Below are 72,089 nucleotides of genomic sequence, written 5' to 3' on the forward strand. Positions count from 1 at the left end.
TTTCTGTGGAAAGACCAAATGTTTTTCTTCTGATTATTTTTTTTTTTTTTTTTTTCTTCCGCCTAATTTTGTTCTTGCGATAAACATTTGTTTCGCAATATGTCGCTTAGATATTTGGTATATGATATCGAACAGTTTATGCACTTTTGAAATTTACCCTGCGTAAACGAATACTTTTCTTTGTAGGAGTTATCTCCCCAAACACTGTTTTTCTTGTTAGCGCATCTCCTTCGCAACCGTAAAAGATTATGACAAATTTATTTTACAAAATTGCTCGTTATATCCTTCGCATGATTTGTCCTATTTTGACCGAAGCGATATGACCGCTCCATATGAGAGTTATTTCCCCTTATGCAATCTGATATAAGTGATATGAATTTCTATCTTATAAATCATAAGTGATAGAGACCTAGGATCTTTTGATTTGAGGTCCTTGGTCCCAAAAAATGAAAATTATGTCAAGGTCAAAGGTCAAGGTCATATTCTAATTTTTGAATTTGTCTTATTTTCACTCATTTTCATTAACCTTATAAGATATCGACAAATTATTTTGTATAAATTGTTAGTTGCGACATGTTGCAACTAAATAATTTTAGTTGAAAGGGTGCGTAAACAATGAATGGGAGTTTTAGCCCCTATCATATCTTAAATTATGTTTAAAGTGATATAACTTATTAACCATACATATTAGAGACTAGGGTCTTTTGATTTGAAATCCTCAGTTTGTGACCTTGAAATTGAGGTCAAGGTCATAGGTTAATTTGACGTTCTAGATTTTGACCTTTGCTTTAAATTCATATCTATACATCATAAAGCCATATGAACTGACATTTTAGACTGATTTTTTATATTTTAATATCAAAATAGATATTAACTGGTGGAAAGACCTTCAATTGTTCTCTGAACAATTGGTTTTTTATTCTATTTTTTTTTTCTTCCGCCAAATTTTGTTCTTGCGATAAACATTTGTTTCGCAATATGTCGCTTAGATATTTGGTATATGATATTGAACAGTTTATGCGCTTTTGAAATTTACCCTGCTTAACCGATTACTTTTCTTTGTAGGAGTTATCTCCCCAAACACTGTTTTCCTTGTGTCCACAATTCCTTCGCAACCGTAAAAGATTACGACAAATTTATTTTATAAAATTGCTCGTTATATCCTTCGCATGATTTGTCCAATTTCGACCGAAGCAATATGAACGCTCCATGTGAGAGTTATTTCCCTTTTTGTAATTGAAATTTTAAAATGTATTTTAAACTGGAACACCATAAGTGATAGAGACCTAGGATCTTTGATTTGAGGTCCTTGGTCCAAAAAATGAAAATTAGGTCAAGGTCAAAGGTCAAGGTCATATTCTAATTTTTGAATTTGTCTTATTTTCACTCATTTTCATTAACCTTATAAGATATCGACAAATTATTTTGTATAAATTGTTAGTTGCGACATGTTGCAAACTAAATAATTTTAGTTGAAAGGGTGCGTAAACAATGAATGGGAGTTTTAGCCCCTATCATATCTTAAATATGTTTAAAGTGATATAACTTATTAACCATACATATTAGAGACTAGGGTCTTTTGATTTGAAATCCTCAGTTTGTGACCTTGAAATTGAGGTCAAGGTCATAGGTTAATTTGACGTTCTAGATTTTGACCTTTGCTTTAAATTCATATCTATACATCATAAAGCCATATGAACTGACATTTTAGACTGATTTTTTATATTTTAATATCAAAATAGATATTAACTGGTGGAAAGACCTTCAATTGTTCTCTGAACAATTGGTTTTTTATTCTATTTTTTTTTTCTTCCGCCAAATTTTGTTCTTGCGATAAACATTTGTTTTGCAATATGTCGCTTAGATATTTGGTATATGGTATCGAACAGTTTATGCGCTTTTGAAATTTACCCTGGGTAACCGAATACTTTTCTTTGTAGGAGTTATCTCCCCAAACACTGTTTTCCTTGTGATCACAACTCCTTCGCAACCGTAAAAGATTACAACAAATTTATTTTATAAAATTGCTCATTATATCCTTCGCATGATTTGTCCAATTTCGACCGAAGCAATATGAACGCTCTATATGGGAGTTATTTCCCCTTTTTGTATTTGAAATTTTGAAATGTATTTTAAACTGGAAAACCATAAGTGATAGAGACCTAAGGTCTTTTGATTTGAGGTCCTTGGTAAAAAAAAATGAAAATTAGGTCAAGGTCAAAGGTCAAGGTCGTATTTTAGATTTTTATTTGTCTTTGATTTCCCTATAACTTTGGAATGGTTATAGATACAGAAAATTTAAGTAGTGAAAAATGCTTGGTACTTCAAGGGGCAACTTTGTTACGTTATGACTGTATTGGTTTTACCATTATGTAAGGGGCATAACCCCCATTTTTGGTTTATAAAAAGCCATTATTAGGCAAAACTCTTAAACAAACGGTCCTTGACCCATAGGGTATTTTGCAATGACATCGTGGAGCAATGACCTTAACAAAGGTCGAAAGGTCAAAGTCATGTACTCAGAGGCAAATTATGTGATTTTGGCACTATTTAAAGAGTTTTATGTGTGTTTGAATTCCAACCAACCAACCAACCAACCAATCAATCAGTGCATGTTTCCGTCTCATGTGTTTAATATGGAGTCCAAGATCTCATTGGTTTCTTTCTCGCTTGTTACGTGTTTTACCAATCAACCAACGTGTTTGATCAACCAATCAACGTGTTTAACCAACCAACCAATCAATCAATCAATCAATCAATCAATCAATCAATCAATCAATCAGTGCATGTTTACGTCTCACGTGTTTAATATAGGGTTCAAGATCTCATTTGTTTCTTTCTCGCTTGTTTTATGAAACCTATCCAATGTGTTTAACGAACCAACCAACCAACGTGTTTAATCAACCAACCAATGTGTTTAACCAACCAATCAACATGTTTAGCCAACCAACCAATCAATCAATCAATCAATCAATCAATCAATGCATGTTTCCGTTTCATGTTTTTAATACGGGGTCAAAGTTGTCATTTGTTTTTTCTTCGCTTGTTTTTATTGATCAACCAACCAAACAAATTGTCAACCAACCAACCAATCAATCAATCAATCAATCAATCAATCAATCAATGCATGTTTCCGTTTCATGTGTTTAATACGGGGTCCAAGGTCTCATTTGTTTTATTTTCCGCCTGCTTCAGGGGACCCTATCCACGTGTTTAATTGATTAACCAACCAACCAACCAATTAATCAACTAATCAATCATTGCATGCATGCATGTTTCCGTCTCGTGTGTTTAATACGGGGTCCAAGGTCTCATTTGTTTTTTTTCGCTTGTTTCCAGAGACCCTTTCCCAAGTGTTTAAGTTATAAACCAACCAACCAACCAATCAATCAATCAAATTGTATGAAAGTTTGTTTATGACAGTGTATTTAAAACAATATGGAAGGAAAAAACTCTCAATTATTCAAGAAGAATTCAATTTTAATATTGTTCTTACATCTCTTCCGAAAAAAATTTCACATGAACTCTGAAACTACAAGTCCGATCGACCTGAAAATTTGCAGTCAGCAGGGCATACGTACATGTACTAAAAGTTCATTAAACAACGTGGTGCAGCTACCTCTCAAGAATTTTCCTAGAGAAAAGAAAAGGCAATGCCGTAAAAATCGCTTGCTAGGTCTGTAAATCTCAGTGAAATCCTACAATAAAATGTCCGCTCCTAGATTGAAATACTAATCCGTGTTACAAACTGGTGCTGAAAAATGTACATTTTATAAGAAATAATCATTAAATGTCTTTTAAAGTTACACCGGATCAATAGACCACTTTCGAGTTCATCCGTCACCGGCAAAAACTCGTCAATTATGCACGCCTTTATGACGTCATTTACTAGATAGAGGGGGTCGCCTGTATCCCTGCACTATTTACGTTCATCAAGCGTCTTAGTGATCGTCTTTGTGCAGGATAAACTAGAAATAATGGTTGCTCTGTAGGTACTTACTGACAATTCCCTAATGACAGCAGTGTTGATTGTCAATTTTGAGAATTCAATTTGCCAAACAATTCGTATAATATAGAATTATAGTTTTCCAACCACTCGCTCAACATTGGAAGGGAAGTGACGACGCCACAAAACGCACAAATGACGGTGATAAAAGCGCGTATAATTGACGAGTTTTTTCCGGTGACGGATGAACTCGAAAGTGGTCTATTAAATCCAAATCATGCACTGCTGGTGAACTGTGATCAAAAATGTCAATTTCCTACAATGACAAAAGAAATACAATGTGTACATTCCGTCTCTATACATGTTGTGTGGGATAATTTCATATGTATATATGTATATATTTATTTTTGCGTGTTCGTACTTAGTAATAAATGTGCATCATTTTCGCTATTGTATTTCTAATCATGTTATGTTTTGATTTCCTCTCATTCTAGGATGGAAGAGGGGTCTCGTTCAGACCAAGATGTGTTGTCACTGAGTCCACACAGCGAGTGGCATGAGAGTAAATCCGAGTGTACCGATCTTGACGTGGCAGATCTAATGGTTATAGATGAAGTAGGGCCAGATGAAGACGTATGTCCAGATGAAGAAGTAGGTCCAGCTGAAGAAGTAGGTCCAGATTACCAGACTGCTGGTGTAGCTTCTGGGGCCTTAGGCCTTAGGCCCTGTTGGGACACACAGCAGTGTGGGTGTAGATACTAGTATTGGTATATACCATAGTGAGATCGATGAGGAGAGAAGCGGTGTGGTAGCAGTCTCGAAAAACATATTACGGCAGTGTCCAATATGTGGGATGGTGTCCAGGGAAAAGACACGCCGTCACGTCCTCAAGAGACACCTTCCATGGTTTTTGTCGGGTGCTACTGCCTGTTGGGATTGCTGTGAGCAGGAAATCCAGGCATCTTCTCTAGCAAGGAGACACACAGAGGAACATAGGATTGGTTGTTTCTTTGATGAAGAACACCTTCATTTGTGGTGCCAGTTGGTGAGTGGCTCTCTTCACCTTGTTAAATCGTGGTTTGGCTTAACAGATTTCGAAGGCTTGTTACAGTATGTAGTTGAGCGGCAATTACATGAAACCGTCACCAGTGGTTTCAGTGACCAAGAGCAACAGCTACTGGTGTTCTACGCACAGAACTATAGTCCTGACCGCCTGTCGCACATCAGTGCTAACCCTCCCAACCATGTCATCAGTCTGACCAACTGGGAGATTATGACTAGCCTATTACGCAGAGTGGGACCTGCTCAACAACAGTCTCTTTTGTCCTGTGATAAATTCGTTACTTACGAGGGTGCATGGATTGTGGACACTGTACCAGTACTTCTAGAGCCATTTGTCTTTGTAGACAGTCATTTTCATTTAGAAGAACCAGTCCATATCTTACAGTATGCCAAGCAATATTTCTGGACGACTGACGTCACGAGGATGCAATTGAATGAAAAACGGTTTACTTTTTTTTTTTTTTATTTCCTAACCATACAGTATGGTTAGGAAATAAAAAAAAAAAAAAAAAAAAGAAAAAAAAAAGTAAACCGTTTATTTGATTGGATGTATCTATATATAGACATGACGTCATTCATTGTTTACAAACGTTATTTTTGCATTGGAACTGACATTTCAACAGTTCAACAGTTCAAACTCCTGGATTGAACGTAGATCAAGGTATACCTTACATATATTTTAAACAATTCTATTGGATGAAACGTTATCACGTGACGTGGAATAATTCAGTTAATTTTCATTCAATTGCAAGGAAGGACGAATAACCCTAAAAATTTACGCCAGCGGTGAATAACCCTATTATTCACCGGTGAATAACCTTTTGAGTTTGTTAATTTGTACTTCAGTTACCTCCCATAAAAATGACGTCACAGACGTAAATAAACAAAATGGCAGCGTTCACGTTACACTGGAAGCCCATCGAGAGACGAAGAAATAAGGCATTGGACATGAATAGAGTTGAGAGTGCCAGCAGCCGATGATATCTCTTAAAAACGGTCCTTTTCAGGGCCATCAATATTTTACAAAAAGATTCTACTTTTGTTGTAAATTCGAGAAATTCGAAGAAAAATGACATGTACTTTCAAACGTCAGTCTGGTTGTTATGTTAAAAATATAGACTAGTAAGTGTTCGAAATGCCCTTCCACTGTTAGTTCGGTATAATAAATTAATAAATAATTGTGGCCCCTTAGAATCGATGAATATCCAAAATTGTCAACCCTTAAAAGTTATTTCACTTCGAGCTGCGCCCTCAATGAAATAACCTTCTCGTGTTGACAATTTTGGATATTCACCTTTTCAACGGGCCATAATTGTATATAGTACGGTAGTACATTGAATATTTTAAAACTGAGAAAAATATAGCATCTATACTATTAAACGAGAAGACCTCATTTTGTGTGTCGCTTCTCTTCTTTCCACAATAAATAAATCAACACGCCTCTGTGTCCTATAGGTACAGTGCATAGTCGCATTTGTCATCCATTCATATGATTATTCAGATTGAGTTATTTTAGGAGAAAAACTAACCCGAATAATTCAGTCGTTATATTCCGCTGATCTACGAAGGCTACATTAACGCCTGAACGTCTTCCTCGATCAAGACCGTCAACCGGAAAATTCACACCGCTTTGCAATATGGGAATTTTTATTTAAATTGGCAGCTAAAGAAGTAGCCTGGGATCCGGCCCAATCTAGCTGCGCGTCGTACTGACAAGATTAGCCAGGACCCCAGGCTACTAAAGAAGGAGGAGTTCCGGATGTTAATTGATGTTAAATGATGTAAACTGATGTATGGCATTTATGCAAATCACTGAAGAACAAGAATGTGTCCTCAGTACACGAATGCCCCACTCGCACATCATTTTCTATGTTCAGTGGACCGTGAAATTAAGCGACAACCAATAACTAACTTACATGTACAAGTTATAGGCTCCTGACTTGGGACAGGTACATGTTGTATATATATATGAGATGTCAAACATAAGATTTCACATCAAATATTTCTGAATTTAGTGATGGTCAAGTTGGAGAAAACAATAAAATTCTGTTGGAAATATAATATATATTGGTGGGGATTTTAAAATTAAAGAAAAATGTCTAACCAGTGTCAAATTCTAGGGGAGTACACAAGCATACAGGGACAACGTCCGATAAATATAATTTTCTGCATTAAAAAGTCCTAAAAAATTTTCGCCTTCTCTGCTCGGTGACAGTTTCGCATCCACATATTTTAAACCCTGGCTATGCCACTGTCATGACTGTTGTACATGTATGTATCTTTCTGAAATTGTACCACAAGGTTCCATATCACAAAGGAAATGCTGGGATTGAGTTTGGGGGTAACTGTCCTAATGGTTTAGGAATAAGGGGCCAAAAACAAGCAATTTTCTAGTTTAAAAAATGTGGGGGGGGGGGGGGGGGGGTAATTTTTTTTTATATTTTTTTTTTATAATTTTTTTTTCTTTCACTATATACCACAATATTGCATCAAAGCAAGAAATCTTCAAATGCACCGTATTGTGCAATAGCAAGAAATCTTCAATAGAAATTTAATAGAAATATTTCAACCATTTCAAAATCATTTTGTGTCGGAAACCTATATCGTGTCAAAAATTTGATCATAATCCAAATTCAGACAGTATCAAGATTGAATTTGTGTCCAAACTTGCACCAATTGTTCAGGGTTCAACCACTGAGGTCGTATCAGGCTGTTGTGTTCATATTCTGACCAGGTTTCACCTCAGCAGTTGGATCAAACTGTGCCCAGCGTAGCATTTTATTATGATTTAGTCTGTTTCTCACTCTCTGATACAGTAAGCAATAGGTAAATTATATTGAGTGTACAGTTAGGCCAAGTAAAAAAGTATGTGTATCTAGGGATTCCCTACCTACCCTATATTTTTATTACGCCTGTCAAAATTTTTACGGGACATATTATGGTATACAAATGTCCGGTGTCTGTCCGTCTGTCTGTCCGGCGTACCCATGTTGCACCGTAACTTGAGAACGACTTATCCAAATTTCATAAAACTTAATATAGTTGTTTCTTATGATGGTCAAATGACCTGTATACTTTTTGGTTTTTATTCAAAATTTTATAAGTGATATTTAGTTTTTTTTTGTGTAAACCACGGGTGTTGGGACATTGTTTACATGTCCCGCCATATCTCAAAAACAATATATGGTTATTTGTTAAAACTTCCGCACAAGACGTTGGGCGTATCATGTGCTTATGGCGTAGCTGTTTATTTAGGAAAAAAAATGCTTAGACCCTAACTATTTTGTTTGCTATTTTTGGACAAGCACTCTTAAAAAACAAAATTTCTTCGCATTGAACCAAGGTATAAAAAAAAATCTATCTACTTTAATTTTTATGAAGATTTAACCTTAAACACACCTATTTTTTATATGGCTTTATGTGATATCTGTTGTGGAACCTTCATCATTAAGACTTTTAACATCAATCAGAAATGATAAGTAAAGATGGCAAAACATTTTAGCATGTGAACTCTTATGAATATATTATTCAGTTTCTGAATAAAAAACTTCATGACATACATAAATGGATAATTATGTATAAATGTGTATATCAAACAAATATTTATTGTGAAAAGGGTACCGGTTGTTTAATTGTTCAACTGCAGCATATTGGAATGATGATCATTGTTAATATTTGTGCTTTTGTCTTTTCAGGTCCCATCTGAATCAATTGTGTGTGTTCCACAAATACTTTCCTGTGGTCACCCTTGTGAAACTTGTATCAGGTATAAAGGAAATGAAAGCTTTAACATGTTAACAGTCAAGGATCATAGCTATTCCAAGTCAAAGGACAATACTTTAAATGCTTCGCATGAAGAAGACAATTCAATATTGCAACCGCATACTTCTACATTTAACTTTATATCATCAACACCCACCAAGCAGGATTTTGTTGAGGCTTATTCCAAAAGGGATACTTGTACAGCTGACAAAAATGAATCATTTTTAGATGAAACTTTCATTAGTCTGCCTCATGATGATTCAAATGACAAGGATTATGTAATCGATTCTGAAGAAAGCGAATGTGATTCAGTTGAACAAGACTTAGTCATCTTAACGCCAGAACAGTTACATATTAAGGAAAACAAATATCTTGTTTTTGAAAGTGCTATTGACACTCTAGTCAATATGATAACATGTAATTTATGTGGATGTCCAGTAGATCCAAATGACACCATAAAAGACTTAACTGGTGGTACAGTTCTCACGTTAAAGGTATTTTGCACCAGTGGCCATTTAATAAGTAAATGGAGTTCACAGCCATTTGTCGGTAAAATGCCTGTAGGAAACTTACTGGTGAGTGCGGCCACCTTGTTTTCTGGACAAACTTTTACTCATTTATCTCAATTTTCAGAATTTTTAAACATGAAATTCATATCACATACAACATTCAACAAAATTCAGAGAGAGTATTTAATGCCGGTCGTTAAACACACATGGTCATTGCTTCAAAAAGCTGAGCTAGACAAAATAAAACAACAGGGAACCAGTTTCCGCCTTGCTGGTGACGGAAGGTGTGACTCGCCGGGTTTCAGTGCCAAGTACTGTACGTACTCACTTCTTGACATTGAAACACAACATATTGTTATGTTTGTAGTGGTAAAAGTTACAGAAACAGGTTCCTCCTCTAAAATGGAAGTAGAAGGTTTTAGAAGATGCATGACTTACTTATTAGATCAAGGATTCACAATTGAAGTTTTGGCAACTGATCGCCATGTGCAAATTAGAAGCATTATGAAAAAGGAATTTTCAAATGTAGATCATCAATTTGATGTATGGCATTTATGCAAATCACTGAAGAACAAGAATGTGTCCTCAGTACACGAATGCCCCACTCGCACATCATTTTCTATGTTCAGTGGGCCGTGAAATTAGGGTAAAATCTATAATTTGGCATTAAAATTAGAAAGATCATATCATAGGGAACATGTGTACCAAGTTTGAAGTCGATTGGACTTCAACTTCATCAAAAACTACCTTGACCAAAAACTTTAACCTGAAGCGGGACAGACGGACGAACGAACGAACGGACGAACGAACGAACGGACGAACGAACGAACGGACGCACAGACCAGAAAACATAATGCCCCTCTACTATCGTAGGTGGGGCATAAAAAGTTGACCGGCAAAGCTAAGTCAAAAGGTTGTGAAGATTTGAACTTTTGGATTAAAGCCATTTGCAACCATTTATGGTGGTGCGCCAGTAACTGTGAGGGTGACAAGGTCCTGCTGGAAGAGAGTTGGTTATCAATTTGTGATCACATAGTCAACACACACACCTTTGAAGGAAAAATTTTCAAACAATGTGCTCACACTTTTATTCCAACAGATGTTGCTGCAAAAAAAAAAATGGCTTGTAAGAGAATCAAAGGCACACAAGGCACTTAAGGAAGTTGTTCTTGATAAGCGACTGAGAAAAGACATATGTCAATTAAGTGAGTTCTGTCATACTGGCAATTTAGAAGTATATCATAGCCTTATGTTAAAATATTGTCCAAAACGACAGGAATTTGATTATGATCAAATGGTGACAAGGACAACTTTAGCTGTTATTGATCACAACTTGAATCAGAATCGGGACCACAAGATTAACAAAAATGGGGAGAAGGCATACAAGTTAGTGTGCCCTAAAGCCACCGGACAATGGGTTGTGAAACCAGTATTCAAAAAACAAAACTTATCAATGGGTATATGCAATGATGGAAAATGTACTTGTGCAAAAAGACACACTTGTGCTTCCAGTACAAAAAAGGCAGAATGAGGGCAACATTGCACCGAGACCAGCTCCTCAAAAAAACAGAACTGATTCGTAATTTTTTTTCGAGATTTGATAAAACTTCTAGGTAATTTTATTTCACCTTTTATTTGTTATAGAATTTTTTGCTACAATTATGTCATCATGTACATGTATTATGGTATACTGTTGTCTGGTTGTCTGTCTGTCCGTCAACATGTCCGACATTAATTCAAAAACACTTTAACCAATTTGCATAAAACTTCATTTAATTGTTTTTATCTATTGACGTGAGCTCCCTTTAATTTTTTATTAATTTCATATTTTCGAGTAATAGGGTTTTATTCATTAAAAAAGCCCTGGGATTTTCCAGTTTTGGGACAATAACTCAAAAATGCTTTCACCAGATCTCATGAAACTTTGGTAAATAATTTATATATGTATTGGTGTTCGCTTCCTTTTGATCATGTTGATTTTTATAATTTAAAATTTTACGTTCATGAGTAATGGTGTTTTAGAAATTAAAAGGGGGGGGGGGGTGTATTTCCAGTTTTCAGACAATAACTCAAAAACGCTTTCAGCAAATCTCATGAAACTTTGGTGAATTGTTTATAAATGTATCTATTGACGTAAGCTTCATTTCAATTTCATGGCACAGCTGTTTATTTTACCTGGGCATGGTGAAAGAAGAATTACTATAAAGGGCAAAGACTTGACAAATCAATAATGTGTCCTGGAGCCTAGTACATGTAGTAGATCTTTTGGTTTTGACCCCATTTTCAAGATTCACTGAACATAGTAATACAATGTATGATAGTTGGAACCATTACACTCTCTAGTTAACTTTATATGCCCCGCCTACAATAGTACAGGGGCATTATGTGTTTTGGTCTGTGGGTCTGTTCTTATTATGTGGTCTGCAGAAATGTATTTTGCATACCAAATTATGGTTTTAAGCACTTTTGTATGGTTCACTGAACATAGAAAGTGATAGTGCTAGTTTGGCATGATTGTCTTTATTGGTGCAGGACATACTTAGTCCTTGTCGTATGGAGCTGTTTGTGTTTCATTTGTACAATTCTAATCTATTTTATATTTTTTATATATTTTTAGTATATAAAAAAGAAGATGTGGTATGATTGCCAATGAGACAACTAATCACAAAACACCAAAATGACACAAACATTAACAACTAAAGATCGCCGTACAGCCTTCAACAATGAGCAAAGCCCATACCGCATAGTCAGCTATAAAAGGCCTCGATAAGACAATGTAAAACAATTCAAACGAGAAAAAAACTAACGGCCTTATTTATTTAGACTTGTCAAGTTAATGTTAAGTGGAACCTGATTACCCTTCCGGAGCACCTGAGATCAACCCCAGTTTTTGGTAGGGGTCGTGTTGCTTAGTCTCTGTGTCTTTTTTTGTGTCTTTTGAATTGTTATTTGTCTGTTTGATTTTTTAACCATGGTGTTGTCAGATTATTTTTGATTTATGCGTTCAACTGTCCCTCTGGTATCTTTCGCCCCTCTTTTGCTGTGTTCTACTGTTAAAAAAGAATAAGGTGTAGCTGCTACTACCAATTAGCAAGGTTGTCAATCTACAAAACAGATTAGTAGCTTCGAATCTGAATACTGAACAATGAACAAATGCAATTTTGATCACTTTGATTACAAGTAATGCTATGAACTAACATATCGCAAGTTGTTTTTTGTGAAACTGATTCCATTTGATTATTGTGGTCTAGTACCATGCACTTTTCCTAAATAAAAATCCAACAGACAGTGTTGGTCTAGTACATAGTACAAAACACTATTCATATACAAATCCAGCAGACAGTGATGGTCTAGAACACATAGTACAAAACACTATTCATATACAAATCCAGCAGACAGTGATGGTCTAGTACATATAGTACAAAACACTATTCATATACAAATCCAGCAGACAGTGATGGTCTAGTACATATAGTACAAAACACTATTCATATACAAATCCAGCAGACAGTGATGCTCTAGTTTATATAGTACAAAACACTATTCATATGCAAATCCAGCAGACAGTGATGCTCTAGTTTATATAGTACAAAACACTATTCATATACAAATCCAGCAGACAGTGATGCTCTAGTTTATATAGTACAAAACACTATTCATATGCAAATCCAGCAGACAGTGATGCTCTAGTTTATATAGTACAAAACACTATTCATATACAAATCCAGCAGACAGTGATGCTCTAGTTTATATAGCACAAAACACTATTCATATGCAAATCCAGCTGACCATGGTAGTATAGTTCAAAGCACATTCTTACAAAAATATAACTTACAATGTAGTTCTAATACAAAGAACTATATTCATATAAAAATCCAGCTCTCAGTTGTGTTCTAGTACATTGCACGATTCATATTCATCACATAAAATTCACTGTTATTGATCAATCCAATTTGTACCCGTATATAGTTCAGTAATATGTTTTACTTGAAGTTAAAGTCCAGTGAAGCGAGACAATTTGGCATTAACCATTCATCTTTTTGGAAAAGGGGGCATGTTTTTTTTTATTTTTTGTTATTTCATATTTCTGAAATAAAAGTTTAATGAACAGGAGTGTTTCCATTGATGATTTAGGGGGGAAATGAATTTGTCCTTGAGTTTCCCAAAAAACATTTCTGATCAATAACATTCCCATCACCCACACATAAAATAAGAATGGTCAATGCCCTACCCCCTATCCACCAGAAACAAAGGGGGGAAAACTCTATTTATAAATGATGGTCATCGCAATACATTAAATAATGATCAAAACATGTATCCAATAGTAAGCTGTAAGTAAAAGGACTTGAACAAATGCGGAACAATTAAAATAACAGCTGGGAATATGCTAAAACTGAGTAAAATAATGGACAAAAAGACAAATACTGCAGACAGCTTCTAAAGTAATTTGATTTCAATACATCTCCCGAGTCCAAGCTAATGACAACCAATGGGTGATAGGTCCACTGAGTATTAATAATAAATATTCTAAAATACACAAAATCTGGAAAACATTTTTTTAATGATAACAAAGGTAAGAAAAAAAAAAGTGTAATGTTAAACAAATAAGTCCAGAACATCATCAATAGCCAACTTGAATCCAGTATAATCACCATCATCATCTAGGAAAGCATCTCTGATTTTTCTAACAACACAGGATGGAATAACTACTCTATTGCCCTTTCCCAGTCTCTCACCTTTCAGCATCAAACATACAAATTGTCTGTAGGCAACTAACCGTGACTGTCTGAAATAGGATAAATACATATACAATGACTAATTTCTGTGAGATTTTACAGTTTGATATATAATGTGCATGGTAGACACACAAGTGTTGGGTCAACCTTTAAACTTCACTTGTCTTATGGGATATTCTACTTGAGACCTGGTACATGTACCAGCATGTTGTTTTTTTTTGTTTATAGTTGCAGGTTTCTGGTTAGTGTCTCATTGATATAAATATCGGCCTCTCATTTTTTTTCAAATTAATTTTATACATGTAGATTATTTTTTTGAAAATATAAATTTGTAAAATATTAATCCCTTCAGTATGTTTCAATATATTATGCTCTGTGTAAAATATTCTGCAAGTATCAAAAAGGCTAAGAAGAAAAACTTTTTCTTTGTGAAAAATGTCCAATGTTCCAAGATTGTTATAACGATTATTTTCTCTCCTCCCCCCCCCCCCCCCCCCCCCCACCTCCCACACACACTCTTTTTTCCACACCGAAAGAACGACAATGATATCAGATAATATTATATAAAACGGCAAAACGGCATTTTCTGGTAGTTAAAAAAATCACCTACGGTAAAGTTCCAATGGTTCCTTCTCCCATTTTTTCGCATATTTAAAGAAATTACCTTGAGTTTAGCTGGTCAGGTGCACGACAACGTTACCTCTTAAACATCATCATCTGTATAAATGACAGTGCCAATACATCGGGGTTTAAAATAAGATTGTCAAAACTCTCAATCTGCGTAATGCACTGATGGTCCTCTAAATTTGGATAAACAAACTCTGCATGTCTGCAACATACACATTCCTCTGGGGACGGCATTTGCTGGCAATTTCCACAGTCACACCATTCTTCCAAAGTCGGGAATGCCTGCTGTGATGTTGGCTCGGCTACGGAATTAGTGTTCATTTCCTCGACAGAATATTCTGGTTCAAAATTATACGGAACCAAGCCCATTTTATCTTCTCTATCCATGATTAAATCGATGAATGTTTTTGTTTAGCTCTGATGGTATTACGTAATCGAACGTTGGAATCCAAATAGACGGGGTGACGTCACTAATAAAAACAAAATGGTATCTGCCATGTCGGCGGGAAATTTAAAATGGGTAAAATATTAATATCATTTTTACAGGTTTCTGACATTATTTCAAAGAGATAAGGCGCTTTATTACTATACAAATATAAAATAGATTCTTAACACAAGTACATTTCAAGTGGGTTTCCTTCCCCTTTAATTGATGTTAATTAATTATTATCGGATTTGTGTTAATTGAACACACGTGTTTGGTAAGACAACTACAAGAGGGTTGCGCAGACTCATTATCCTGATCGCTGCTGATTGGCTCTCTCTCACAGAGAGCAGGCAACGCGGCCAATGATCATAAGGAGTTCAAGCCCTCGTGTGGGAGAAAATCGGACACGGAAAGGGCTTGAATTATTCGAGTTAGAGAAAAACGAGAAAAAGCTAGGCGTCCGGATATTGTCCCGTCATTGGACGAAATTTTAAGTCAGATTAGACTTCCGGTTTGCGTTTTTCTGTATACTTTGAACATACATGTACATATACTACGAATAAAGTGTATTTTCAGTTTAATAAATAGAGAGGGTCTGTATACACATGCATGGATCGATTAGTAAACTTAGAATTGAAAGTAAATACGCTTTATTTATATAGTAATGAATTTTCAAAATATATATTCATGTGAACATTTGACACCTTTTCTGAAAATCTCCAGTAATGAAATCTTTTACATTGTCCTAGGTGCCTATATTATACAAAATTATTTCATCTCGCCAAATTGACTGCTGTGAAATAAAAATGAAATAAAAATATTTAAAAAAAACCCCGAAGTAATGGTTGTTGTTCAGTTGTCGCTGTATATATAATTAATTTGTGTTTATTTAAATCTTTTTTCTATATTTATTTATAAGTGATCTCATTTGAAATGTTTTTACACTAACATTTTTGTTACTTTGTTTTTTTTTAAATATTTTTGTTAGCATAATATGCGATCTGGGCAATGCGATATATGGGTTTTTCTCATTGTGCATTTGTTGTGGTAACAATCTTCCCACAGTCTTCTTATTTTTATATTGTAAAGAAGGATCATCATACAGTCTGTGAAATATTTAAGTTTCTCATTTTGTTTTGGTACTGGCTATGGTTACATTGAAAAGTAACAGTCATAAACAAGTTATTGTTACAATAAAGTTTAGGCTAATTGCCGGAATGCAGGCCTAAGGTTGACTAAGGAACTGCATGATTACTTACGAATGTAACAATGCTATTTATGTCTACGGTTACATTGTGTTAAACTGTTATTGTTACGTAAATGCACTCCAGTGAAAATATTTTTTACAATATTTTATACATTGTTTTAATTTTAAATTGATAGACAGTTTCCACACAACCAGTATGTTGTTTCAATCTGGCCCGGTGATGTATTTATATATAAGAAGATGTGGTATAAGTGCCAATGAGAAAAGTCGCCTGTTCATATAAGTCGCAATTTGTAAAAGTAAACCATTATCTATAGGTCAAAGTACAGTCTTCAATACCGTGCCTTGGCTCACACCGCACAGTAAACTATAAAGGGCCCCAAAAATGAATAGTGTAAAACCATTCAAACGGGAAAACCAATGGTCTATAGATATAGGAAAATGTGGTATGAGTCAGAGTGCGAATGAGACAACTCTCAATCCAAGTAACAATTTATAAAAGTAAACAATTATGGTTAAGGTACGGCCTTCAACACAGAGCCTTGGCTCACGCCGAACAGCAAGCTTTAAAGGGCTCAAAAAATTACTAGTTTAAACTATTCAAACGGGATAACCAAGTTTGAAACGGTCTAATCTATACATAAACGAGAAACACTTATAAACCACATAAACATACAACAACTACTGAATCCCTAAAACATTACTAGTGTGAAACTATTCAAACGGGAAACCAAAGGTCAAGTAAATCTTTATAACCAGGTGCTCCGCAGGGCGCAGCTTTATATGACCCCAGTGGCTGAACCCTGAACAGTTGGGGCAAATTTGGTCACAATATTCAAGCTTGATTCTGTCTGAATTTGGATTGTGATCAAATTTTTGACATAATATAGGTTTTTGTCACAAAATTAATGTGGTCAAAGATCTATCAAATCTATTTCACAATACTGTGCAATTTTCTTCTTGAAACTTTTCAAAATTCAAAATTTGAAAAATTTTGAAATAAAAAGGAAGCCCTTCAAAAAATGGTAAACAAAAAATCCCCCCACCCAACTTTTTGAAACCCCCTTGGATCAATAACGGTTACCCTTAAACTCAATCCCATGCTTTCCATTGCAGGATTGAACCTTGTAGTACAATTTCAGAGAGATCCATACACTTAAACACAAGTTATTGTCATGATTGTTTGGGAACTAGAAACATGCTTCTTTTTGGCCCTTTTTTGGCCCCTAATTCCAACATATAGAGGCAATTAAGGGGGTTCGCGGGTCTAAATCATTTATATAGGATTTCTCTATATTTTTCTATAAATGAACTTTATCTTATAGTTAATAGAAAAATAAAATAAAAAAGTGGGGTCACCGTTCATTTGCGCTCACAATCTGCCTTCGAAAGAAGCATACATTTTTGTAAAGGCGTTTTTTTTTCTGTTGAAGTAATAGGAGAAATAAAGGTAATATCGAAATAAAAAAACAGAAATTTATTACAGAAATCGCTAAAATTTTACAATAATTTAGTTTAAGTACAGCTTATATGGAAATTATATTAAAAAAGATAGGTCACCGATGAGTTGAAAAAGATATTTCAATTTTAGAGCCAAAAAATGGCATTTTTCCACCAAAGGGAGATAATTTGGATATTTTTCAATGATGTATACATTTTGAAAGTCATCTGGGGCCAACGCGAATTGATTGTTTTGAATGATTCTTGTACCATATGATAAAGTAACAACTACAAAAGGAAATAAATAAAATTTGTAATGAAAAAAAAATGTTTGATTTTTTTCTGAAATTTTTATACCCTCGAGCCTCCTTAATCCAAAACTTAATCCCAGCCTCCCCTTTGTTATATGGTACATTGTGGTACAATTTCAGAGAGATCCATACAGTTACACATTAGTTATTGTCTTGAAACTAGAAAAATGCTTGTTTTGACCCCTTTTTGGCCCTTAATTCTTAAACTTTGGCCCCATAACCCCTAAAATGAATCCAAACCTTCTACTTGTGGTTTCAAACATTGCAGTATGATTTCATACCAATTGAAATACTTCTACACAAGTTATTATCCTGAAACTAGAAAAATGCTTGTTTTGGGCCCCTTTTGGGCCCTTAATTCCTAATCGGTGGGGACCATCATCCCCAAAATCAATCCCAACCTTCCTTTTGTGGTATTGAACCCTCTGATAAAATTTCATGAAGATCTTTTCACTTAAACTAAAGTAATTATCCGGAAACCAATGTGTCTTCGGACGACGACGACGCAGAATACGCAGACGACCACATCATACCATTATACGATCCCAAATTTTTTTTGGGGTCGTATAAAAACGAGAAACACTTATGAACCACATCAATAACGACAACTACTGAATACCAGGAGTCGATTTCACAAAAAACTTAAGACAAGTAAGATTGATCGTAAGTCATGAAGTTTTTTTGTGAAATCGTAAAAAGTAATGAGTATATATTTAAATGTCTTTTTGTCGTTGTTTCACGAATCTTATTATAAAGAGCACATAAATAGATTGATGGTTAAAGCTACACGTGCATGAAATACTTGCCACTGGCAAACACCAATACTTTGATGATGATGAATTCAATTATCATATGTTTCTTTTTTTTTATTTAGCAACAAATTTCAACTTTGATTGATTATATATACATGTAGTATCAGAAGTCCAATCCATTACTGGACTTCTGGTAGTATATAAAGTAATAAGTACATTTTTATGACCATTCCCTTCCATAATTGTGCATTCTTTTTATTTTTTCATAACACAGAAATGAGGAAACATAAGAAAGTTTATAATAGCCTTTATAAAGTCATTTCATTTTCCCCCTCAGATTGATTAACAGCAATGGAGACAGGAGCAGAAATGGGAATGTTCGATGTGAAAATTGAAGACCTATTAACAAAATGATGTATAAATATGGCACTCATCAGAAAATAACCCAACATTTTAATCATGAACCATTGAATCCTGAGTTTCGTACAAGTACCAAAACATTAAAGATGGATGCTTATAATGAGCTCATATTAGAACTAAAAGTGTCCTCTTGAATTAACACTGTACATGTAGCAAGACACATCATATGCGGGACTGAATTGAGGAAAAGTGCCAGTAAACTGACATTCTATGACAGCATTCCAAAGAAAAGATGGCAAAGGGGGAGAGCAATGAAACATGATACATGCAAAACTAATTGTTTCTTTGATTGTTTTACATTAGAATGAAATTCAAAACAGTGTGGCTGTGGCCATTGATTGACACATTAAATTCATCCATTGACTGGGACAATTTAGATGAACATTTGTATGTAACGACCATTGCTCACTGTGTACTTTTTAAAGACACTTAAACTATGGGGTCACCAAAGGTCCTCAACACCTTAATAAAGTATTTCGAAAAATTAATCAGGAATAACACGATGTTTTGATTTATATCAATTGTATAAATCAAAACATAAAGGTTATTCCTGATTAATTTTTCGAATTATTTTATAATTAAAGGCGTTAAGAAACCTTTGGTGACCCCACAGCTGAAATGTCTATCGTAGGTACGTCGTGAACAGTGGTCGTTACAGACACACGTTCACGTAAATTGTCACAGTCAATGGATGAATTTGATGTGCCAATCAATGGCCACAGCCACACTGTTTTGAATTTCATTCTAAATGTTTCATTATATATTCTTAAAATTGGTTATGATAAATAAAAGAAATTCCAGTTATGATTAAAAATAAGGTAAACGAGACATTGTTTTGTGTTAATTATAATGCATTGCCTAACATAGTAATATATGACTGCATTAATTACAACAAGTTTTAAGCAATAGCAAAATACCAAAAAATGAACAGTATTCTAATCTTGTTTGATATATGTATAAATTGTGCGCTATTATACACATTGATATTGTAAAATATCAGCGTCGAACCACAGTGTTAATCTCTCTGATGTCGAGTGCGTATTCTTTTTCTATACACAGAAAGACAGTCACAATCAAAATCAAGAAGTAAACAAAGAATCACAACAACACTTTGAAAAATACACACACAAAAAAAAAACCACACGAACTCCATTAAAAACCGGGAATGAATTCACGTGCTCCTAAAGGGTAAAATCTGATAAACTGCTTATCTTGTTCCTTTCTGTTGTTTTCCCCTTCACTTCAATAGTTTTTTTCGATAGACGAAAGTAAGCTTGATAATTTTCCTTGGTCATGTTCACGTCGCTAAAAAAATATGCTCAGCAGGGTGATATAGTCAAAAAGAAAAACGTAACCAGATAAAAAAGGTTAATAGTAATAGTGTCACAGAATTATCAAACCTATCGCAGTTACTGCGAGCAAACCAAACCTACATTTTGTCTTGCCTCTTATTTCGCTATGTACATTGTAGATAGATTAGAAGTGTTTTAAATTCGGACGAATTTATGAGGGAGAATTTAAAAAAAAAAACCTATATTTGTATACCAATTGTACTGAGATGCACATTGTAAAAATTTCTCTAATGATAGACCAACACTGAATCAGAGATGTCTTCACAAGAAAAAAATATGTCACAATTATTATGTACCATACTACAAATGCATACTTACCTAGATATATAAGTTTTCAGTACAAAATATTTTTTGAAACAATACACATTCAAATTAAAAAGATAAACCACCCCAAATCGACTGCTGCAAATATACCTAAAGAAACAACTATTTTTCATATGGATAAGGTGCGCACTAAAAAGTAAGTTTATTACTAAAACAGTGAATGAAAATATCAACTCAATAATAGAATTAAAAAAAAAATGGTATACTTACAGTACAAAATCAGTACTGAAACACTACTGACAAAATCAGTACTGAAACATTACTGACGAAATCAGTACTGCAACAGTACTGACGAAATCAGAACTGAGTCAGTGAAACGTTTGTCAAAATCAGTAAAACAGTACTGACAAAATCAGAACTGAAACAGCACTGTCAAAATCAGTACTGAAACAGTACTAAAACAGTACTGTCAAAATCAGTACTGGAACAGTACTGAATAAACAGAAAATATAACGTTACAAGTTTTCTGCCTTGCCGAACAGTACTGATTATATACGAGGGTAGAAGTGTACCAAAAAAAACGTGAGTAAATTCTTGGTAGTGTACCCAGTCCAGGGTTTAAATGGACAAAAAAAACAGAAAATAACCGGATTCGTGCGAAACTTCAAATGGAGTTTGTCATATCTATCATCATGTCTATAAACATGATTAATATAATCCAATAGTTCTCACGGTACTCTGACCACACACAGACTCTTAACTGCTTTACACGTGTTATCTGTATAGTAATGTTTACTGATGTAATATAATATCCATGATGTGTAGCTTATAATAAAGTGTAGTTTAATATAAGTCTTGAATGAATACAGACGTACATACATGCCCCATGCAGAATATAATAACATGGTGTCAGATGAAAAAACGAATTGATTAACTACCAAGATGGATCAACTGAAACCACCCATAGCCTTAAGAATAGAGGGAAATGTTTCCGAGAATTGGAGAAAATGGAAACAAAAATTCCAGTTTTACTTGGACGCTACTGAGTTCAATGAAAAGGCAGAAAAGTTACAATGCTCGCTGTTACTTCATTGTATTGGAGAAGATGCCGTGGAAGTATTCAACACATTTAATTTCGGGAAGGTGTAAAAGGCAATACAGAGATACGAGATACAGCGATACAAGATACGAGATACGAGATACGAGATACAAAATAACTGAAAATTATATAATAATTAATTAAAGCTAAAAAAATGTATATTATGGAAATACATGAAACTTGTTAATGCATTAATCATTGATATTAATGTTTTTACAAATTTCAGTTATTCTAATACAATGGCATAAAGAGGACACAGTCTTATGCAAAAAAAAATAATTTTAAATTCTCTATGGTTCATTTGAAAAAAATTATATAAAATTGCTTATTTGGTGACAGATCTTGCAAGATAAAAACTTGCATTGATGAATATCTATCAATTATTTCAGTTATTTTGAATTGAAGAATCATATTTATCTTAATGACATAATATGTATACATTTAATTGTTGTTATCAGAATTAAAAAAAAAATGTTTTATGTTTTTCAATATTTAAGACACAACCTTGTAACACTCATGAAATGTAGCATATCAAATTAACAAACCATAGGTCCCTTTCAAAAATAAAAAAATATACTGACAATTTGTTGAAAGTGTATGTGGAAAAGGTAATAAAATTGCATTTTTATCAGTAAACTTTTTATCACAATGTCAGCAATTAAACAATTTTGAAACAGTACAGAGGTTAATAGTGTCACTTTACATCTTAAAAATATAATAAACTGAGGTTATGTGAATGGTTCCAATGTTGGACAATAAATAAGCCACTGCTAGATACTGGTTCAGCAAAGCAACATGTCGAAGAATTTTTTTTTAATGTATTTAAATAGCTCATCCGAGCTCACCCATGAGCATGAATGTTAGGCCCGGTGTTTCTGCCGTGTTTGGGGAAAAGATCCCTGAGTCCGGCTTCATCAGTGGTCGACTCAATAAGTTGTATATTGGCGTATTATTTATGTTTTTTGTTTTATTTCGTATATTATATTGGACCATACACCGGTTGTCTTTGAATAACATATTAGTTAATTATGATTTATTTTTTGTGAGATCAGTATCATATTGTGTTGTGAAAGGTTGAGCAAACTATACCCACTAATGCTTTGATAATAGTTCTTGTAAATTTGTATGTCTTTTATAAGCTATAATAGGCTGGCGATTAAATATGTTCAAACAATTAGGGTTTAATGAAATAAGGTTCCAGTGTTTTGTAATTATATTTTTCAGTTTCTGTATAGATGGGTTGAATTTTGTTAACATAACTAGTGGTTGTTCCCGTTTTGTTTGGCGTTGTATAAGCAGGTTTTTCCTTTCTATATTTTGTGTTTGATTAAAAATTTCGTTGATTTCAGATATTTTATATCCTCGTTTGAGGAGACGTGGTCGTATAAAAAGGGGTGATAATTAAATGTTTACAGAATAACAGACCCCCACCCCCACACTCCAGACCCTTATAAATAAGTTTTAACCCAATTGTTAAATGGTAATTTTTATGATTGTGAAAAAAAAAATAGTTAACAGATAACTCATTAAAGCATAATTTCACAAAGATGAATGAGATAAAATTCCACAGAAGTATTTGTGTGTGTCATTTTAACTCCAGTAGAAAACAGAAAGTCTTTTACAAATTATAAGGTACACAAAAACATAATTGTTATAGTGAATATTAATATGACTTTATTATTTTTAAATAAGATGACAATAAACAAATGATTAAGAAATCAATTTAAAAATCTATGTTGAAATAGTCTACATTTATATAATTAACAAGATGTTTATCTGTTTTAAATAAATAAATCACTAAAGAATTTTTATGTTTGACCATGGTAGTATCAAATTATGGCACAGGCCAATAACCTCAAATAAAATTAAAGTGTATAATCTTCAGAAGCTTTTATTTATTGTAATGCTTGTGTTTTAAATTGATGTTGACAAATTTATCTATTAGTTCCCAGAGTTTACAATTTTAACAGTTTGTCTAAATGAAATTAGTGTAGTTCAACACACTTGACTTATTTTTTTCATATTACTTATAATTGTTTCTCATATCTCGTATCTCGTTTCTCGTATCGCTGTATCTCGTATCTCGTATCTTGTATCTCTGTATTGCCTTTGACACCTTCCCTTTAATTTCGTGGAAGAGGAAAAGGACAAAATTGCACCATTGCTATTAAAATTTGAGCAATTTTGCAATCCGATAAAGAACCAGACTTACGAACGATACAAATTCCACACGTGTTCGCAAAGTGAAGGAGAAAATATAGACCACTATGCCACAGAGCTAAAAAACAGAGCCAAAACATGTGAATTTGGACAGTTATGCGACAGTTTTGTAAGAGACAGGATAGTATGTGGTATACTAAGTGACAATGTTCGCGAAAGATTACTAAGAATTCCAGACTTGACACTCGCAAAGTCAATAGATATATGCCGCGCATCGGAAGTTTCAAAACAACAATTAAAATCTATAACAGAAGATGAAAAAACAGTTCACGCAATGAGGAAAGACTACAAATCAGGACACAAACCAAAAGTGAAACAACAATACAGAGATTATAGAAAAGACAACCAAAAAGGCCAGAAATACGATTGCAAGAAATGCGGAATGCAACATCTACCTAGAAGTTGTCCAGCTTACGGAAAAATGTGTAACCAGTGCAAAAAGCCGAATCATTTTAAGAAAATGTGCAAAAACAGAAGAATAAATGCTATTGAAGAAGAAAGCGACAGCGAAGACGAATTATACATTGGATGTATTGAAAATCAAAAGAAAAGTGAAAATTCTTGGATGATTGATTTAAATTTGAATGGAAAAAATCAGAAGTTCAAATTGGATACGGGTGCGCAAGCAAATGTAATTCCGTACAAAGTATTGAAATTAGTGAAAGGAGATACCAAAATTGTTCCAAGCAAAACCAGATTAGTCACATATTCAGGTGAAAAAATGGATGTGCTAGGGAAATGTCACATAAATGTATCTCACAAAGATAAAATTGAAAGAATGGAATTTAATTGCAGTTGTTAATTTCAAAGCTCAATGTATCTTAGGATTAAGTGCTTTAAAAAAATAAATCTAATTAATAGAGTTATGTCAGTTGAGAAAAGTGCTGAATCTATTTTGAAAGAAAATAGTGATTTATTCGATGGAATAGGGGAATTAGAAGGATATCATCATATTGAATTAGATAAATCAATCAATCCGGTTATTCACCCACCACGTAGAGTACCGATTGCTCTGCAAGATAGATTAAAATCAGAAATAGAGAGAATGGAAAAATTAGGCATTGTGGAAAAAGTGGAACAACCTACTGAATGGGTTAGTTCAATAGTAATTGTAGAAAAGGCAGATGGTAAATTAAGGATATGTTTGGATCCTAAAGATCTTAATCGAGCAATAAAGAGAGAACATTTCATATTGCCGAGACAGGAAGAAATAACCGCTAAGTTAGCAGGAGCAAAATATTTTAGTAAGCTTGATGCTTCAAGTGGATTTTGGAACATCAAATTAGACGAGGAAAGTTCTAATTTATGTGCATTCAATACATCATTCGGAAGATTTAAGTTCTTAAGATTACCGTTTGGAATCAAATCTGCTAGCGAAGTGTTTCACAAAGCCGTATGCAAAATCCTTCATGGATTAAATGGTGTCGAATAATTTATCGATGATATATTAATGTGGGGATGTACAAAAGAAGAGCACGACAAGAGATTAAAAGAGGTTCTAGAACGAATCCGTACCGCAAATTTGAAGCTAAGGCGTGATAAATGTGAAATGGGAATTTCTGAAGTGACATATTTCGGTCACAGGTATACACGAGAAGGATTGAAAATCGACGACAACAAAGTAAAAGCGATAACCGAAATGAAATCACCGACCACCAAAAAAGAACTTGAACGATTTCTTGGAATGGTGACGTATATAGCAAAATTCGTACCAAATTTCTCTTCAAACACAGCAGTATTGAGGGATTTACTGAAAAAGGATGTACCGTTTCAATGGGACGATAATCATGATAAAACATTCAAAGATCTGAAAACATTGATCACAAACTCTCCAGTGCTAAGATATTTCAACAGTACAAAGCCAGTGAAGTTATCCGTAGATGCATCACAAAATGGACTAGGTGCTGTACTATTACAGAAAGAGTTGCCAATCGAATATGCATCGAGGGCATTGACTACATCGCAGAAAAATTGGGCACAAATAGAAAAAGAGCTATACGCCATCGTATTCGGGTGTGAAAGATTTCATCAGTATGTATACGGAAGGACAATTGAGGTAGAAACAGACCATAAACCTCTAGAAGCAATATTCAAAAAGCCGCTAGTAAACGCGCCTCCCAGAATACAAAAACTTATGTTACGACTTCAGAAGTATGACATTAATGTAGTGTACAAACCAGGAAAATTGATGTACATATCAGACACTTTGTCAAGAGCTTACCTTAATGAGTTCGACAACTCATGTGACAGGACATAGATGCAAAAGTAAATTTATTGGTAAAACATGTGTCCGTATCAGAGTCGAAAATGGATGAATTCCGAAGAGAAACAGAATGTGACGATGCATTAAATAAAGGCAACAGTAGTATACCGCTGTTCAAAACTCATAAATCCATGGACAAAAAACAAAATCGGGATAACAAACTAAAACCGAGGGAAACGCATTAAATATAAGAGGAGAACAACGACATAACACTAAAATGTAACACATATAGACAAAATCCCACGAGAATAACAAATATAACATATATATATAACATCAAAACCAAATACATGAATTTGGGATAGACAAGTACCGTGACACGTCTTATCGCAATGTGAATTTACACTCAAAAATAAGAGAAAACAAACGACACAACGTTATAATGTAATACACACAGAAACGAACTATAATATAACAATGACCATATTCCTGACTTGGTACAGGGCATTTTTAAAGGAAAAAATGGTGGGTTGAACCTGGTTTTGTGGCATGCCAAACCTCGCACTTTTATGGCCATGTGAAATATAACATTAAAATGACAACACAGGACTACAATATAAATAAATTGGAGAACACAATTGACAAAGAATCACACGAACAACAGCCAACAAAAGGCAACAAGTTCAAAATTTTAATACGCCAGAAGTGTATTTTGTCCACACAAGACCTATGTGTGACGCACAGATACGCCAGAAGTGTATTTTGTCCACACAAGACCTATGTGTGACGCACAGATACAAAAGTATGAAAGCCGAAACGAGTACAAAGTTGAACAGCATCGAGGACCAAAAGATCAAAAAGGTTGTGCCAAAAACGGCAAGGGTTTTCCGTAAAGTTACCAGAAAATCCCTATAATTTAGAGTAATTTATACTTTTGCAAACAGTAAATTTAATAAAATGAATATTCAAAAGATGTACATGATAAAGCTGAAGTATTAACTAATTACAGGAAACAACTGAAATACATTTACATAACCAGACATTTGAAACACAAAAGTAGACACATCCGAATACGTTTAAACCTCTACGCCAAGTGACGTCCTATTTGAAACTGAAAAATGACGAAAAAATGACGTCATTAGAATTAGTAAAACAGAGCATCAAAAAATGAAAAATGACGAAAAAATGACGTCATTAGAATTAGGATTAATTTAAGATTATATATTTGAACTAAATACTGATATTGCATTTAATAACAAAGCACATTTTAATTCTTATTAATATAAAACTGAGGTAGCAATTAACTATATTATAAAACTATGTCAGGTTTGTTATGAATCTAACTTCAAACGTAAAATATCGTACTGATTACTTTGAACGAAATCAAATCTGATAAATGAAGGCGGTGATTAATTTTCTTTACCATAACACAGAAATATAATAGAAAAGACGTCAACACATTTGACAAAATCCGATGAGAATTACAAATATAACATTAAACATTTAAACTAAATACATGAATTTGGGATGTATAAGTACCGTACCACGTCTTATAGTAATGCGAGTTCACACTCGGCAAAACAGTCACAATCGGGAATAAGTCACGTTTGGTAATACAGAGCTAAAGAAAACTGTAAAGGATGGATGGCCCGAGAGCAAGTCCGAAATAAACGACAAAATTAAACCATATTGGGACTACAGAGAAGAAATTCATGAAGCACAAGGATTAGTGTTCAAAGGAGAAAAAATCGTAGTGCCGTTTGCTTTAAGAAAAGAAATGCTGCAGAGAATTCACGAGGGGCACCAAGGCATAGAAAGATGTAAAAACAGAGCAAGGGATGTTTTGTTCTGGCCCGCAATGTCAAAACAAATAGAAGAAATTATCCAAAGGTGTGACATATGCAAGCGATTTCAGAACTCAAATGCAAAGGAACCAATGATTAAAGCCGAATTACCATCGCGACCGTGGAAGAAAGTAGCCACAGACGTGTTTGACTTTAAAAACAGACAGTATTTATTAATTGTGGACTATTATTCAAAGTTATTTGAAGTTAGTATCCTGAACAATTTGACCAGTGATACAGTCATGATGAACATGAAGTCCATATTTGCACGACATGGCATTCCAGAAGTACTTGTATCTGACAATGCGAGATATTATACAAGTTCAAAATTCCAAGAATTCGCGAAATCGTGGGAATTTAAACATATAACGTCGAGTCCGAGATACCAACAAAGCAATGGATTAGCGGAAAGGACAGTGCAAACCGTTAAACAGCTACTAAAGAAAGCTGATTATGAAGGAAAAGATCCGTATATGAGTATATTGAATTTCAGAAATACTCCGTTAGACAGTGACATGCCGTCGCCATCTCAACTATTGATGGGTCGCCGTTGTAAAACGAAATTACCTATAACGAAGAAGTTGTTGAGAACCGAAGTTCCGGAAAATGCAAAGAAAACATTTGTTAAAAAACAAGAGAAACAGAAACTGTATTATGATAAGAAAACAAAAGAATTATCAAAATTGAACGTTAATGACAATGTATATGTTCAAAGAGAAAAGCGTTGGGAACCAGCAGTCGTTGTTCAAAATACAGACAATTCGCGTTCGTATATTGTTAAAACAGAAAATGACAAACTGTACAGAAGAAATAGAAAACATTTGATGGAAAACAAAAACAATGTTGTAATTGAAAATGACGATTTAGACGAGCCAATAGTGCAACCTTATACTGTACGAAACGAAGTAAATGATTATAACCGTACGCGTAGTTGAAGAATGGTGAGAAAACCAGAGAGACTAATTGAAAACATGAACTAATGTGTAGGAGTTAGATTAATATTTAGATTAGGACAATTTAGCCTTAGAGACAATATTTTCATTAATTACATACACATCATTTCAACATTTCATTATTACAATTTATTTGTTTAGTAAGGCAAAGTTTTACATGATGCCATTTCATTTCATTTAAGTAAAGAGGCATAATGTATTGTATGGAGTGGAGTGTTGGAGTGGAGTATTGGAGTGGAGTGTTGGAGTGAACTTTTGGAGTGAGATTTTGGAGTAAAATTTTTGGAGTGAGATTTTGGAGTGAAATTTGATGATAAAGTTTGTAGTGAATAATTTAAAAACAAACTATACTGAAATAGAAATAAAAAAAATGCATGCAGTGAAGTATTCGAATAACAATGTTTCGAATAATAATGTGAACGACCTCATATCAACAGTCCTTTATAAACAATTTCAAATTCTCCTGATCTACTGATGCATAACTAAGAGTTATATAATTATTTAGCATTGTGATTTCCCAATCTCTTAAGAATCTGGCAGCATCCTCATTAGGAGAATTTTACATGCTCGTGTATTAGGTTTAGTCCCCATTTTCATTCTTTATTATATTATATTATTTTGTAAAATGAACAAAAAATCTTCACATTATCATGTTGAAAAGTATCATATTTATTGTTTTTGCACTGTTGTTTTTTAGTTTTTTAAATGATTTACAAATTAATTGACTTGAGCTTCTGTTTAAATAAAAAAAAGAATGTTTAAATGTTTTCAACAATGATGAAAGTAATTCAGTTTCTGAATTTAATTTAGATGAAATTTGGATTTATGAAAAAATAAGTTATTAATTGGTATTACCTAGCTATCATTTCGGTATCAATAGAACACAATAATAAAAGATGAACTACAATTACAGTGTTATTTCCTGGATTTACATTGAGAAAATATTGTTACACCTGGGGTGTGTGGTTAAACCTTCGTAGCAGGCTGAGCTATAAATATAAATATAAAACATATGTAATATGGTAATTTTTAATACAGGCACTGGTATAGATACATCAATAGTAATATCATATCATATATATATATGATAAATCTCCACTATGTGGATACATATTAACAAGAGAGATTGGTCAAATTTCAATATTTACAAAACTATTTAGTTGTAGTTATAGGCATATAATAATTATGATCTCAATAGAATATATAAGTCTTGAAATTCATTACGTATGTTGGTTGAAGGAACCGCATTTAATAAAAGTTGAAAATAAATGAACATTGTTGTCAAATCTATAAAAGATATTGTTGAAAATCTATATAGGAAAAAAGAAATAGATTCACAAACTTATAATTTCTTGAGGAATAATAATGAATCAAAACACGGACACATGTACCTTCTTCCAAAAGTTCATAAAATTAATCTAGAAATAATTAATGAGGCATTCCGAACTGGTCAAATAGTTGGAAACATAAACATTCCTTACCGACCAATCATCAATAAGTGTAACTCTCCCACGAGACGCATTGAAAGATTACTGGGTCGAACCATTATTGAAGAGCCATAACTTTTACATTCAAGATACAAAAGACTTCATTAATAGAGTCACACGAGGTCACAAAAGAATGCATCCTTATTGCCTATGATGTAACTTCGATGTACACAATTATGAACATTGATAACTTACATGTAGAAGAAACAATTATCAATTCATTAGAATCAATTGACACACAAGAATATAGTTTCAGCAGATTGGTATTGCATCATATATTTGATGATTAATTGTGACCTTGGTGAACTTTGAAATTGTCCCAATTCTTTTTCTATAATGTTGTCCTTTAACTGTAGATCATTTACCATTTAACCGATTTGAGATATCTATTGTCGTTTTAGAGATAACGCAGTTTGAAATTTTGCGAGCAGCGGCATGTATTTCTGAATCAACAACAGCTAACCACTTAAAATGTTTAAGAAATTGAAGAGATTAACTTAGTTATATGTTTAACCAAATACCAAAAACATTCCATTAAAAAAAACCACCAAAAAATCATTTTGAAATTTTCATGTTTTGCATTGACTTTGTAAGTTTCATAACTTCTATTTATACCATTGATATTGCATCATTTTTGGCACTTTGTCAAATGGGGTCATCTGATATATCAAATTGAAGGTCTCAATAAACTCTACTTAAAAATGAAAATTTTAAACCTCTTTTTCATCCCAGGTGGAAGGGTGGGGTCATTTAGTGCAAAAATTCAAATTTCTCAGATGGTAAGGTTGTCGCCTATCAAATGAAAGAACATAAAGCGTACATTTCAAATTTCAAATTGACGTCCCCAACAATTGGTTGGATGGGGTCATTGAGTGCAAAAAATAAATTTTCTTTTACGATAGGGTTGTTGTATATAAAATGAAAGGTCATGATGTGTATATTTGAAATATGAAATTCCCAACCTCCAAAAATTGGTTGGATGGGGTTAATTAGTGCAAAAATCAAACTTTTCAGAACATGGCGTTGTCGCATATCAAATGAAAGCTCATCTACCCTGTTTTACATATATCATACTTCCGATCTCAAAAATGTAGGCGGATAAGGTCATTAAGTGTAAAAAGCGAAAAGTTTCAGAAGGTATGCTTGTCGTATATCAAACGAAAGGTCGTACAAAGAACATTACGAAAACATCACTTTTACAGGAAAGACCTTTCAATTGTTTTACAAACAATTGAGATACTAGTTATTACGAATTTTATTCTTTGCACAAAGATATGAGCATTATTATGATATTCTGGTTCAATGAGTTTTCCCAGATTTTTGCCCATTAGGACTTCGAAATTCTGTGCAATTCAATGTGCACTTTGTCACCACAAGTCAAATGACATTCCCACAAGGTGAGTTAATGAGAGGAGCATATTTCATATTTTTAAATGAACATGACCAAATAATTATTCATGATTATCTGTGATCAAAATTTTAATCAATATTTAGCACTGTAATTTTTCTTTATTTATTTTTAATGAATACTTGTTCAAAATTAAACAAAACATTTAACCCCCTGACATTCTACTAATAATATACTATATACTCTAAAATTTCACCAAAAAAAAAATCACTCCAAAATCTCAGTCCAAAAATTTCACTCCAAAATCTCACTCCAAAATCTCACTCCAACACTCCAATCCAATACTCCACTCCAACACTCCACTCCATAAAATACATTATGCCAAGTAAAGAAGGGAGATGTCATATCTATCATCATGTCTATAAACATGATTAATATAATCCAATAGTTCTCACGGTACTCTGACCACACACAGACTCTTAACTGCTTTACACGTGTTATCTGTATAGTAATGTTTACTGATGTAATATAATATCCATGATGTGTAGCTTGTAATAAAGTGTAGTTTAATATAAGTCTTGAATGAATACAGACGTACATACATGCCCCATGCAGAATATAACAGAGTTGTAAGGGTAAGGATATGCCAACAAGCTTTCGGACAGGGCAAATGGCAGTTTCCAACCGGCAAAGGGAAGTTGAAAATTATCTGAAATTATCATACTTTTCATAGATGGTGGTTTTCAATTTTCTTCAGCTTCAATTTTAAGGAAGTGATCTAGAATTTATACAGAGCGTTTTGTCTTTGTGGGCAACTTAAACTGAGGTTTCGACTGTCCCAAGTCATTAACCGCAGCAGTGGTTGTCTTTTGTCATCGCTTTTTTGTTGTTGTCATTTGGAGAAAAGTGTGTTAAAATCAGAGTTTTAGTTTTAGTTCGTGTTTAGTGTAGTAAATTTTTCAGATGAAATAAGGTTATCGAAAACTGTAAATTGCTCTTTAGATATTTTTTAGGTAGTTTCGTCGTTTTTAGTCCATCAGCTGGTAGGGCAAAATTTCAATTCTGTGTTACACCCCAGGGTACCGCAATTTTTTTGTATAAATTTAAAGAGTAATATCTGAAGAATATTTTAAGAGGTGTTAGACTTCTGAAAAAGTGTCCAAAAGAGGTTAACAGGGGACGTATTTAAGGGTATATCAAAAATTTTGTTTTGCACATATTTACAGAAAAATGTAAAAAATATCCAAGTATTCAGTACTATTATTTTTATTAAATTGAACACATCATATCTAATTAAAACGCAGGCTAATTTTTAACTATTTTTTAAATCGTAGAGGACCAAGAAAAAAGGGGGATGGTAATTTCAAAAAGTCATGATTTTGAATGAAAAGAAGCATACGTACTAATTTTCTTGATAAAATGGTATATATTTTTTTACATTGAAACATAGCGCATAAAGTAACTAAAGGCTGTTGAAAAAACATTTAAAGGTGAGACACAAAAACATAGAATCCACGACAAACCCAAACATAAGCAACCAGAAATGCACGATTCTGTCATGTATTTATACATCACATTCATCAAATAACTCTCATATTAAAACACACAAAAATGTCAGGGTTTCTAGATCTTTATTTTTTAAAATTGTTTTCAACAACCGAATCACCACATATTAAGGTCACTCAGAAGGTCAATCAATAGAATCATCATCAGTTTGGTGACCTGCATCTACCGAATTATCATTATCATCATTTACATCATCTTCGTCGTCATCGTTAGCAATATCAACGATTTGGTAATCCTTATATCTACAAGCTTTCCAGCATTATATACAGCTATCTGTTCAACACAGTGTTGAACACATGAACATCTTTTGTTGGCACAACAAGCTTTACATGAACAGGACATCAGAATTATCAAAGCATCTAACGCTGGTGGTTGGTCTAACCAATTGATACTGATCAAAGCGTTCTAAACGATCCAACCATAGCTGTTTGGCAACAGACCAGTGTTGTGTTTAAAAGCAGATTTCCAAATCTTCGTCTGAAAGTTAGCTTGTTTAATGTGTCTTAACATTGCATCTTTTGCATTTCAAAACGTTCTGATCTTTATTCATCTATATTTTTAATTTCGTAGCCATATATAGAACACGAAAACCTCTCGAGTGTTTTGACAACTCTTCGCCAACCTCTTCAAAGGTTTCACCAAGATGGAATAGACCATTTGAAAACTCCACATAACGTGTCAAAAAGGCGAATGCTTTGCTTTTTTCCTTACAAGACAAAACACTTACTGAATCATAACCTGTATTGGCGTGAAATCCTGGTAGTTTTCTACAAACATGCTCACCAAATTTCGCACACATTGATTGCACATTTGATAATCTGCATTTGGAAGATGTATCTGTCAGACTACCAATATTAGAATTGATATGCAACTGTGAAAATAGTAAGCCAATACTTCCACATCAGTGTCAGAAGGTTTTTTACAATGGAGTCGTAACCTTTGTCAGCTGCATGTTTTTGCATTAAGAAACTTTTTTATTGGCTTCTTCCTGTTTGATTATAAGCTAACACCACTCTACGCTATTTCATTTTTAACATATATTTTGTGGCACATACTTCCATGTGATACAAATAAATCAATACATTCATGTGTAAATCTATAGGATTGTTTACTCTTTTCCAAACCAAAGAATTCAACAAGAGCAACTTTGTTTCCCCCAACTAACAACCATTTATTCCATTCCCAAGAACACGATAGTGGTGTTCTAAAACTTATCGTACTGATAAATGCCCTCCCAAGGATCTGCCGTTCTAATTTCTTTATGAATATTGTGGGATAATAATCAGTGACAAAATCAATGCAGGACCTCTTTTTGAAACTAAAAGGATGATTTTTTAAATAATAATTGCCAAATCGAAAAAAGTGCTTGGTATCCTAGTAATGAATTGAATAACTGTCATGTCATCAAATTCCTAAGGAATGCCCTTTTCTAAAAGACCACCTAGGACAGATTTTAATTTTTCATTACATGTGTACCATCAAAGTTTGCAAGAAACATTGGAAGAGGACATAATTCAAACTGGAGAATGTATCGCAAAACCAACTATCTTGTCTTGGCTATGACAAGCAGGCGACATTTTTTTTGCATTTGTTCTCAATATTTTGTTGTTCTTATCAGCCATTATCTGCTTGCCTTTTATTTCCTTTTTTAAAAATGTAAGCAATGATTTTCTTTTGAGTGTTTTGAAGATATCGGTTGACTTTTGAATGAGCCGTTCCGTAATAAAAATTTCTGTAGCAAATTTTCCCTTTTCATACGCGTTTAGAAGGTCGCACATTAATTCCAAAGAAGCAACAGAACCGAGAACAGGCCATATAACTGCTCAGATGTTTGGATTTGACCAGCTTTGCAGTGTCTGACACAATTTCAAAACATCAGTTTCGTCTCGCTTCATTCGAGTTTTTCTGAGTTCTTTTTGGGCGGATGTTTCAAGGTTAACCATCCCTACCAAATGTCGACATTTTAAGGATATTGAAGCTCTTTCATGTGCATTTAGCAACCAATGTTTATCAGAATCTTTATTTAAACTGAAACCAACAAAGCCATTTTTTGGTATCTCTAAGAAACCTAAGAAAGTAAAAAGTATTACCAAATCCCACAACTGACTATTTGACGTTCGTTCAAAGCGATGTTTGTCGATTGAATGACTTAACAATCTTAAGTCAATCACTACATAGCTAAAACACAAAATGTTATCAAGCACACCTTTATTGAGTTCGATAGGGTGCACGTTTTCTGAACACAAAAAATCACCTTAATTTGTATTTTGTTCATAAATATTTCGTTACACATTCACTTTATAAAATAATTTGTTTCACAAAAACATCATAAATCGACAATTAAATGTGTGTTTTCAGTTGCAAATTGATAATGCTAATGTGTAAATACATTGTACATGTTGTATACTGAATCAAAGACGGTAATTTGGTGATTTCCGGTATTTCACGAGTATTTGCATGTACATATATTTTATGAAATAATTCATATTTTAGACGATATATAAATACTGCAAATGATTTAAACATTGCATAATGATTAATTCTCAAGTTTAATTAACTAAAATGGGTAATTGTATAGCGAATTTCTTTATGAAAGGAGAAAATATGCCTTAATTTGAACAAAAAAAATCGGATTATTTTTAATGTAAAAAAACATTTTTTTTTAAAACAAAAAATCTTCCGAGTTACAATTAATATGATAGTTTTGTATCTGTTTTAGTTGTTTAAACCTATATTTTAATTTTTTTTAAATGCTTTATATTAAAAATCTTATTTAAAAATTACTTAGTCGTGATTGCTTAATGAGGGGAGCATTTAAAAAGGACGTTTTTAAACCTCTTTTGGACACTTTTTTTTTAGTCTAACACCTTGTATTTTATCAATAAGATAATGAAGTTGAATTCTATCAAAAAAAATCGCGGTACCCTGGGGTGTAACACAAACTCCTTAACTAGCGCGCTTTTGAGAACTAGCTGATGGACTATTTGTTTCTGTCTCTGGAACTTACACATCATCTCCTGATATTCATTTTCATAACAATAAAATTCTGCCCATACCTATTATATAGATTTAACAGAAAAAACTATATAATCATGATAGTACAGTACATTTAGTCATGTACTTTAATTATGGCCATTAGAATAATAAGCATTTATTATAGTTGTTATTTTTATTTTTGTACAAAAATCTCAATAGTATGCTTTCAATTTATTTAAGTTGCTTGCAAATGTCATTATTACATGTATATTGTAATATACACTTTTTAAAAGTATACTGATTACTGTAGTATAGGCATATTGCTATCAATGTTTATGATACATGAAATTAGCTTACATCTCATGAAACAGAAAAAAATTAGATTTACTTCCCTTGTCCTGGCATGTTTGAAACTCGTTATTGTGTTTTAAAAGTTAAAGAAATTTATATATTTATATATTATTTCCATAACTGAACGAAATAGAAAAATACACATTCATTGACATTACACATATCAATGATATGTCCCTGCATATATTAACCAAAAATATATGTAAAGTAATAATAATGGAGTTATTTCGCTTTCCCCATGTCCTTTGTAAATAGATAGATTTATATATGACCTGCTATATGAATATTGCCTATTATATTGGCATTTTAAGTGGACCGATCAGAGCAAGGACATTTATATTGACATTTTATTAGAAGAAAACAGTGTAGAAGACATTCTATATTTAAACAAACTAATTGACAATACAAATGTTAATGATATTGACTTCTTAGTGACCAAAACTAATGAAATCTATTTAGAAGCCGCAAAAAAGTCAGTTTGTTTCAAAGCAAATAAAAAAAAAAATCTATCATGCAAAGACAAACAAAAAAGGCAAAACCTAAAAAAGTATGACTGTCAAATGATTGCTTCTCCTTAGAAAAGAAGTTTGTTCCCTTGGAAATAGATTATCTAAAGCCCCTAATAATAATGCATAAAGATTGACTTGTTGCAGCTGTAAAAGAGAATATAATAAACTGAAAAATAAACTGAAAAATGATTTTTTTCAATTCTTGATAAAACAAATAAATGATACAAATCCAAAGAACACCAAAGAATTTTAGGGTAGCATTAATAATTACAAAAAACAGAATAATAACTTTAAGCCTGCTATTTCTGCTAAAGAATAGATTATTTATGAAAATGTACTTGCTTCAAGTGAAAATGATAAAACTGATACAAATCAAAATATAGAGAACAACAATGAACAAAGACCATAACTTTACTAATATATATCCCTTAATGTCCCTATTACATGTAAAGAAATCAAAGACTGCATTAAGAAGTTAAACTAGAGGCTCTAAAGAGCCTGTGTCGCTCACCTTGGTCTATGTGAATACTAAACAAAGGACACAGATGGATTCAAGACAAAATTGTGGTTTGGTGATGGTGATGTGTTTGTAGATCTTACTTTACTGAACATTCTTGCTGCTTACAATTATCTATATCTATAATGAACTTGACCCAGTAGTTACAGTGGAAAATGTTAGTAAAATTTTACAAATTTTGTGAAAATTGTTAAAAAAAATGACTATATAAAGGGCAATAACTCCTTAGGGGTCAATTGACCATTTTGGTCATGTTGACTTCTTTTTAGGTCTTACTTTGCTGAACATTATTGCTGTTTACAGTTTATCTCTATCTATAATAATATTCAAGATAATAACCAAAAACAGCAAAATTTCCTTAAAATTACCAATTCAGGGACAGCAACCCAACAACAGGTTGTCCGATTCATCTGAAAATTTCAGGGCAGATAGATTTTGACCTGATGAACAATTTTACCCTGTCAGATTTGCTCTAAATGCTTTGGTTTTTGAGTTATAAGCCAAAATCTGCATTTTACCCCATGTTCTATTTTTAGCCATGGCGGCCATCTTGGTTGGTAGGCGGGGTCACGCCACACATTTTTTAAACTAGATACCCCAATGATGATTGTGGCCATGTTTGATTTAATTTGGCCCAGTAGTTTCAGAGGAGAAGATTTTTCTAAACGATGACTAAGATTTATGAAAAATTGTTAAAAATTGACTATAAAGGTCAATAACTCCTAAAGGGGTCAATTGACCATTTCGGTCATGTTGACTTATTTGTAAATCTTACTTTGCTGAACATTATTGCTGTTTACAGTTTATCTCTATCTATAATAATATTCAAGATAATAACCAAAAACAGTAAAATTTCCTTAAAATTACCAATTCAGGGACAGCAACCAAACAACAGGTTGTCCGATTCATCTGAAAATTTCAGGGCAGATAGATCTTGACCTGATGAACAATTTTACCCTGTCAGATTTGCTCTAAATGCTTTTGGTTTTTGAGTTATAAGCCAAAAACTGCATTTTACCCCTATGTTCTATGTTTAGGCGTGGCAGCCATCTTGGTTAGTTGGCCGGGTCACCGGACACATTTTTTAAACTAGATACCCAAATGATGATTGTGGCCATGTTTGGTTTAATTTGCCCCAGTAGTTTCAGAGGAGAAGATTTTTCTAAAAGATGACTAAGATTTACGAAAAATTGTTAAAAATTGACTATAAAGGGCAATAACTCCTAAAGGGGTCAATTGACCATTTCGGTCATGTTGACTTATTTGTAAATCTTACTTTGCTGAACATTATTGCTGTTTACAGTTTATCTCTATCTATAATAATATTCAAGATAATAACCAAAAACAGTAAAATTTCCTTAAAATTACCAATTCAGGGACAGCAACCCAACAGCAGGTTGTCCGATTCATCTGAAAATTTCAGGGCAGATAGATTTTGACCTGATGAACAATTTTACCCTGTCAGATTTGCTCTAAATGCTTTGGTTTTTGAGTTATAAGCCAAAATCTGCATTTTACCCCATGTTCTATTTTTAGCCATGGCGGCCATCTTGGTTGGTAGGCGGGGTCACGCCACACATTTTTTAAACTAGATACCCCAATGATGATTGTGGCCATGTTTGATTTAATTTGGCCCAGTAGTTTCAGAGGAGAAGATTTTTCTAAACGATGACTAAGATTTATGAAAAATTGTTAAAAATTGACTATAAAGGTCAATAACTCCTAAAGGGGTCAATTGACCATTTCGGTCATGTTGACTTATTTGTAAATCTTACTTTGCTGAACATTATTGCTGTTTACAGTTTATCTCTATCTATAATAATATTCAAGATAATAACCAAAAACAGTAAAATTTCCTTAAAATTACCAATTCAGGGACAGCAACCAAACAACAGGTTGTCCGATTCATCTGAAAATTTCAGGGCAGATAGATCTTGACCTGATGAACAATTTTACCCTGTCAGATTTGCTCTAAATGCTTTTGGTTTTTGAGTTATAAGCCAAAAACTGCATTTTACCCCTATGTTCTATGTTTAGGCGTGGCAGCCATCTTGGTTAGTTGGCCGGGTCACCGGACACATTTTTTAAACTAGATACCCAAATGATGATTGTGGCCATGTTTGGTTTAATTTGGCCCAGTAGTTTCAGAGGAGAAGATTTTTCTAAAAGATGACTAAGATTTACGAAAAATTGTTAAAAATTGACTATAAAGGGCAATAACTCCTAAAGGGGTCAATTGACCATTTCGGTCATGTTGACTTATTTGTAAATCTTACTTTGCTGAACATTATTGCTGTTTACAGTTTATCTCTATCTATAATAATATTCAAGATAATAACCAAAAACAGTAAAATTTCCTTAAAATTACCAATTCAGGGACAGCAACCAAACAACAGGTTGTCCGATTCATCTGAAAATTTCAGGGCAGATAGATCTTGACCTGATGAACAATTTTACCCGTCAGATTTGCTCTAAATGCTTTTGGTTTTTGAGTTATAAGCCAAAAACTGCATTTTACCCCTATGTTCTATGTTTAGGCGTGGCAGCCATCTTGGTTAGTTGGCCGGGTCACCGGACACATTTTTTAAACTAGATACCCAAATGATGATTGTGGCCATGTTTGGTCTAATTTGGCCCAGTAGTTTCAGAGGAGAAGATTTTTCTAAAAGATGACTAAGATTTACGAAAAATTGTTAAAAATTGACTATAAAGGGCAATAACTCCTAAAGGGGTCAATTGACCATTTCGGTCATGTTGACTTATTTGTAAATCTTACTTTGCTGAACATTATTGCTGTTTACAGTTTATCTCTATCTATAATAATATTCAAGATAATAACCAAAAACAGTAAAATTTCCTTAAAATTACCAATTCAGGGACAGCAACCAAACAACAGGTTGTCCGATTCATCTGAAAATTTCAGGGCAGATAGATCTTGACCTGATGAACAATTTTAACCTGTCAGATTTGCTCTAAATGCTTTTGGTTTTTGAGTTATAAGCCAAAAACTGCATTTTACCCCTATGTTCTATGTTTAGGCGTGGCAGCCATCTTGGTTAGTTGGCCGGGTCACCGGACACATTTTTTAAACTAGATACCCAAATGATGATTGTGGCCATGTTTGGTTTAATTTGGCCCAGTAGTTTCAGAGGAGAAGATTTTTCTAAAAGATGACTAAGATTTACGAAAAATTGTTAAAAATTGACTATAAAGGGCAATAACTCCTAAAGGGGTCAATTGACCATTTCGGTCATGTTGACTTATTTGTAAATCTTACTTTGCTGAACATTATTGCTGTTTACAGTTTATCTCTATCTATAATAATATTCAAGATAATAACCAAAAACAGTAAAATTTCCTTAAAATTACCAATTCAGGGACAGCAACCAAACAACAGGTTGTCCGATTCATCTGAAAATTTCAGGGCAGATAGATCTTGACCTGATGAACAATTTTTCCCGTCAGATTTGCTCTAAATGCTTTTGGTTTTTGAGTTATAAGCCAAAAACTGCATTTTACCCCTATGTTCTATGTTTAGGCGTGGCAGCCATCTTGGTTAGTTGGCCGGGTCACCGGACACATTTTTTAAACTAGATACCCAAATGATAATTGTGGCCATGTTTGGTTTAATTTGGCCCAGTAGTTTCAGAGGAGAAGATTTTTCTAAAAGATGACTAAGATTTACGAAAAATTGTTAAAAATTGACTATAAAGGGCAATAACTCCTAAAGGGGTCAATTGACCATTTCGGTCATGTTGACTTATTTGTAAATCTTACTTTGCTGAACATTATTGCTGTTTACAGTTTATCTCTATCTATAATAATATTCAAGATAATAACCAAAAACAGTAAAATTTCCTTAAAATTACCAATTCAGGGACAGCAACCAAACAACAGGTTGTCCGATTCATCTGAAAATTTCAGGGCAGATAGATCTTGACCTGATGAACAATTTTAACCTGTCAGATTTGCTCTAAATGCTTTTGGTTTTTGAGTTATAAGCCAAAAACTGCATTTTACCCCTATGTTCTATGTTTAGGCGTGGCAGCCATCTTGGTTAGTTGGCCGGGTCACCGGACACATTTTTTAAACTAGATACCCAAATGATGATTGTGGCCATGTTTGGTTTAATTTGGCCCAGTAGTTTCAGAGGAGAAGATTTTTCTAAAAGATGACTAAGATTTACGAAAAATTGTTAAAAATTGACTATAAAGGGCAATAACTCCTAAAGGGGTCAATTGACCATTTCGGTCATGTTGACTTATTTGTAAATCTTACTTTGCTGAACATTATTGCTGTTTACAGTTTATCTCTATCTATAATAATATTCAAGATAATAACCAAAAACAGTAAAATTTCCTTAAAATTACCAATTCAGGGACAGCAACCAAACAACAGGTTGTCCGATTCATCTGAAAATTTCAGGGCAGATAGATCTTGACCTGATGAACAATTTTTCCCGTCAGATTTGCTCTAAATGCTTTTGGTTTTTGAGTTATAAGCCAAAAACTGCATTTTACCCCTATGTTCTATGTTTAGGCGTGGCAGCCATCTTGGTTAGTTGGCCGGGTCACCGGACACATTTTTTAAACTAGATACCCAAATGATAATTGTTGCCATGTTTGGTTTAATTTGGCCCAGTAGTTTCAGAGGAGAAGATTTTTCTAAAAGATGACTAAGATTTACGAAAAATTGTTAAAAATTGACTATAAAGGGCAATAACTCCTAAAGGGGTCAATTGACCATTTCGGTCATGTTGACTTATTTGTAAATCTTACTTTGCTGAACATTATTGCTGTTTACAGTTTATCTCTATCTATAATAATATTCAAGATAATAACCAAAAACAGTAAAATTTCCTTAAAATTACCAATTCAGGGACAGCAACCAAACAACAGGTTGTCCGATTCATCTGAAAATTTCAGGGCAGATAGATCTTGACCTGATGAACAATTTTAACCTGTCAGATTTGCTCTAAATGCTTTTGGTTTTTGAGTTATAAGCCAAAAACTGCATTTTACCCCTATGTTCTATGTTTAGGCGTGGCAGCCATCTTGGTTAGTTGGCCGGGTCACCGGAAACATTTTTTAAACTAGATACCCAAATGATGATTGTGGCCATGTTTGGTTTAATTTGGCCCAGTAGTTTCAGAGGAGAAGATTTTTCTAAAAGATGACTAAGATTTACGAAAAATTGTTAAAAATTGACTATAAAGGGCAATAACTCCTAAAGGGGTCAATTGACCATTTCGGTCATGTTGACTTATTTGTAAATCTTACTTTGCTGAACATTATTGCTGTTTACAGTTTATCTCTATCTATAATAATATGCAAGATAATAACCAAAAACAGTAAAATTTCCTTAAAATTACCAATTCAGGGACAGCAACCAAACAACAGGTTGTCCGATTCATCTGAAAATTTCAGGGCAGATAGATCTTGACCTGATGAACAATTTTAACCTGTCAGATTTGCTCTAAATGCTTTTGGTTTTTGAGTTATAAGCCAAAAACTGCATTTTACCCCTATGTTCTATGTTTAGGCGTGGCAGCCATCTTGGTTAGTTGGCCGGGTCACCGGAAACATTTTTTAAACTAGATACCCAAATGATGATTGTGGCCATGTTTGGTTTAATTTGGCCCAGTAGTTTCAGAGGAGAAGATTTTTCTAAAAGATGACTAAGATTTACGAAAAATTGTTAAAAATTGACTATAAAGGGCAATAACTCCTAAAGGGGTCAATTGACCATTTCGGTCATGTTGACTTATTTGTAAATCTTACTTTGCTGAACATTATTGCTGTTTACAGTTTAGCTCTATCTATAATAATATTCAAGATAATAACCAAAAACAGTAAAATTTCCTTAAAATTACCAATTCAGGGACAGCAACCTAACAACAGGTTGTCCGATTCATCTGAAAATTTCAGGGCAGATAGATCTTAACCCGATAAACAATTTTATCCTGTCAGATTTGCTCTAAATGCTTTGGTTTTTGAGTTATAAGCCAAAAACTGCATTTAACCCCTATGTTCTATTTTTAGCCATGACGGCCATCTTGGTTGGTAGGCGGGGTCACGCCACACATTTTTTAAACTAGATACCCCAATGATGATTGTAGCCAAGTTTGGTTTAATTTGGCCCCGCAGTTTCAGAGGAGAAGATTTTTGTAAAAGTTCACGACGACGGACGCCGGACGACGGACGACGACGACGCCGGACGCCGGACGCAAAGTGATGGGAAAAGCTCACTTGGCCCTTTGAGCCAGGTAAGCTAAAAAAGGGAAAATCTACAGGTCCTGATCTGATAATTAATGAGTTCTAGGTAGGGCCAAACACTAGTTTTACTTCTGACAAAACTTTTTGACAATACTTAATTCAGAAAAATTTTCCCAAAATTTGGAACATTTCTCTATTGACATCAATTTATAAATCTGGTGACCCGTCTGATTGTTGGAACTATAGAGGTACAAGTATAACAGAGGTATAAGCATAACAAATAAAAAAAGTCTTTACCTCCATATTACAAAAAAAGACTTTCTTAATACAAATAATTTATTATGTTCAAATCAAGGTGGTTTTAGAAAATTTTAAAAACAATAATAAAAAAATATTTGTATAAATGCAAAAAGAAACTACAAATGTATATATGTGTATTTTGCAGATTTTAAAAAGGCTTTTGACAGTGTCTGGAGCTCAGCTCTGTTCTTAAAATCACAAGATAAAGGATTCCATGGCAAATTTTATAACATACTGCATGTTACATGTACTCTAATACCTTATATTCGTGTAAATATTATGTTTAATAAGCCTTTTCTTGCTAATCAGGGAGTCAAACAAGGAGACAGTTTAAGTCCTACTTTATTTAATATATTTGTTGATTACATAGGAAAATACTTAGATACAAGTTTAACTAGTGCAGTTAATTTACATGATCAAAAAGTGAACCATTTATTGTATGCTGATGATTTGTTATTGATATCTGAATCTGCAACTGGTCTCCAGAACTCTCTAGATTCTTTGCAAAAATATAGTGATGAATGGTGTGAACTTCAAGAAAACAAAAATTATCTAAAAATCAAGTAAATAAAGAAAACTTTTACCTTTATTACAGTTCTAATTAATGCAATCGAAATCGTTGATTATTATAAATACTTAGGAGTTGATTTTCATAGCTCTGGAAAATTTATACAGGCAGTGTCAAGTCTCTCAGATAAAGCTAAAAAAAAAGCCTATTTTGCGTTGAAGTCTAAACTCCCATATAGAGAAAAATTGTCTGTTAAAACTTTGCTCCAGCTTTTTAACTCAATGATAAATCCTATTTTAACTATGGATATCAGTATTCAAACCAAATTTTGAAGCATTAGACAAAAGTAAATTAGAAAAAAACTCAAAACTCCATATTTAAAAACATACTTTGGGTTCATGGAAAGTCTTCCAATCTAGCAGTGAGGTGCGAATTGGGTACATTACGCATTAGCATAATACTAACTTATGTATAAATACTATTTGCGTCTCGATAAGTGATATTGGTGAACGGTCTGGTGGTCCACATGAAATTCTCAAGGCTGCTTTTTAAGTGGACAAAACTCTAACAAATAGAGAAAATCCATTGTCTAATATTATTTTCACAGAAACGAGAAGATTTCTACAAACACAAAATTATATTTGAACTTTTTAGATAAAAGATGGAAACTGTGGTAAACTGTTTTGTGTAGTAAAATTTATAATAAATTTAAACAACAAGAATATTTAAACTTTAATGTTCCTCAATATCTCAGAAAAAACTCACCAAATTAAGAATAAGTGCACACTTATCAGCATAAGAAACTGGTAGGCAAGACCAATAATACCCTCAAATGAGAGATTTTGTAAATTTTGCACAGGAAAAATTGAAAATGAGATACATTTCTTGAATGAATTTCATCCATATTTCAAAATTAGATCTTAATATAAAATCAATGATATTATAATAATTCAAATAATTTGGATGAAAATATTATCAAAATTTTTAATCCTATGTCTGAAAAAGAACTAAAATCTATTTGTATATATGTTACAGTGAATTTGTATAATCAGGGATTATGTAGAATCCCTGATTTTTCAGGGAATATGTAGAATCACTAAAATTATTAGTAATTATATATAATCCCTGAAAATGACCAGTGATTTTACATAATCACTGAACATTTTAATAATTATTCTACAAATTCGCTAATATTTTTTTCAGGGATTATGAATAATTTAAGGATCCTTTGTTTGATAAAAAAGAATAATACATATAGACTAATCATCATTTTTTACTTTCATAGTTTAGTTTAAACATATTTTATTTGCTGAATTAAAGCAAAATGGATTAGACACAAGTAAATCATACTTTCATATTCCTTGTTGATGAAATAATTTTGCTTTTAAACACAGAGGATGATCTTAAAGATACAACCAACTGAAGGTTTAGATATAAAGTTGAAGACTTTCAAAATTAATATTATCAAGATTCACTTTAAAGCAATAACTTTACATGTATTGTTTGTTTATTAAAAGCCAGAGTCTAATGGATATTCATGTTCTATTTGTAAATCCACAGAGCATGTTATTTGTGGTACATGGAAAACCAATGGTGAAGACGATTATGGAACATCTGTTTTTTTTGTTTTTTTTTTGTTTTGTTTTTGTTCAAATGAACAAGAAATTTAAACAGAGAGAACTTACGCATCTAAATGTATAGAAAAACTAAGGATTGACAATTAGAACAAAAGTTTAGAGGAAACTGGCATTTGGTGCAATATTCTCTTAGCATGATTCTTCAGGGTAAAAAAGGAATGGGGATACCAAAAAACTTAATGATAATTGTTTACCAAAAGTCTGAAAAAGGATATCGCCTGGCCAAAAAACATGGTTTCTTGCTTGAACCAGTTCGGTGTTGCTAATTCCCTTTTTGGGGGGTACCTACAGATGTGTTTAATGAACACTTTATTTCTCTTAAGCGGGTCATAAAATCTGATTCGATATCTATACTATTAAACGAGAAGACCTCATTTTTGGTGTCGCTTCTCTTCTTTCCACAATAAATTAATCAACACGCCTCTGTGTCCTATAGGTACAGTGCATAGTCGCATTTGTCATCCATTCATATGATTATTCAGATTGAGTTATTTTTGGAGAAAAACGAGAAAAAAGGCACCCGGGTATTGTCCCGTCATTGTACGAAATTTTAAGTCAGATTAGACTTCCGGCTTGCGTTTTTCTGTATACTTTGAACATACATATACTACGAATAAAGTGTATTTTCAGAATTTTATCTGCTATCATTTTCAAGTTTACTATCCACGGCAGTCACAGAGTTTATTAAATAGAGAGGGTCTGTATACTATATCAATGATCACCATGGATCGATTAGTAAACTTAGAATTGAAAGTAAATACGCTTTATTTATATAGTAATGAATGTTCATAATATACAGATAAGCGCTAAAATTATTCATGTGAACTTTTGATACTTTTTCTGAAATTCTCCAGTCATTAAATCTTTTACAAAATTCATTGATTACAACAACAAAAAAGAAGATGTGGTATGATTGCCATGTTGAAACTCTCCACAAGAGACCAAAATGAAACAGAAATTAACAATTATAGGTTACCGTACGGCCTTCAACAAAGAGCAAAGCCCATACCGCATACTCAGCTTCAAAAGGCCCCGAAATGACAATGTAAAACAATGCAACCGAGAAAACTAGCGGCCTTATTTATGTACAATAAGTGAACGAAAAACAAATATGTAACACATAAACAAACGACAACCACTGAATTACAGGCTCCTTACTTAAATAAAATATAATGTTCATAACATACTAAATGTATGTTCATATTGAAATTGATAGAAACCCAAAAATTGGGAACTTTGGAAATAAAGGTGGAGAGTAAAAAAAACATTTTGCTGTCCCCAATAACCTATGACTTATGATACTTTTGCTGAAATTCTCCAGTCATTCTGTATTTAACAAAATTCTTCCAACAACACTTTACATACTGATACTTTAAACTACGCTCTGAATGCCCGTGATTTCGCGGGTGTGTTCTAGTGTGAATGAAAATGGTTTCTAAAATATGGATATTGTGGTAATAACAGATGTGAGGCATTTATTTTAATGTATTGTGTTTAAAATTTTGATATATTGTGCCTAACATTTAAAAGAAAAATAGGGTTATCATTTTGGTAGTTTGTGCTTAACATTTAACAGTGTATGTTTATACAGTGAAATGCTGTTTTATTATGATCATTTATAGCATAAATTATTTGACTTTTGTTCATTTTCTTTATAAATTAAAACTATTTCTTCATTTCAGTTATTATGTATAATCCCTGACCTTTTTCTAGTGATTATACATAATCCCTGAAAATTTTAGTGATTATATATAATCCCTAAACTGGCCAGTGATTCTACATAATCCCTGAAAATTTCAGGGATTCTACATAATCACTGATTATACAAATTCACTGTAACATATATATAACCGGAAGAAAAGTGACTTGAAGAACTTTTACATTAATTCGCAAAGTGTTTTATATGAACTCTCGTTTTGATTTGAATATTTATATGAACTCTCGTTTTAATTGAATATTTTCCATTTTAGTTTTAAGTTAAATATTTCTTGTTTTAAATGTTCCTGTTTTCTTAAATATAATGTTTCTTATTTCAAATATCCAAAGAGATTATAGATTTACTATTTTACAACTTAATCCGATGGCTGTCAAAAGTGTGAGAGATAATACATGTATCTAACACTCGAACTACAAAAGCAATTATCGCTATTTTATAAAGTTAAGCCGGAGGACAATGATCAGCTTATTATTACATAAGATTGGACAATTATATTTATATTTTATGAGAACCTTTTGTAATGTTTTAATACCCTTATCTTTGACTTAATTTATATGTTTTGTAAACTGTTGCTGGGGCAGTCTTCCGCTAGCTTTCAAACTGTAAACTTGTGTTAATAAATTTGTATATATATTTTATACGGTCTTGTGTTTAAAGCAGCCATAGTGTCGATTATAGACCTACAGACTTTAATGTATCCCGTGCCAAAGTTCACGGACTTATGCCGGAAATTCACGGGGTTATATATATATTGAAGAAGCTCTTGATTTGAGAGACCACCATACTGTTTCATTGGATAATAATCCTTTATAGTAGTTTGTGCATATACACATATATCTTATATAGGTGATTGTGTTTTTTAAGTAAAATTACAAAAATTTAGAATAATCATGCTGTATATATATATGTGTAAGGTATCACTATGAGTTCTGAATGTAATGGTATACATAGAATTTACTTATGACTTGTTGTAACATGCATCTATATTTCATTTATATGCTGTTTAAATATATTATTGTCTGTATTTGGATCACGCCTCTATTGTGCTGTTTCCAATAAATATTGAATTGAATTGAATAAAAAGTAGAAAGAGCCATTACTTCAAAGTCAATTAAAAATCCCAAATAGCAATAACCTTCAGTCACTCGAATTCATACATGCTCTATTTGGAAATCAATAGACTAATAAAGTCTGTTAGTTATTTGAAAAGTCTAACTAACGGGTCATACACATCCTATATTTGTAACATATTCTACAAGATATGGCAGGCGTACTCAAAAGTTGTTTTGCTTATCTTGAAAGTGATTGTAAAAGTTCAGAAATAATTAGTAGAGCCTGTGTCACTGACCTAGATCTATATGTGCATCTTCGAAAAGAACACTTTCCCATAATGTAGACTAGAATAGAATTCATGACAAAAATATATTTTTTTGTTATAGATCTTGTATTGCTGTTAAAATTTTTTGATTACAGTCTCTCCCCATCTCGCTATCGATACATCAAACACAAAAAAGTTTAACAATTTTTTCATTTAAGGGCAATAACTCATACTAAGAGTGTTATAACGATTTCGATAAAAGTTGTTGGCTTATTTGTTTATCTTATTGATCATTTTCGCTATCAAAAGTGTCTATCAACTATATAATTTTAAAGATAATACTATTAATAGCCAAAAATGTAAAATATTGATAACAATCGTCATTAAAGAGAAGAACTCTAATATAATAAAGAGTCGACTGGCGATTTCGGCTTTGTTGACCTATTTGTAGATGTAGTCTTGTAGATAATTTTCCTATTTAAAGTGGATTTCTATCTCTAAGGATTTTAAAGATAAGTGGCAAAACGCTAAAAATGGATGAAAGAGGTCTTAAAGATCAGTGAACTGACGATTTCAACAAGCAATTGCAAACTTCTTTGTAGATCTTGTATTGCTGATCATTTTCCTTATTTAAGTTTCTATCAAAAGAATTAAATTTTTCAAAAATGCCAAGCACTGGTAAAAGAGGAGCGAAAGATACCAGAGGGACATTCAAACTCAAATATTGTAAATAAACTGACAACGCTTTGTCTTAAGAATAAGCAACACGAACCCCACCAAAAACTGGGTGGGATCTTAGGTTCTCCAGAAAGGTAAGCAGATCTTGCTCCACATGTGGCACCCGTCGTGTTGCTCATGTTATTACAAACCTGGTAAATAGTCTAACATCGTCGTTAATTGGCAATAACTCCAATTATGAGTATCATCTGACGATTTCGACCATTTGACCTATTGGAGAACTTGTAATATAGTTAATTTTGATTTATTTTAGTTTTTATCTGTCTATTATGGTTTTTCAATATTAGGCAAAAAAGCAAACATTGATAACAGTCGACATCAAAGGGCAATAGCTCCAATAAGGAATAATCTGACGATTTCGACCATTTGACTGAAATTTGACTTAATTGTACATCTTGTCTAGCGAGTTATTTTTGTTGATAAGCTTTCTCTCTATCTTTTATAATTTTCAAGATAAAACGTCATAATGAAAGAAAAAAATTGGTAAACTCGTCATTTAAGAGTGATAACTCCTAAAAGAAGTCCTCTGACAGTTTTGATTTGAATGGCCAATAGGTAAATCTCATCATTCTGACACAACTAAGTTTTCTGTGTAATTATTGTGTGGGTAGAGCGAGCAGGGTAATGAACTATTCGGTGAGCTTACTTTCGGGTGCTGCGTGCTTCTTAATGAAAGCTGACACAATTGTCTTTGGCAGGCCTGAAAATAGTCAAAACCAAGGATTCAATAAAAAAGAGTCTTTATTTCTTGATAGCGTATGGCAGAGTCTATAATATATATTACCTCACCAACATAATAGTAGACAGTAAACTAACAATATCAAAAGTTCATAAACTAAGCCTTTACATGGCTAGTAGTATAATAAAACCAAATAAAATATGAAATTTAAAAGATAAAAATCTTTAACATTAAATTTTATCATCTTTATAAAATATTAAACTAAATATAAACAATCTGCATTGTTTAAAATGACTCTCCATAGACATGCCACAATGAAACATGTAATTAATCTCAAACAAGTTTATATACAAAATATTCTACAAACACTTGCAAACTAATTTGCATATCAAGGGGGATAACTACTTAAGTAATCTCTGGGGACCTAGCTCACATACTAAAATTAAACATTCTGGGACTACTGAGTTAATTTACTCTAAAGTAAAATACAATTGAAATAAAGTAATATCTTTAGATGCGCTCAAACTATAGGCATCAGTCGTAACTATTTAGGATAGTAAATACACAGTCTCAAAAATAAAGAAATCACAAGGCTGGAATGGGAAATTCAGGAGAACTAAGGCAGCAACCATTTGATTTTCGGGGGGGGGGGGGGGACTATGGTTTTTTTTTTGGAAAAAAAAGTTAGTTTCCAGTTTTTGGAGAAAAAAAAAAATTGTTTTTGATTCTGAGAAAAAAAAAATTATTTGTTTCACCCTCAGCTGCCACTATATGTAATGCTAAAATTGAAAGAAAAAAAAATTGTTTTCGACTTGTCCCGAAAAAAATAGATGCGGCGAAAAAAAAAATTTGTCCAGAAAAAAAAACATAGCCCCCCCCCCCCTCCCAGAAAATCAAATGGTTGCTGCCTAATGTTTCTTTGCTTATACAAGCTTTACTTGGCGACAATGGAAAACTAACACTAATGTATTGAATAATAAATGTATAACACTAACCATGACTTATTTTGGCTCTAAACTAGTGAAAATACACAATATTATTTGTCCCGCAATTTTGTCGCAAGTAAACCCTGAGTTATCTCCCATATAAATAAATCTATGGCAGCCCGCAATACCAAAATTTAACTGTACAGTAGGATTTTCGGCTTTCCTCTACCTTGATACAGCAGGGCATTTGGTAGTGTCGGTTTTGATAGATTTTGTCCTCACCGATTCCTCTTTATTACCTTAGACGTATTTTGCCAAGGCATTTGTTGGGCATCCGGGGTGACCCTTTCCCATTTAAAACACTGTCACACATATATTAAAAAGGATATTTGATACATAGAAAAAATACACTTTTTATACTTTGAGGACTGAGCGAATCAGGTGAGTGTGTGAGTTGGTATGTTTAATTTTGTTATTTTTATTATGTTCAGAAACGGTTAACTTTCTGGTAATAAGACCCGTCACGGCCTGGCTGGGGAATTGGGTAGGCAAACATTAATCTGTACCGATACAGGCTCCAAATGTTTCCTTTATACGCCATAACTTATGGTGGTGATCCTTATAAGGGATGCTTATACGGAGACAAGAAGAAGAAGTACATTCAAGATATGTACACAGTGACATAATTAAACAATAATAGTAAACTAAAACTATTACAAACTAAACTGTAACTTTGAAACAAATATATTTACATAAGTTATGTTTAAAATTTCTGTTTACCAAATTAAGTAGTTTTTGCCAAAAGTACATCAGTTAACTTTTCAAATAGAATATGAAGAAACGCTTTGGATTTACATTTTTGACGGTTTCTTAAATGAGGGGGGCAAGGGGTTTAACTGTTATGCTGTTATGGGGCAATTTAATTCTTTGTTATCTGTTATTTTGAAAATATATTTGCTGTTAGCTGTTATTGTCTTATTCTTTGTTAGCTGTTATTGGGCTTTTAGTTTTTTTGTTATCTGTTATTGTGATAATGTATTTGCTGTTAACTGTTATTGAAAATTGGAATGTTAGCATTTTTTTTGACAGTCAATATTCGGTATAAATTGAAGATCATTGACCATTGGGGTCTACCACTACTAATACGTTTGTCCCGTATTCAGAGAAGGATTCCATTAACATATACCCATCACAGAAGTGAGGTCCAGGACAATTCAAGTATATCTTATGATTATCCTTTGTAATAAATTCCATTTTTTTTATGAATGTGTATTTAGAATTATCTTAATTTTTTGTATGAGAATAATGTTCCTTGTTTTCCGTACGAACATATTAAATTTAAACAATTCTTAATATGACAAAAAGGAAAACATATGGCCAGGAATATCTGACAAGGATCTCAATTAAGGACTAGGTCCTAACAACCACTTAACCTTTTATATAATATGGTACATAGACTCAGCTCTGTGATTCTTTTCAAAACAGAACGAAATGCATTGTACAATGAAAGTTCCAACCATGTACTTGGGTCCGAAGCTGTACATAACTCATTACAAACAAAGATTTATTTCGTTTCAAGCCATTGTTTCCCTACTAAACTATGTATTCGACTTACTAGTACACTTGGTACAATCAAAAACATCAGCTGATAAAAAATTGTTCAAATAAGGCCTTTGAAAATAGTGGAATAAATTGCTTTTAGAGTGTCAAAATTCGTTCGAAGTACTTGATAAATTGCATGCTTATAATTGGTGCTTTTGATTTTTCTACCCTATATACCACTTTGTCTCATAGTTTTATTAAGAAAAATTCACACACCTCATTAAATGGTCATTTAGAAAAAGTCAGAATATTCAAACTCTTTTAGGTCACTTTTTTTTTATTAGCAACAAAGGGAGCTTCAGTCAATATATATATAAACAATACACCAACTTTTCATGAGAACTGCTGAAAACATTTTTGTGTTAATGTCTGAAAACTGGAAAATCACTCCTTTTTAATTAATAAAACCCGTTAACTTGGAAACGTAAAATCTAAAATTTATAAAAATTGAAAGTTACCTCATGTTAATAGATATAAACAATTCACCAAAAGTCCTTGCTTTGTGAAAGCATTTTTCAGATATTATCAGAAAACTGAAAAAACCCACCAATTTTATTGAATAAAAACTCATTACCCAGAAACTTAAAATCTAAAATTTATAAAAAAAAAAAAAAAAAAAAAAAAAGAAAAAAAAAAAAGGGAGCGCACGTCAATAGATATTAACAATTTCTCAAAGTTTAATGCAAATGGTTAAAGAGTTTTTGAGTTAATGTCCGACATGTTGACAACAGACGGACAACAGTATACCATTATACGTTCCGTAAACGAGCGTATAAAAAATATTATAATATATTGAGTAGTAATTTAAACACATTCTAGAATCTAGATACATAAATTAATACTAAAAACATAGTCATAAAAAATGGAATGCATTACAAAGGATTATATCCGTAATAAGAAATACTGATTTGTCAAAGACCGAATTATTTTAATATTTCATTTACTGTTATCTGTTTTTGTCCATTTTAATTCCTTGTTATCTGTTATAAGCCAAATCAATTTGCTGTTTTGCTGTTATTGGGACCCCCCCTTGCCCCCCCTCTTAAATAATTTGAATTAAAAACCCAATATCTAATTCAACTAATTAACCTTTATATATATATATATCTTTATTCTCATCACCAAATACATAGGTACAGAGAAGACATGCATGTATAATACAATATATTAACTACATAAACATAAATATACAATATATACAACAACAGCAAAGACAAAAAGAACTTATTCAGGAGGACACACTCGCTTGTTTATAATTCGTATAAACTTACATAAATTAATGAGATCTGTCCTATTTGTAGACGACATAATTTCAGTAAATACAATAATGTTTGGCCTTACACTAAAATTTCGATTTATAAATTTATTTCTCTCTTCTCTAAAATGTGAACAATTAATAATGTAATGAAATTCATCTCCAATATCTAGCTTACATAAATTACACTTTCTATTTTCCCTTTCTATATTGTACCATCTTCCAAGTTCGACTGGAAGTTTATGGTTGCATATTCTAAATTTACATAATGTCAGAAAATCTTTTTCGTCTAAAATATTAAAATATTCTTCAAAATTGAATAAATTACCCTCTTAGTTTTTAAAACATAATAGAAAAATATATATAAAATATGTACTCACCTGAAAATAGTCAAAACCAAGGTTTCAATAAAAAAGAGTCTTTATTTCTTGATAGCGTATGGCAGAGTGACGCTAATCAAGAAAAAAGTTAATCCATGGAATTAAACTAATTTTCAGGTTTTGAGCCAATCAAAATTTATTTTACAAAATTGTCAGTGTAAAAGTGGCAGATTATTGTACCACGTGCAAAACCACTCATTGTCAATGTGGCTATTTCTATTTCCTTCTTTATCAACTTATAACTTGTCAAAAGACGTCTAATTACATAAAGTATTTATTTGTTAATCCTTACAAAAGAACTAATGGACATTACATAATTTAATCTCTCGACTTGCTTTTTCATAGACGAGATAATACATACAAGATAACTTGAAAATAATCGTTTCTTTGTTTAGCAGATTTACACCTTATAATTCTGTATTAAGCTAGATAATAAAGTGAAAGAAAACTTGTGAACCAAACTTCAAAATGGTTCAGCCAAATATAAAATTAAATTTTCAAAATGTCGTAACTATTGAATATAAAAATAAGAATATTTCCTATAAAAAACTAAAGGAAATTTAATGCAATTTATGACTATGACAACTCCCCACAAACCTACCAGCTTTGGACCCAAAAGCTTCAAAATGTTAAATTCATCTTTAAATATTCAAATATAATTTTCTTTTCACATGAATTAATTGTAAACGAATCTGAAAAATAATACCAGAACGGTACAGTATATTTAAAAAATGTCAACATGATAACTTTATTACAACAATAATGTCTTTGAATTGTATATGTATAGGAATTTCCATAAATTCGCACTGAATATCCTCCAATAAGTGTGTCGAGTGGAATCCTTCAAGATTACTAGATATATACATACGAAAATGAATATCTTCCATAGAATTGATTAGATGAAGCGAGTGTTTTCCTATAATAACGGGTTATGTATCAATGCGGTCAACACAGCAACAATGGTAATTCAGTAGCAGTTTCGTTGTATTCCATATGAACAGAGACCGTAAAATCAGAATAGTGTCTATGCATACTACATGTACTAATAATATAAAACTGAAAAAATACATGTTATATACACAATAAAAAATATAATTCTTGCTCATCAAGGTCATATAAAACTAAGGGGAGATAATCAAGATATGCCATATGAATATTGATCAAAATAAGAAAAACTTAGTATTTACATCTTTGTACATTTTCTAGTGTTCTTCAAAAGTTAAACCCAAATGGAAACATTACAATATAAAACAAGATTATCTTTGTCTTTAAATCTTTTTTATTCAATCAGGTGGTGACGGCCACTCAAAACCAAAAAAAATAAGATAATTATCCAAAATAATAATGGTTTTATAAAAATGTTTATACAAATGAGGTCAAATCAGCTGCAGATGCTATCTTAGTTTTATTTGAAGAATCTGCTGGCGGATTTAGAATATTGGCGAATCCTTGGTGTGTCACATAGACGTAGGCATTGAATGGTTGTTGTAAAATATATGGAAGCTTATAACGATTTCTTAAGCTATGAAACGCTTTGGAATTACATTTTTGACGGTTTCTTAAATAATTTGAATTAAAAACCCAATATTTAATTCAGCTAATTAACCTTTCAAAATTGAATAAATTACCCTCTTAGTTTTTAAAACATAATAGAAAAATATATATAAAATATGTACTCACCTGAAAATAGTCAAAACTAAGGATTCAATAAAAAAAAGAGTCTTTATTTCTTGATAGCGTATGGCAGAGTGACGCTAATCAAGAAAAAAAGTGAATCCATGGAATTAAACTAATTTTCAGGTTTTGAGCCAATCAAAATTTATTTTACAAAATTGTCAGTGTAAAAGTGGCAGATTATTGTACCACGTGCAAAACCACTCATTGTCAATGTGGCTATTTCTATTTCCTTCTTTATCAACTTATAACTTGTCAAAAGACGTCTAATTACATAAAGTATTTATTTGTTAACCCTTACAAAAGAACTAATGGACATTACATAATTTAATCTCTCGACTTGCTTTTTCATAGACGAGATAATACATACAAGATAACTTGAAAATAATCGTTTCTTTGTTTAGCAGATTTACACCTTATATTTCTGTATTAAGCTAGATAATAAAGTGAAAGAAAACTTGTGAACCCAACTTCAAAATGTTTAAGCCAAATATAAAATTAAATTTCAAAATGTCGTAACTATTGAATATGAAAATAAGAATATTTCCTATAAAAAACTAAAGGAAATTTAAAGCAAATTTCTGCCTATGACATTTCTGAGCACTTACCCCGTGTAAGATTTCCTTAATTTATAGCGTTCATAAAAATAAAAGACAAAACTTGCATTTTCTCTCTATGTTCTATAATTAGTCATGTCGGCCATTTTGGATGAAAGACGAGGTCATCAGAAACATTTTCAAACTAGATATAGGTCATTTTCAAAAAATGTCGAATTTTGAAATTGAAAAATTTATTAAAAGTTACTTATTCAAACAACCCTCTACATAAGCAAATCAAAACAAACAGTTCTTTAAGAACAACATATTAAAAGATGCAATCTTAAGGATGTCATACAAGAATATTTTGAAACATTTTTTGATCGGTGGTACAATATTTTGTCTATCCTGTTACCATTTTCAAAAGAAATTTTGGGTTATTAAGAAAAGGTTTAGATAAAATGTTAAGCTTGTTTTACGTTACCAATTATATGGTTTTCAAGAGAATAAACTTCTATATATATTCATTCTGTAAAATAATAGATTATTTGCCAATTTTCTAAGTTGTACTGAAAAATGGCTCTAAAAATTGGTTTTCAAAGGTTGTAAAAATTACCACCAGTAATGCAAGTCTAAGATAGCAATTTATATTGTTTGTCCTTTTTCACCCTTTCAAATAAACCCAACATCAAGTAAATCCCTCATAAGTTAATTTACTTTTCTCTTTATTTCGTTGGTAACAGGAACGTACGTTTCTGATATATCACTATATAAAAGTCTATCCTGTTACCTTTTTGTCTATCCTGTTACCGATATCAGTATTGCACCTGCAAATGCTTAATTGGGAAGATTAAGACGTTATAACCTTAAGATGAGTTCAAACAATGAAATATTTCATTCGTTTTCCACCTACATGTTAAGATAAAAAATTTAACGACGTTTTTGTCTATAATTATCTATCCTGTTACTGTAACCATAGCAACCATAGTAACAGGATAGACATAACAGGATAGACAAATTTCTTCGTTTTTGATTGCTGTTGTGAAATAACTACTCCCTTTGGTGAGGTGATTATGGTTTTCTATTGTGAATTTGGTTTCCAACACGTTATTGCACTTTTTACAACCATAAATAGTGTAATTAATCAAAATGGTTAATTGGTAACAGCATAGACATGAAAAAAGTACGCTCTATTTTTTTTTCACTAAATGTCATGAAATTTCTTTTCTCTACACTGTCGTTCAAGAAACGATACGTTTTAAATGTAAAGATTACTTTCATTTTTGAAATCAACACTGACTGATTCAATATTCATAGGGAGAATAATTTAACGACTGATTTAAGTAGCGGTAACAGGATAGACATGAACCTCCTGTACGCTGATTGAATTTAGTTTGTAGATAATCTGTTACATACAATGATAAAGAAGCTACGATTTTTCGTTAGAATTATAATTAACGTTCTTGAAAAGTCCCTTTTGCAGATATCAAGGCCATCAAAAAATCAGAAAAAAATCATTTAAAATGTGTTTTTCTGACAATGTACGCACACAAATACCCCCAAAATCGGACTTAAATGCAGTTTAATCTTATAAAAATAGATGTAAGGTGTGTTTATTATTAATGTTCTGAATCACAAATCCGACAAGCTTTCATTTAAACCATTACAACTGAAATTTCCATTAGAAATAAAATTGTTCGCATGGGTGTACTGAAAAATCGACATTTATTGAAAATGACCCATATCATAATGATGATGTGACGAATTTGGTTATATTTGACCCAGTGGGTTCAGAGAAATGATTTTTGTAAAAGTTAACGACGACGAACGACGACGTCGATGTACGACGGCTGCAAAGTCATGATAAACGCTCACTTGGCCATTTGGGCCAGGTGAGCTAAAATAAGACGCTGTTGGCATTTCCTCCTCTTATATAATTCCTAGTATTGATCTATCAAATCTCTGTCATCATTAGTAAGGTATAACTTAAAATCTGATTTTTTTTCTAAACATGAAAGTAGCAAATATCGAACCTTTATAGTGAATTTGTGGCTTTCCCAGAGGAAAATAGTACCAGGAAAGTCAATAATAATGTGAAATGAAAAATATTATTTAATTCACTGCCTTCTAATACTAATCATTAGCGGCATATTCTCAAAATTCTGTTATTCGTGAATACATCATAATATCAAAATGTTTTGTTTGAGAAAAAAAATAGCATTCTTAACTTTGTTATCTTCACTTAATTCACTCTGATTCTTAAATCTGATCAACAAACAATAACAAATATTACAACAAATCTGTTTGTACCAATGAGCAAATTTCGCACTACTTATTGATCCTGACAATTTCAGACAATCTGAGTCTGGATGGATTCAAGACTGGTATTTTACATTTTTGAGACACACATAATAAAATGTACACAAACGGTGACGTCAATCCCAATGAAAAATATCACTCAAACATTACATCATTTATCAGTTTCAGCTATTCAAGCTTAATTAATGTAACGTACCTCTTTGACGAGAGGTCGATGAGATTTGAAAGCACGATGCGTGTTCAAGGAACAATTTTCATCAAGCATGCTTAAGATTATAGATTTTGGAAGCGAAACAGTTACAACAATGCGGATAAGTGTATTCATGTAACTAACTATTATGGAATCACTTCGCCTCTCCTTGTCAAAGATGCAATGGCTTCTTTTTTGCTTATGTTTTTGTACTCTTGGATTTGTTTTGGCAGAATATACCCGTGATGTGATACAAGCTCTTTCCTAAACTTATAAACAAACCACATCCAGTAGTCTGAAGTATTAATCTTAGCGGAAGGCTCAATATCCCAGTCATTAAAAAAGGATCTGTAATTTCTAAATGTGTGGAGATTACCTTTGTGACCTACACCTTTACAGATTTTCTGGCATTTGTAGTCAGCAACACCGCAGTAAAATGTAAATTTAGAATTAACCATATAACTGCAGGGTTGATAGACCATCACATTGGTGTCTTTTACTCGTGATCCTTTTACACCAAGAGGTCTATGTTGAATGCATTTATGTTTCTCTTGTGGGTGGTAATTACTTGTGTTTTGGCATGTTTCTCTACAAAACGGACATTGCTCAGTACATCCCCAGAGTCTATCTAAAATGACGCTGTACGGATTTATACCTGTCCATTGTACAACCCCTTCTGATTTTCGAAAATACCTTTCCTCTAGATGTTTTCTGAGATCGCCTAATTGTTCTATTAAATGATTTTGTACATTAGAACAATCATTAAATTTTAATGTTTTGCAAAATTCGAATGCTTCAGTTGGGATTGCAATATCTTGACTGAGATATCTTTCAAAATTATGAACCCAGTTCGTCATCGTACCTTTCGATTTTATGTTTATTGTAGCAAACTTAGCGTTTTTTTCAATTAATTTCATAAATCGATCTACTAATTTATCTACGATCCATAAGTATTTATTGCTCTTATTCATATAATTATCAAATATGCTTTTGTTGGTGAATTTTGTTATCCATTTTAATGCAAATATCTTTGCATCTGATAAGTATAGCCAGAAGTTTTCAATATCTTTTTTTTCCGCAAGATCCGTCAGAATTGCAATCATTAAGCTATGTTTTGTTGTAAAACTTTCGTCTATAATAGTTTGTACAACTTCCAAAGGTAACATTCTTTCTATTTCTTTCTCAAGAATTTTTTCAATTGTATTGATTAAGAGACTTGTTAATTTCTGTTCAACATTCTTATTCTGAAATTCATCCCTAAAAAACTTCCATGTTGACGACTTATACTCATTCATTTGTGCCATTACATTATGCTTTTCCCAATAGCGTTTGTCCAATTTTGTAAAAAAATTGGTTGTGTACATTGAAATATGAACCGCCATCTTTACTTTAAGCGCTGCTGTGATTGTATAATTGGTTAAACTGTTGATCCCAGCATTATGATCATCTATCATTTCCTTCAGTTTCATGAAAACTTCCCTAACAATCCCTTTTTCAAATCCAATATCCTCTGAATGTAAATTCGATAAATATGTATCAATAGCTGCAAAAATTGTATTCATCAGGTGGAATGCTTGTTTCTTGTATTTGTTGATTCCTGTCTTCGGTTTAAATAATTTTGTTAAAAAACTTCCGTCTGTTGAAACGCTGACGTGATTTTCATCGAGATCTTCATATGGCATGGAATCTTTTAATTCTGTCATCTTTTGGTACAGAGATTCGTTAATTCTATTAAATTCTTGGTGAGTAAGAGGCCAATCTGCTTTGAATAATTCGAAAAGTACATCTTTGACTTCGGTTCTTATTGATTTTTTCGGCGAAATGGTTTCCTGATCCCATGGGCTGACCCATGTAGCCCAGTTATCATTGAATATTTTTGATAATTCGTCGTTAGACAATGAATCTCCCCTGCACTTGTGAGCTAAAGCTTCAGCTTTTCTTTGCAGTTCTATTTCGTGGAATGGCTTTTTCAACCCTGCTACATGTTGACCTTTTATCATCATAATTGATTTCTTACCATTGCTGATAAGCTCATGCGTATGCTCTGTTAACTGTATACTTCTTTGTTGTCTCCACTGCTCCATTATTTCGCTAAGCGAACAGTTATCGATAAAGGAGTTAAAGTTGTCGCTTTCGGAAGATAAACCATCTAACATGACCCTTTGTAAATCAGCGTTTAGTAGATTAACAACGCGTTCAAGTTCACTTCCTTCTGTGCAGCGAATAATTTCCCTATTCGCAGTCTGCTGTACAAACATACGCATCTTCTTTTCTAAGTTCCAAAAGCTTTTATGGAATTGTCTATCCATCTCATGGTATGCTTTGACTTCAAGGCTATTTCGGAAACTAAAAACAAAATTATCAGATAAAATGCCAGTCCACAAATCTCGAAGTCGCATTGTCGTCTCAGAAATGGTATAAAAGGTCTTTTTTCTTTTTGCAAAAACAAACAATATATCTTGCTTAACCTCTTTTACATCTCTGCTATACCCTAAATTAATTGGGGCCATTGGTGGGTCTCCATACCACAAATCTGAAAAGTACCGCATATGTGTCTCGGGATTTACCTCAATCACTTGATTAAATGTTTTAATGTCAGATATTCCTTCGTGGTTCGCTGCATCGACAGTGAGTTTATCCAGTTTGTCCATCATTTTATGTCTTGAATGAGTCATTTTACTTGTTGCATCCATTGCTGGAACATTTTGATGCACAAAAATGCATGTCTGCTTCAGTTTTAAATTTCCATTGGCTAATCTAAGTCTCATAAATGCATGTACAGCTATTTGAAGTACATCTTCCATTTCAGCCGTATTTTCACCCTTGATATTAATTAATGTTATATTTCCAAGGCCCAATACAAATGTGGCAAGCTCATTATCATGAGAATGTTTTTTATCAGCAAATTCGGGTGCTCGTAATCCCTCTGCGTCGATTACTAAGACATAATTATAAGGCAAGATATCTTCTTCTACCTTCACTAGCTGTGCGTAAACTCCTCTTGTACATCTACCTGCACTCACAGCAAACTGCAGACCAAACATAGCATTAAGTAGGGTAGATTTACCAGAGCTTTGAATGCCTAGAACTGATATAGTTAAAATCCTTTGGTCACCAATGCATTGCATCAATTGATGTAAGACGGCTTTTACCCACAAAAATGGTACCATTGCCGTATCTCCATCCATAATTTCTAAGGGATATCCTTTTTTAATTAGATTACTAACTATCAATGGAAACTTTAGAATAATTGGGTCAATATATGCACGGGTTGTCATAACGGCCTCATATATTTGACCCATTTCACGTATGACATGTTCGAGTCCAAAGGAAGCTTCTACCAATTGTTGTTCTGCTAAATCCACTTCTTTTTTTCTGCATTCGATATCAACCGAGTTGTGCTCGATTGCAGATTTCATGTCTATCCAGATGGTTCGATATTGATTTATAAGTTGTGGGACACACATTCGACTGTTTTGATCCAAATATATTTTCATCCACTCTATAAAGTAAATCATGTCATCTTCATTTGCTTCTATTCCTCGTGCCAACTGCTTTATAAACATTGTAATGAAAGGATGAGAGTTATGTATTAATAAATAAACTTGTTCTGCCCTTTTTAAAAACATCCGATTTTCTAAAATATCTCTCTCCTGTTCCAATTTTGATTTATAAAGTTTGTTCATTGCTGTACAGTAGTCTTTCCACGTTTGTCCTTGCAAAGGTAATGCTGTTCGTTTTGCAGTTGAGATATTCTCACATAACGTGTTCACAACTTCAACCGCCATTTGTTTGCTTTCTGAACAACATGACATTTTTATTTCGTCAGAAATTCCTAAACTGTTTGACAAATGAATTAGCTTAACAGGATTTATATCTTTTAGCAATTCTATAAGCAATTTCCTCATTCCTTTCGTTATGTCTGCTGAGCTTCTTGTTCTGTCGACAGTCTTTAAATTAAAAAAATGTATTTGATTTTGAAAAGCTGTCATCATAGTTTTGTATTCCTTCCAGATATCATTGGGATGTGGCATATTCCCTGGCCTGCTGGATTCAAATGCATAAATAACTTGCAAATCGTAGCCATGTATTTTTCTTAATATATCTGTAACCTTAGTGATCTTAAGTTGATTAATTTCACCATGAACAACTATGACATGTGAAAGTCGGCATACTTTTTCCAACTCGCATTCATGGTTTAAGCTATCTCCCCGTAAATTCAAGAACATTATTAGGTCATTGAATATGTCATTATCCTTGTTTGATGGCACAAACCAAGATGCTTCTACCATCCCACTTGCAACACGTCTAGTTGTTGTTCCTAATGGACAGTCTTTATGAAAAAATGTTGGGTGGTACCTGTCGTACAAAACATCATTGATTATTTTTGACTTTGATAAAGTATTACTCCCAATTCTTATAAACGATATGATTTTTGTTTCATGATGCAAGGCATCGATCTGTACAGACTTCTGATCTGTTATATTATCAATAAGAACTTTACGTAAAGCCCATTGAGATAATACAAGTTGACCGGCTGAATCTTTGTAAATGAACGGAACGGCTAGTCGACAGCAGAATAGTTTTGATATCACCTCCTGCTTCAGCATTTGGTCGCAGCAAAGAAATGTTATATACAGAAGATCTGCAGGATTTATTGAACTAATACTTGTGTCTTCAAAGACATTGTCATCGTTGTCAGTCAACCTATTTTGTTCATTCTCAAAAAGGACTTGCAAGTCTTCCTCTCGCGAATTGTAATTCAACATAATTATTTTTGTGAGAAGAAGCCATGGAAGGGACTTTTCAGTTACAGTCTTAACTGGCGATTTTATTTCTCTGATGTCTGATAAAGTAATTCCTCCGGGGTAAAAAATTTCAAGTGAAAGATCTTTGAGAAGTTTTGAAATCTCATACTCGATGTCTTTTGGCATAGCCTGTCGTAATTTATCAACATACCATATTTCATCTCTATCATCTGAAATAATTCATAAAATATATTGGCAAATATATCTTATGAATATATGATTGAATGCATGTCTATATGAATGTATTAATTGTTTTTTTTTATAATGTATAGTGTTTTTGCTCATTTAACTTAAAACTACATAACACATAGACAGAACCCGTTAAATTGTCGGCAATGTAACTTATTTTATACTCGCTGATAAACGTATTTTCAAATTTGTCTAGAACTATTGTGAAAAAGGTCGTGACTTATTGTATAAACATGTTCGATTGATAGAGATCGTGTGATTAATTCAGATTGATGTTTATCGGGTGTTTCTATAATTGATTAACATCCCACTTCTCTTTTTCAAATGATGCATGCACATATGTATATAAAATAAGAAGCTACTAGTATTCAATAATAGCTAATAAAACAACTATCGATCAAAAAACCAAAGGACAATAATGAAAACAATGTCATGTGACTATACTGCATTAAAAATGAATAAAAGAAAGCGCAGGAATAGCAAAAAGTGAACAACAAATCAGAGAAAAAACATAAGATTTTATTAATTAATGTACATTCCATTAAATGAAAACGATTGTGACAGACGACATCCAATGACTATGCTCATATCGTTAGAAAGGTACAAAAAGAACTGAGAGAGTCCACCAACGTTGTTAGTGCTCTACATTTCACCTTATCCTGGACAATAGTGTAAAAACTAAAAACACCATAACAATACAATTAACGAAAGATATCTATTAGACAAACTAGTTAAAAAAAACTACATTGAAAACTTGACTGAGAAGCATAAATCTTACCACAAAATTGGAACAAACTTTCGATGCTCCGGTAGGTAAGCAGATACTGCTCTACTAATGGAATCCATTGTGTAGCTCATTGTAAGTACAATTTCAGTTATGAATCTCATATGGTGGTGTCACAATCAAGGAAAAGGGGTCAGGATTGTGGTTTCGACAATTGAGATATATCCATGGTCAGAAATGAAATAGATATCCCATAAATGTCAACCATCATGTGATTGCATCCTTTTTTTTATAAAAAAAAAATTCACACACATTTAAGAATTTAAAAACCTTGGCATTCATATTTTTTTGGTCGAAGCGTTCTCGATGAAGCAAAAGCCAGAAAAGCGCGTAAGAAGCACCAAATGTATTAAACTGTTTTTTCAACAATGAAGATAAAACAAACGCATATAATTTGAAGTTATTTTTAAATAAAATGAAGTGTTGTGAAGGTATTTATATATTTTTGGTTTAAAAAAGGATTGTTGACATATAAAAAAATCGAAACTCACATTTTAACTGAACGTATTCAAACTGTTGTGGCGTGGAAGTCAATGTTTGTTCTAAACTCGAACATACGGAATATGTTCTTTTTGTTTGATTCACAGCATCCAGTAATTTGAAAGGAAACTTTTCTTGTTTTGGGACACCAAGAGCATTCTGAATGAACATTAAATCTGAAATGATAATTGCTTCTTTTTCTTTTACAATTGATATTGATATCAACATCGTTGTAGATATAGACATTTTGATTGTTGTAATCATTAATTAACACCAAACGGCATTCATATGTAAGATTATTACAAAAACATATCCATTAGACAATAGAAAATCTAAATACTAATTTCATTGATTTTCAAAATACCAAAACGTGCTTTATATTTTACAGCCACAATGGCTGTGATTGCGTACCCTAATCAAAAAGATTTATTTTGCCGGGCAGATGAGTCATACAAATCGTAACTCTACATCCATTTTACATTTTGGTTAGTATTTGAAAGATAAAAAGCTTACTGCTATTTCCATTTACTAGAACTTGGTTTAAACCACTGATGGTGGAGGAACTGTTTGTCCTCGAGAATATCATCAACTCAGTAGTTTTCAGTTATTGATATGATTTATAAAAAAAAATGTCCGCTCGTGGTCTGATATTGAACCTTGCTCTGATTATACATCTGATATGAAAAATGCCATGTAATAATCTGTTATAATCAGATAACGTGATTATATTTTGATTTACTTAAAAATCAGTAAATACTCACCACATCTTTCTAAACACTTTTTAATTGGAATGTCAAAAGAAATACGCTGAACATGGAAAAATATTTCCGGCGGTACCTTTATACCTGAAATATGATTTAAGAATGCAGTTATCATATTTTCTCAACTTTATTACATTTCATTTCGTGCCCAAATTGCCATGATACATTATTTTGGTTTTTTTTATGTACATTTATTGGCAAAACAGTTATGCATATCATGTACAAAGCAGTAGGTAAATAATCCTAAAAAAAATCTGAAAAAAGCAGAAACAAGTACAAACATCTTTTAATGGACCATGTTGTAAACATGTAAATAAATAAATAGTAATCAAAGGTACCAGGATTATAATTTAATACGTCAGACGCGCATTTCGTCTACATAAGACTCATCAGTGACGCTCAAATCAAAATAGTTATAAAACCAAACAAATACAAAGTTGAAGAGTATTGAGGACCCGAAATTCCAAAAAGTTGTGACAAATACGGTTAAGGTTATCTATTCCTGGGATAAGAAAATCCTTAGTTTAGGCAACAGTAGTATACCGCTGTTCGAAAGTCATAAATCGATTGAGAGGAAACAAATCCGGGTTACAAACTAAAACCGAGGGAAACACATCAACTATAAGAGGAAACAACAAAACACCAGAAACACTAAAGTGCAACAAAAAACCAAACGACAATGTAACACACACAGAAACGAACTATAGGATAACAACTGCCATTTAAAATTAATATCAACAAGCTTAGGTAGTAATGGGTGTTATTAATAGTTTTCTTGGTTTTTACAGTTTGTTATCTAAAGCAAGGTTTTCTAGCGGAGATAAGCTCTATACAACGTTTTATTTTTATCAAAATTGATTTTACTTTCCAATTAACACATTTTCTTTGAATAGGTTCATTGCATTTGCGCCAATTTTTCACAAAATCAAATCTTTCATTTGCGCAAAAAAAATTAAGATGACTGAGAAAGTTCATACTCATTTTAATATGAAACTGAGAGTCACTTAATTTGGTTCAAAACTATAAGACGGTCACGTGTTTGAGGTTTCAAGATGGACATTTTCAATTTTGAGACAAACAATCCGTTAGATTTTTCATGTCGGAGCTGTTTGAATCCGACTATACGTATGGATTTTTTTCATTTTTGAAGGCATCATGGTTGCCTATAATTATTTTCATCCACTAGATTTGAACTTTGGTTAAAGAACTGTATTTTAACATTATTATGAAAACGTATCAGTGTATAGTACTTTCATAATGGTTACGATGACTGAAATCGGAGGAATAATTTATGTTTTATCATGCAATCAAAAACTTTGTTTTGAAGTTAGTATTAAAAGTCTGGTTTGAAAAAAACTTTTTGATATAATTTACCTGTATTTACCTGTAATAATTGCGCAAATAAAATGGTTTGTGGCGCAAATGAAAGATTACTTTGGCGCAAATGAAATGCCAATTTAAGCTTTACAGCTTTGTACTCTTTGTTTAATATATACACTATTTGTTATCAATATATAGGGTTTCTTTTGTAGTTTTTATATAATTTTTTTGGCAATGTTCAAGGCGCATTAAACACAATTCCAAAGTTTAGTGGCACTTTCATATAAATATGTCCATTTTCTCTTACGTCAAATACTTTTGGACATTTGGTTTGTATTTAGTATTGAGTTCATACAAACAGTTTATCTATTGTTTTGTTTTACTTTAATTTTGTAGATAAATTCATTTGTCACAATTGTATTTGTTAGAGATTATAAATTTGAACTGCTGAAAGTCTGTACACTTTATTCCAGATATTCTAAGATAGAAAACTATTTTTCTACTGATATGACAAACTAATATAAAGTCTCCAGTCTAAACTAGGGAATAAAAAATCTGCCCCTCAATTAAAATTGCATTGAAGTAATGGGGGAACTAATTGGGTCCCCGTTCCAGTTGATAGGATATTATTTCAAAGCTAGGGTTACCTATCATGATAACTTTAATAGAGGAGTAAGGCTTACAATAAAGGTTCCTAGTTGTTAAGTTGAAGTGATTCCTCCGAAAGTATTACGGACACCATCATGAGTAGGTTGATCGTTACTAATTAAATGTATTACATATGTAAAAGATTACGGTACATGTATGTTCCAACTGCCTGTAATACAACCCCGCCCTCCTTTCCCGGACTGAAACATCATCGAATGATACTCGGCACTAAATCTGAACTTGAGTAACACGTTAGTGGTGCAGTAGTTGTCAATTCTACCTGAGCACATTAGATCTCAATTTGGTGTGGTTTGCGTTGCTCATTCGTTTGTACTATTTGTACTGTTATAGATTTATAGCAATGATAAACCATTAATTTGATATAAGACGCTGTAAAATCGATAATTTTTATTCTCGACAGTCACTTTAGTTTGTAGTTCATTATCATTCATAATAATTTAATAAAACTATTTAGAGCTATAGGATGTTAAAGTGTGATTTCATTCTTCTTGGTAGTTTTTTTTGCTTGATGTAGGTGAGTTGATGAGATCTAAAATATGGTATAATCATGTGTTGGTATTTTATTTGTTTGCACTTATCGTTTGTATGTGTAAATGATTTTCCTGTGCTGGTTAATTCTTTTTTACCTATTGATGATCGTTGATGTCTTTTAAATTAATTGATTGTGTTTTTGAGTTATTGCCTCATTAGTGCATACACGTCATCCCAATGTATTCATATCAATAAAAATTACTTTTATAATCCGTGCACAGTGCGTCAGCTAAATGCGTATGGTCTGATTCAAACATCAGATTGGCAAGAAATTGTCTCACATTGAAGTGCAAACGGGAAACAATGTCGCACCACTGCTGAATCATCATAAAATTTCGCCATACTGGTTGCTTTGGATAAACCTCTTCAAGGTGATATAACGTAGCACTTTCGTATCCTAGATTAATCCCTATAGTCTGCCATTCTTGTCCAATGCTCTTTGCGATTTCTAAAATTTCTGAAAATAACAAAACAATAAAAAAATAGATAGAGTTTTAATTGGTGCATAAAATATTCGTTCCAAAAAAAAAGAAATAAATTTGTCAATGAAAGAGGGACGAAAGATACCAGAGGGACAGTCAAACTCATATATCGAAAACAAACTGACAACGCCGTTGCCAAAAATAAACAGACAAACAGACAAATAATAGTACAGATGACACAACATAGAAAACTAAAGACTAAGCAACACGAACCCCACCAAAAAACTGGGGGTGATCTCAGGTGATCCGGAAGGGTAAGCAGATCCTGCTCCACATGTGGCACCCGTCGTGTTGCTTATGTTATAAAATATACAAATCCGGTAATTAGTCTAATTCGCTAGGTCACATTCGTGAAATGGGAAGGGTATTGTAGTTACGACACATAAGGAACATATCCGATATCATCTGTGAAACGGTTATTCCATAACGGTCAACCAACTCGTGATGGCGTCCGTAAAATTATGGAACTCTTAATAGCTTTCTTGTGAGCAGCAATCCTCTATCAAGGAAGTCATTATAGGAAATACAAGCGCGGAAATATCGTATCAATTGGGAGATATATACTCCGTATGCAGGCGTTGCTGGAATATTGCTACATAGAAATGGAAACTTCACAATTGGGAAGCTGATATCATCTCTTTTGTCGTAAAGTTTTGTTTTCAACCGACCTTCATTGTCAATTTCTAGATGTAAGTCAAGATATGAGCCAGACTTAACTGTATCTGTAGTATCCTTTATCTCTAGTTCGGTGGGATAGATTCGTTCAACAAAGTCACCAAATTGGGTATTATTTAGTGAGAGAACATCATTTATATATATAGCGGAACGTAAAGGTAAAGTAAAGTTAACTTCTTATCTTTCTTCCTAAGAAGTTCCTGTATGAAGTCAGCCTCATAATATTAAAGAAACAAGTCGGCAAGAAGAGGGGCACAAGTGGTTCCCATTGGAATTCCGACAGTCTGTTGAAAAACACGTCCTCCAAACGTAACAAATATGTTGTCAATCAAGAAATCAAGCATCTTGATAATGTCAGTTTGAGAGAATTTTTTGTTTGAGAGTGTCAGATTGATTCTTTACAAAGTAGGATTTATCCCTCCCCAAGACAAGATACTTGTATCTACGTTCGCCATTCTTTTTAATGAAACAAAGTAATACCAACTCTTTCCATTTGTCTTTTAGTTTAGAATGGGGAATACTTGTGTAAAGTGTATAAAAATGTTTTAATACTATTGCAAGCTGAGAGAGTCTTAAATTTTATGTACTCTAAAAGATCTTTGGAATTTTTTAGTATCCACATCTGATTCACGCCACCTCTAGAATAGGCAGTTTCAAAATAACTTTGGAGCCCGGCTTTGATTGCTGATAAAATAGATGATAATAATTTATAAAGAGGTTTCGTGGAGCACTTGGAAGACCCAGCAATATACCGTTGTTTATAAGGACACTTATGTAGTTTAGGTATCCAATACAATAGAAGATCCAGTTCTTCATCTTTGGTTGAAATTCCAAAGGAACATAGAACAGACATATGATTATCCAGGATTTCATCTTTGGTAAGTGTCGTGAGGGTATATGTTGAGTTTCCAAGTGAATTGTCAATACCTAATTCATTTATCAAGCAGTTTATGTACTGATTTTTACACACAAAAACGATGTTGTTTTGGGCTTTATCTGCGGGGACAACAACATATTTGTCATGGAGGTAGGACAAGTGTTTTGCAACATTTGGGTCTTTAAAAATTGACGTAGCGTGAGTATTGATAGACCCATTTAGTTTCTTAATTCGGATTTGTATCAACGACCTCACAGCCTTAATCCATTCGGAAAGAGTATCTACGTCTTCTTTCGCGCGTTTAGCCCATTGCCTGGCATAATCCTCGACTGAATCCATCAGTATTTTGAAGTTGTATTTCCAATTGATGGATTTAGGCTCACGATATTTCGGACCTTTGGATAACAAATTTCATAGGGAAGTGTTATTGACAATGTTGATGTCTCTGTTTATAACGTGACCAGCCGGATTATATGTGATTTGGGAACTAGCACAGGTGCAATCAGGAGGTTTAGACTGGAAGTCGTCAATGTTGAAATCCTGCAAAACGTGTTTGTAATTGAAAATTTTAGTTGCAATTGGTTTGGTATAGGTATAAGAAATTATTGGTATAGACTGATCTTTAAAATAA

The 72,089-nt window shown here is 32.8% G+C and overlaps 3 protein-coding genes across 3 annotated transcripts in view; 1 reads left to right on the plus strand and 2 right to left on the minus strand.

Annotated features, from left to right (window-relative positions):
• Window positions 1–13,875: 13,875 nt before the first annotated feature.
• LOC139523378 (P2X purinoceptor 7-like) lies at window positions 13,876–15,029 on the minus strand. The gene is made up of 2 exons (XM_071317397.1): window positions 14,716–15,029; window positions 13,876–14,065 (listed from the first exon to the last, which is right to left on the minus strand). Exons 1-2 carry the CDS (start codon window positions 15,027–15,029, stop codon window positions 13,876–13,878), a joined length of 504 nt encoding a protein of 167 aa, XP_071173498.1.
• Window positions 15,030–21,757: 6,728 nt separating this feature from the next.
• Window positions 21,758–24,936, plus strand: LOC139523432 (uncharacterized). Its single transcript, XM_071317518.1, has 2 exons — window positions 21,758–21,931; window positions 24,115–24,936. The coding sequence occupies exons 1-2, from the start codon at window positions 21,758–21,760 to the stop codon at window positions 24,934–24,936; spliced, it is 996 nt and encodes a 331-aa protein (XP_071173619.1).
• Window positions 24,937–59,462: 34,526 nt separating this feature from the next.
• The window catches only part of LOC139523722 (interferon-induced very large GTPase 1-like), a 19,940-nt gene continuing 7,313 nt past the window's right edge, over window positions 59,463–72,089 (minus strand). Inside the window, exons 4-7 of the mRNA XM_071317998.1 lie at window positions 69,627–69,881; window positions 66,905–66,988; window positions 66,155–66,319; window positions 59,463–64,860 (exon numbers count right to left, since the gene is read on the minus strand). Coding sequence (XP_071174099.1) covers window positions 60,029–64,860; window positions 66,155–66,319; window positions 66,905–66,988; window positions 69,627–69,881 — 5,336 coding nt within the window. The 3' untranslated portion in view covers window positions 59,463–60,028. The remainder of the gene's footprint in view (window positions 64,861–66,154; window positions 66,320–66,904; window positions 66,989–69,626; window positions 69,882–72,089) is intronic.

The sequence above is a fragment of the Mytilus edulis genome, chromosome 1 (genome assembly GCF_963676685.1).
Source record: "Mytilus edulis chromosome 1, xbMytEdul2.2, whole genome shotgun sequence".
In the NCBI taxonomy this organism is placed as follows: domain Eukaryota; kingdom Metazoa; phylum Mollusca; class Bivalvia; order Mytilida; family Mytilidae; genus Mytilus; species Mytilus edulis.

Bases quoted from the DNA above. Each gene is read 5' to 3' on its own strand.
- LOC139523378 (XM_071317397.1), bottom strand. From the start codon at position 15,029: ATGGATAGAGAAGATAAAATGGGCTTGGTTCCGTATAATTTTGAACCA. The intron at 14,066-14,715 runs GTAACGTTGTCG...ATCCTATTTCAG, and splicing joins CAGATGATGATGTTTAAGAG to ACAGTCACGGTTAGTTGCCT.
- LOC139523432 (XM_071317518.1), top strand. From the start codon at position 21,758: ATGGATCAACTGAAACCACCCATAGCCTTAAGAATAGAGGGAAATGTT. The intron at 21,932-24,114 runs GTATTCAACACA...AATCCGATAAAG, and splicing joins TTGGAGAAGATGCCGTGGAA to AACCAGACTTACGAACGATA.